The sequence below is a fragment of the Stegostoma tigrinum genome, chromosome 19 (genome assembly GCF_030684315.1).
Source record: "Stegostoma tigrinum isolate sSteTig4 chromosome 19, sSteTig4.hap1, whole genome shotgun sequence".
In the NCBI taxonomy this organism is placed as follows: domain Eukaryota; kingdom Metazoa; phylum Chordata; class Chondrichthyes; order Orectolobiformes; family Stegostomatidae; genus Stegostoma; species Stegostoma tigrinum.
The window spans coordinates 61,139,060-61,208,095 of record NC_081372.1 but is presented as its reverse complement, the minus strand read 5'-3'; the positions used below and the strand labels follow the sequence as shown (position 1 = coordinate 61,208,095).

General features: G+C 43.4%; 1 protein-coding gene across 1 annotated transcript; it reads right to left on the bottom strand.

The window, feature by feature from the left end:
* Positions 1 to 12,296: 12,296 nt before the first annotated feature.
* Positions 12,297 to 63,624, bottom strand: LOC125461608 (zinc finger protein 40-like). Its single transcript, XM_059652657.1, has 6 exons — positions 59,614 to 63,624; positions 34,249 to 34,376; positions 33,762 to 33,931; positions 26,687 to 26,785; positions 14,648 to 14,740; positions 12,297 to 12,484 (listed from the first exon to the last, which is right to left on the bottom strand). The coding sequence occupies exons 1-6, from the start codon at positions 63,622 to 63,624 to the stop codon at positions 12,312 to 12,314; spliced, it is 4,674 nt and encodes a 1,557-aa protein (XP_059508640.1). The 3' UTR covers positions 12,297 to 12,311.
* Positions 63,625 to 69,036: the final 5,412 nt, after the last annotated feature.

Below are 69,036 nucleotides of genomic sequence, written 5' to 3'. Positions count from 1 at the left end.
AAAACTATGCCCCTCATAACAGCCCTAGGAAAAAGTCTCTGCTATCCACTCTATCTATACCTCTATACACTAGGTCATGGGACTTACTCTGAATGTTTTTGTTCCCCAGCTCAGGGCAGAACCTTGAGTTGGAAGGTGGGTCCTAACCTGGTACTTATCTATAAAATGTTAGACACTCTAATAACTGCTTTACTCAAGAATTAATCAGTGCAACATAACTGAGCACCTCAACCTATCACTCAACCTCATCCCTAAACACCTGACTAGTCCCACATCCTGATCTATTACAGTCTCATATTTCAGCTACAACCCAATCAGACCCCAAATTAAAATTAACCTTATGTTCTCACCCCACCTATCCAGCTCACCCTCTCACCCATCTAACCACCTCACCCTTCACCTCTCACCAAAACCACCCACCTAATCAACTGATAGCAGGAACTGCAAATGCTGGAGAATCTGAGATAACAAGGTGTAGAGCGGGATGAACACAGCAAGCCAAGCAGCATCAGAGGAGCAGGAAAGCTGATGTTTCGGGCCTAGACCCTGCACATCTTTGGACCCTTCTTCAGAAAACCCTTCTTCTGAAGAAGGGCCTAGGCCTTCAACATCAGCCTTCCTGCTCCTCTGATGCTGCTTGGCCTGGTGTGTTCATCCAGCTCTACACCTTCTTATCTTACCTAATCAACTGATCCCTTTGCCTAGCTCACCCCCATAACCATCTCATCCTTAACCCACTCACCTACCTCACCCTTTAACACCCCTCACCAACCTACAATCTCAGTCTTCACCCACTTATCCACCTCATCAAACTCAGCCAACTACCCAGCTCAGTCCCTCACTAAATGCACCCCCGCACCTACCTATCCTGCTCACTCTCTCACCCACCTACGCAACTCACCGCTTCTTCCAACATATCTCTCACACATATGACCACCTCTCCCAGCTCACACCCTAACCAGTCAGACAACTAAGCTCTCACCTACCTCTCTGCCCAGCTCATTCCTCCATCCAACTGACCACGCTCTGCTCTGTCCCAGTTCACTGCTCACCCTGCTCATGTCCCTGATCCAGCTAACCATCTCAACTCTTCTTCCACACTTACTGAGAATCGACCTTTATGAGTAAACAAAACATTTCAAGGGTCTTCTGTATCTTTTTATTCTTTTCTAAATGTATTATTTGCTGAGGTAGTGGAATGTTGTGTATGTGTCTTGTGGATTTGGTCTTATGGTTCTCAGTGATCAGATGGCGGTCTGTAAGGACCATGCCAAGAGTGTTGGTCTTGCTGTGTTGGGAGTTGCGCTTGGGCCAAGCGTGCTGGTAGCATTGTTGTTTCATCACTTGTTGGTGGATACTGTTGTATTGCTTGTTAATGTTGTTCCTTTGTTAGTTAATGGTGTGTTACTGGTTGATGTTGTATTGCTGGTTAGTGACATATTGCTGATTAGCAGTGTTTTATAACTGGTTTGTGGTGTTTTGTCACTGGATAGTGATCCTGTATTGCTAATTAGTGATGTTGTTTTGCTGGTTAATGCTGTTGTATAACTGGTTAGTGGTGCTATGTAGCTAAATAGTGATGTGTTGCTGGTCAGTGCTGATGTATTTCTGGTAGTAGTTTCGTATAGCTGGTTAGTGTTACATAGTTTGTTAGTGTTGTATTGCGAGTTAGTGATGTTGTATTGCTGCTTAGGACTATTGTATCATTAGGTCATGATGTTACTGGTGTTTTGTCTTCCTGCTTTTCTAATGCAGATGCAGATTGAACAGAGACACTAGTCCTCCTCTTTGATTAACTGGTTTCAGACTCATCAATGGTATGACCTTGGCTGAGTCCCAGCTTCAGCAGCAATTCGCAATGGATTCCAGAGGTTCACAATTGGATTTTTTACACGCATAATCTGTCCTTTATCCAATTCCAGCAGGGATTTAATGGGTTTATTGAACTTTGATTTCTTGAGTTACAGAAGAATTTGCATTAACAGATGAATGGGAGTTTACGTCGTCACTGCTTGAGCCTCCATTATAAGATAGGGAAAAAAATTAAAAGGAGCATCTTCTCCTGCCCAGCACTAATTTCCCAACTTCAGTCCTTCATTAATGTTACATGTGATGATTCACAATTCTTCATGTTCGGTCTCACCTTGACGCCCATATCTCTGGGCTTGCCTAGAGGGGGCTAGAATTTTGACTCCCAACTGGTGGATCATCCTATTGCCTGTGTCCAAGATTCCTTTGAAACTACAGTGATTGGAACCAAGGTCAGGTGGATCTCTCTAAGTATGAGATTCCTGATTGGAGTTGTCAACCTGGGACAATCAGGGAATTCTGGCTGACAGATATGAACAGAGGATTGAGAGAGTCTAGGAACTGCCTTTGAGCTGGCTGGTCAGAGCCCAAGTACTCATCACATGTAAGTAGAGGATGACTTGGTGACAGGATACCGGCATCTGTGCAGTTATTTCATTTTGGAAATAGTACTGAAAGACAGATTAATTTTAAGGGGTAGCTGGGGTATGAAATCCAGAAGTTCACAGTTGACAAGTCTCCAAAGAGCAAGTTTAAAATATATAAACAATTACCTTCTTCAAATTACCTACTGTAAATGCAGTTAGCAACTTGTGCATTTTGGTGCTGGGACTTAAATTAGATTATGTGTTATTTTAATGTATTGAAAATAAATAAGCATGAGATTCCGAAGATGTCCTCAGTTTTGTGACTGGTTGATCACAGCCCATGTAAAGTGACAGTGCACATAGATATAAAGGGTGACTTGGTGTAGGTATTTCAGAACAAATTTGTTCTCAGATCTTAGATAATGGGAACTGCAGATGCTGGAGAATCCAAGATAGCAAAGTGTGTAGCTGGATGAACACAGCAGGCCAAGCAGCATCTCAGGAGCACAAAAGCTGACGTTTCGGGCCTAGACCCTTCACCAGAGAGTTCTCTGATGAAGGGTCTAGGCCCGAAACATCAGCTTTTGTACTCCTGTGATGTTGCTTGGCCTGCTGTGTTCATCCAGCTACACACTTTGTTATCTTGTTCTCAGATCTTCCCCAGTTCTGATTCCTCTGTCAACATTAATATTTTGTAATATGCCATTCGGTTGCCCTCGTCATGTTAATTCAGCTTCCCATTAATACTTCTAATATCTACTCATGGCATCATCATGTTTTCACATGCTTTATTCAGCTTGTTCATTCTTAGTTAGTCTGCCTTGCCTCCAATCCTGATTGATTCTCTTAAGCCTCACCATCTGGCAAACTGGATGGATTCTTCAGATTGATATCCTGCACTCCTCCTCAGTTCCTGTTTCCCATTCTTTCCTAATAATTCCTTTATTTGTTTATTCCTTTCTTCTCATTCCTTTCCTTTTTCTTTATTACCTTCATTTCTGTTTCAAAATTGAGTTCCTTTATTTGCAACTGACTTCCAACTAACTAAACCTATGCTTTAACTAGGTTAGTCTTTTCCTCCTCAAGTTTCAAATGTTGAGCCAACGCCTCAACACATTCTGATTTGATAGCCCCTCTCTGACATCCTCATCCTTGCTGGGTGTCTGCAATATCTTGCACTGAACATCAACACGGGAGTGACATTCATTCTGCAGATCCCTGCAGTCACCATGATGCTGATTCACCCACATTCCCTCTTGGTTCCTGGGAGTGTCCATGTGCAAATGCTGCGCAGGCATTATCACAATCTCCTTTTCTTCTTTTCTCTCACCACCTCCTGTGGCTCCTCCCCAATTTTCCAAGGCATCCTGGTCCTCAAGGGCCACACCCCTCTGCCTGCAAAGACCAAGGCCCTTCTGGAGGGTATTGGAAAGTGGCTCCTATCCAGAATTGTGTCGTTGGAAGCCTGAAGGTTCAGGTATATAGTTCTTTGAAAGTTGCATCACAGAGTGGTTAAGGAAGTGCTTAGCATGCTTCCGCAGCAATGAGCTCAAAAGAGTAACTACCCTCTCGCTGAAGAAATTCCTTCTAATCTCAGTTCGAGAGAGTCATCCATTCACCCTAATCCCTTCACCCTTGGGTCCTACCCTCTCCCCACAGTTGAAAATGGTCCATTAAATTCTTTCACATTGAGCAGGTGGTTCTCCTCTATGTCCTGTCTGGGTCTCCTATGGGCAGTTAGTAGCATCTCTTCAAGGGATATTGCTTGTCCCTGGAATTTATCCATACACCTTGGAAAAATCTGAGGGAATGTGGCGAAAGGTGAAGACATAGAATCCCTACAATGTGGAATTCGGCCCAACAAGTTTACACCGCCCCGCCGAAGAGCATCCCACCCAGACCCATTGTTCCACCCCGATTTCCCATTTCTAACCCACATACTCTAAACATCCCTGCCCACTGTGGGCGATTTAGCATGGCCAACCCACAGACCCTGCTTATCTTTGGACTGTGGGAGGAAACAGGAGCACATAGAGGAAACCCACACAGACAGTCACCCGAGGGTGGTATCGAACCCGAGTCCCTGGCACTGTGAGGCAGCACTGAACCACCATGCCACTGTGGATATCATGGCCATTGAATCATATAGCATGGAAACAGACCGATTGGTCCAACTTGTCTATGCCAACCAAGTTTTGAAAACTTATCTAGTCCCAAATGCCGGCATTTTGCTGATATCCCTCAAAACCTTTCCTACTCATGTACCTGCCCAAAAGCCTTTTAAATGTTGTAACTGTTTCTGCACCCATCACTTCTTCCGGCAGTTCATTTCACATGCAAACACTATGTGTGAACAAGTTGCCCCTCAGGTGCCTTTTAAATCTTTCTCCTATCACCTTAAAAATATGCCCACTAGTTTTGAACTCTACCATCCTAGAGAGATTCACCTTATCAATGCCTCTCATGATTTTATAAACTTCTACAGGGTCACTGTTCAACCTTCTACACTCCATTGAAAGAAGTCCCAGCCTATCTTTATAACTCAAACACTTTAGTCCCAGCAACATCCTGGTAAATATTTTCTGAACCCGTTCCAATTTTATAACATCCTTTCTATAACAGGGCAACTAGGACTCCAAAAGTGTGCTCAACAACATCCTATAAAACCTCAATATGATGTCTCCACTCCTAAACTCAGTGGTCTGAGCATTGAAAGCAAGCATGCTAAGCACTTCCTTAACCACTCTGTGATGCAACTTTCAAAGAACTATATACCTGAACTTTCAGGTCTCTGTTCAACAATGCTGCCAGGGCCCTGCCATTAGCTATATAACTCCTGCCCTTGTTTGTTTTACTAAAATGTTATAGCTCACATTTATCCAAATTAAACTCCTTCAGCCACTCCTTAGCCCATTGGCCCAATTGATCAAGGTCCCTTGATAATTTTGAATAACCTTCTTCACTATTGACTATATGACCTATTTTGGTGTAATCTGCAAACTTATAACCATGCCTTCTAATGAGAGCATGTAAACAGAAAGCCTTCATTGTGGCCAAACACCAGCTGAAAGTTGAGGGAATGGGACCTGTGCCGGTTGCACATTCTCACTTGTCTATCACCGGGTACCTTAATGCCCACTGGGGTAAATCAATGATGCCTTGACCCTGGGTTAATCCGGCAATGCTGATGAATCCCATCACTCTCTGTAAAGCCATGTGACCTGTTAAATGAATATGATGTCTGGTTATACCAGAAGGATGCTAGAGACCAGCAGCTTGCTCAGCTGTTCAGGCATTTGGGAGCTGCCACTAAACTGAACTACACAAGAAGCCTGAAATGACATGGATGTCGCTGAATAGTCATGGTGACCATGCTATGAGGTGTCAAGGTGTGGAGCTGGGTGAGCACAGCAGGCCAGGCAGCCTCAGAAGAGAAGATAAGCTGATGTTTCAGGTCTCCAGATGCTAAGATCCTTCTGTACATCAACGTTGTTGAGGGTCCTGCCATTAAATATATACTTTTCCTTAACATTTTATTGCCCAAAGTACAACACCTCACACTTACATGGATTAATCTCTATCTGCCATTTGTCTGTCCATATCTGCAACTGATCTATATCCTTTGACACTATCCACATCTCCACTGATCTTTATATTGTCTGAAAACTTACTAACCCACCCATTTACCTTTTCATCTAAATCATTTGTATAAATCACAAATGGCAGAGATCCCAGTACAGATGTCTGCGGAACACCACTAGTCACAGACCCCCAGCCAGAAAAACACCCTTCCACCACTACCCTCTGCCACCTATAGGCAAGCCAAATCTGAATCCACACATTAAAGTCACCATGATCCCAAGCATCTTAAGCTTTTGGGTGAGTCTACAATGAGGGACCTTGTTGAAAGGCTTACTAAAATCCACGCAGACAATATCCACTGCTCTTCATCACTCACCTTCATCAACTCCTCAAAAAATTCCATCATGTTAGTAAGACATGACCTGCCTCACACAAAACCATGCTGACTAATTAGGCCATACTTTTCCAAATGCACATAAATCCTATCCCTAAGAATTCTCTCCAATGGCATCTCTACCACCACCAATATAGGACTCACTGGTTTACAGTTTCCTGGATTATCCCTATTTCCCTCTTGAACAGAAGGACAACATTAGCTACTTGCCAGTCCTCCAGGATCTCTCCAGTGGCTAGCGAGGATACAAAGATCTTGGTCAAGGCCCCAGCAATCTCCTCTCTTGCTTCTCTCAAAATAACCTGAGGTAGATTACTTCTGGCTCTGAGGACTTATCCGCCTTCATTTTCTTCAAGAGACCCAACACCACTTCTTTCTTGATCTCAAAATGTCATAGCACATTAGCATGCTCCACATTAATCTCACTAATTTCCATATCCTTTTCCTGGGTGAATACCAATGTAAAGCATTCATTAAGAATCTCGCCTACATCCTCTGATTCCAAGCACAAGTTCGTTCCTTTATTCTTGAGTAGCCCTACCTTCTCCCTAGTTATCCTTTTCTTTTTACTGTAGAATGCCTTGGGATTCTCTTTAACCCTATGTGCCAAGCTCATTTGCTGGCCGTTTCCTACTCTCCTGATTCCCTGCTTGAGTTCTTTCCTGCTTTCTTTATGTTTCTCGGTGGCCCTGTCTGACCTTAGCTTCCCAAACCTTAAATATGCTCCTATTTCCTTTTTGACTAAATTAGTGGCAATGAGTTCCAGATTCCCACCATCCTCTGAATGAAGAAGTTTTTCCTTACATCTCCTCTAAATGTTCTGCCTCTTACTTTAAATCCATGTTCACCCAGCACCCCTTCCCTCGATCATTGATCCTTCCATCAAAGGGAAAGATTTCTTCCTTATCCAGGCCTCTCATAAGTTAATATGGCACACTCATGTATTTTCTCAATCTCCTCTACTCTCAGGTAAACAACTTCAGTCTGTCCAATCTCTCCTCATAACTGAAACTCTCCAGCACATGCAACATCCTCTCCAGTGCTTTCATATCCCTCCTATAATATGGATTCCAGATCCCAATTCTGCCAGTCTTCCTCCTTGCTTTCCTTCCCTATCTTTCCCGAAGACCTATACTCATGAATGTTTAAAACTAATTCCTGCACCTTCTTGATTTTGTCTTTGTTACTACATGTTTAAATTGGCAACTTACCAATCTCTTTGAAAAGTTTGTAATTTGTTTTTAAAGATGTTTTTGTAAAATTAGATCTCATGATTTTTTAACATTGCCTGACCTCACCGAACTCGTTACCTTCCTTAACCCTAGGGTTACTTGTTTCACTCAATCTTTGCTTATACAACCACATCAATACACTTTCTGCTGGCCAAATCCGCTTAAATTCTCCCGCACAGCATTAACAAATCATTGCGTAGTAATGTTGGTCTTTGTCCTGCAGAAGTGCTTCTATCTGCTCGGTCAAATCCATAGTGAATTGGCCACAGAATTCAGAATTGGCTTGCCCATACATGACAGAAGGTAGTGGTGGAAGGTTATTTTTTACGCTGGAAGTATGTGACTAGTGGTGTTCCACAAGGATCAGTGCTGGGACCTCTGCTGTTTGTGAGAAATATAAATGACTTAGATGAAAATGTAAGATAATAAAGTGTGAAGCTGGATGAACACAGCAGGAGAAGCAGCATCTCAGGAGCACAAAAGCTGACGTTTCAGGCCTAGACCCTTCATCAGATAAAGAGCCGAGGCCCGAAACGTCAGCTTTTGTGCTCCTGAGATGCTGCTTGGCCTGCTGTGTTCATCCAGCTTCACACTTTATTATCTTGGATTCTCCAGCATCTGTAGTTCCCATTATCTCTAGATGAAAATGTAGATTGGTGGGTTAGAAAATTTGAAGATGATACAAAGATCAGTGGAGTTGTGGATAGTGTAAAAGGTTATTAAAGGATACAGCAGGATATAGATCAGTTCCAGATATGGATGGAGAAATGGCAGATGGAGTTTAATCCAGAAAAGTGTGAGGGAAAGTATGCAGTTAATGGCAGCACTCTGAACAGCATTGATGTACCGAAAGATCTTGGGGTTCAAGTCCGTAGCTCCCTGAAAGTGGCCATCAAATAGGTAGGGTGGTAAAGAAGGCATGCTTGCCTTCATTGGTTAGGGAATTGAGTACAAGAGTCAGTTTGCCTTGTTGCTTTGGTTAGCTTTGACTGAGGTTTGGGAAGATTTGTAGCTCAGGTTGAGTTTCTGGATGTAAGTTTGCTCGCTGAGCTGGAAGATTCATTTTCAGACGTTTCATCACCATTCTAGGTAACATCATCAGTGAGCCTCCGGTGAAGCGCTGGTGTTATGTCCCGCTTTCTATTTATGTGTTTAGGTTTCCTTGGGTTGGTGATGTCATTTCCTGTGTTGGTGATGTCATTCCCTGTTCTTTTTCTCGGAGGGTGGTAGATGGGCTTCAAATCAATGAGTCTGTTGATGGAGTTCCGGTTGGAATGCCATGCTTCTAGGAATTCTCGTGCGTGTCTCTGTTTGGCTTGTCCTAGGATGGATGTGTTGTCCCAATCAAAGTGGTGTCCTTCCTCATCTGTATGTAAGGATACAAGTGATAGTGGGTCATGTCGTTTTGTGGCTAGTTGATGTTCATGTATCCTGGTGGCTGGCTTTCTGCCTGTTTGTCCAATGTAGTGTTTGGCACAGTTCTCGCGAGGTATTTTGTAGATGACGTTCGTTTTGCTTGTTGTCTGTATGGGGTCTTTTCAGTTCATTAGCTGCTGTTTTAGTGTGTTGGTGGATTTGTGGTAAATAATACCTTTACTGGCATAAAATTCACAAAAGAGGAGGAAAACAACAACAAACTGCCATTCCTAGATGCCACAGTAGAGTGAACAGTCAATTATAAATTTCAAACCAGCGTCTACAGGAAAACAACACATATGGACCAAATACTGAACTACAGGAGCAACCATCCCAATACCCACAAACGAAGCTGCAGTAGAACATTATTCCAACGAGCCACACACACTGCAGCACAGGGGAACTACAAAGAGCAGAAAAAAATCATCTATACAGCAAATTCAAAAAGAACGGGTACCCAATGAACACAGCCCACCGAGTTCTCAGCAACAAACCCAAACAAATAGAGAAAACGTGCCAAGAAACCATAACCACACTCCCCTATATCAAAGACATCTCAGAAATGACTGCCAGACTACTCAGACCTCTTGACATCATGGTAGCCTACAAACCCACCAACACACTAAAACAGCAGCTAATGAACTGAAAAGACCCTATACAGACAACAAGCAAAACAAACGTCATCTACAAAATACCTTGCAAGAACTGAGACAAACACTACATTGGACAAACAGGCAGAAAGCTAGCCACCAGGATACATGAACATCAACTAGCCACAAAACGACATGACCCACTATCACTCGTATCCTTACATACAGATGAGGAAGGGCACCACTTTGATTGGGACAATACATCCATCCTAGGACAAGCCAAACAGAGACATGCACAAGAATTCCTAGAGGCATGGCATTCCAGCTGGAACTCCATCAACAAACACAATGATTTGGAGCCCATCTACCACCCTCTGAGAAAAAGAACAGGAAATGACATCAACACAGGAAATGACATCACCAACCCAAGGAAACCTAACCAGATAAATAGAAAGCCGGACATAACACCAGCGCTTCACCGGAGACTCACTGATAATGTTACCTAGAATCGTGATGAAACGTCCAAAAATGAACCTTCCAGCTCAGCAAGCAAACTTACGTCCAGAACTTTGGTAAGACTTTGGTTATGCTGAGGCTACTGTGTTCAATTCTGGTTGCCACATTACAAGAAGGATGTGGAGGCTTTGGAGAGGGTGCAGAAGAGCTTTACTAGCTTGCTACCTGGATTAGAAGGTATGAACTGTAAGGATAGTCTAGAAAAACTTGGGTTGTTTTCCCTAGAGCATCAGAAGCTGAGGGGAGCCTTGATAGAAGCCTATAAAATTATGAGATATATAGGTGGGGTTAATGGTCAGTATCTTTTTCCCTGAGTTGAAATGCCTAATACAAGGGACATGCCTTTAAGCTGATAGGGGGAAAGATCAAAGGAGATGTGAGGGGCAATGTTTTTACACAGAGAGTGGTGGGAGTGTGGAACGCTCCTTACTTCTCCTCCTTGGGGCGGTGGGACAGGCAGGTACAATAAGGGTGTTTAAGAGACTTTGCCACATGAGTATGCAAAGAATAGAGAGATACGGACCAAGGGCAGGCAGAAGGGATTGGTTTAATTTGGCATCGTGTTCAGCACAATGGGCTGAAGGGCCCATACCTGCTCTGTGCTGTTCCATGTTCTAAAAGTTCCTAAGCACAGGCCTAAACTTGGAGACACATTTAAGGTCTTCCCTCAGAATCTCTCTAACCACACATTCATCCGCTGCCTGCTCTTCACATAATCACTCACATATAATAATGTTGATTTCTCTTGGTTATCTCCACTGTGGCCCCTTTTCCCCTGGAAGTTAGTGATCCAATATGAATCATTCTGCTGCATACTCTATATTATCTTAATATATCCATCAATGCGATAAGAGTTTTATATTTGACAGGGCAGAGAGTGCTTTATTCTCTGCCTTGTTCATGCTGTACTTTTCCATAATTCCACATAAAATTCACCCCAAATAAATTCAGTACCAAATTGGTGACATTCAACACTTTTTCTGTTAGCTGGGAATGGGGTCTTGAGGTAGTGCAATCTTTTGTTCTGTGTTGATGGGAGTTTGTGAGACTCTGCTGACTTCATGATTACATCTGGACATGCTGAGCCTATACTCTATATGAGAACCACTCGAGAAACATCAATTCTTTATTGCATCACTAAGAACAGTGGTCACTCCATCTACACTGGAAAAAAGAAGTTTCACTCAGTAAGAGTCAATGTGAAATGATTACATGCAATAGCTCAATTATACACAGGTTAAGAGGCATTGACTGTCAGCCTGGCAAATATTCCTTTAGTTACAAGTAACTGGTCTCTACACAACCAGTTAACATCAAGCACTAATGTCCACACACATCCTGAGCAATTTGGGCCATTCATTGCTCTCATGTCTATTCAGTCTCAATGATGAGTCTGTCTTCATCACTGCTGCTCTCCTCATTCTCCATTTGGTGCTGGCTGTTTGTCCGTTCCAGGGACTTGCCTTTTTCCTGAATGCATGGGAATGCAGAAGTGGGAAGGTCCTGGGATCCACCATTTCTCTCACATGGACTCCCATCAATAACTTGGAACTTCCTATGTCCCAAGCACACCTCGCTTTCAGTGCTGAGTGCCCCACGGATAGGTGAGGACAGGGCACTAGACTTTCTGTGGAAAGGGGTCAGGAGGCCCTTTTGCTGAGGGAGCTCCTTGGATTCTGAATATTTCCGATCCAAGGCAAGAAATCTGACAGGAGATTCAGTGCTGTCTTGGGCTGTGTTTCCTAGCTTTGCCAGTGTGAGACTGGTGCAACCTACACTCTTCAAAGCAAGGGTCTCTCTAAACTGACAAGCCTCGCCTTCAACAACACCATACCCAGATACAGACATGAATGGCTCCTGCATTTCTCCCATGGAGTTAGTGGAAGCTCTAAGATCACTGAAGACACTAGGAATCGCAGGGTCACTGAAGATAGGGGGAATTGATGACTCACTGGAGACACTGGGAATTGCAGGGTCACTGGAGTTGGTGGGAATTGAGGGGACACTGGGAATTGAGGGTACACTGGAGGCATTGGGGATTGCATGATTAATTGGGATAGTGGGAATTGTGGGGTCTTGAGGGACACTGAGAATTGCATGGTCACTCGAGAAATTGGGAACAGTGGGCCCTGCAAATGGCCACTGAAGGATTATGGAAGAGAGTTCCGCAGGAAGGAGGACAACATTAGGCTGCACTATCTCTAAACTGGTCATCCCCACATTGTTTTGTCCGCCAAATTGCAGGTGGCAGCTGTAAGGAGCAGAGGAGCTCTGAGAATGAGCTGCAGGTAAGTGTAATAACCGAACCATTCCAATGCTGTCTGATGGTCGCACTTCTCCTGAACACAGAAATACTGGCTGTGAATAAAAAATACAACAGAAATGTAAAGAACTGCATCACTATTTCAAGTTGCATAATATTTTGTTAGGGTTTTATAAAGTTTATTTTGCACTGTTTATTTCAGGACTACTTTCCTTTCAAGCTGAGGCTTTGGCGTAGGAGCTTGAGGTTAAAATTAACAATTATCCCACTAGAAGTCAAGCTCACTCTCAAAACTAGCCATGCCCTGGGGGTGAACCCTTCACCTTTGGGAGTTTCTGCAGTTTTCATTTGTTTTTCTTACTTCCATGAAATGTGGCCAACATTTACTGCCCTTCCCTAAGTGCCTTTGAGCAGGAGATGGAAGATGAGCAACAGCTTGAAACTTTTAGCACGTTCCAAGCATTAAGCTGGATTGTTGGGCACATGGTCACAGATATCAATATTTTAAAAGAAAGTAATTTCCATGAAAATAAATACCATACAAGGTGAAAATAGTTTGGTAATGTTTTAAAAGTTGTTTTCAGTCATTTATAATTAGACCTCTGATCAATCTAGTACTTCTGTACTAATTATAAAGTCTGAATATTTTCATTTTCTATAGTTTTGATTGTGGACTGAAATGGGAAAATTGCTGTTTGTCCAAGGATTATGGAAAAGACACACATTTAAGTGCTGTGTACACAGCTGTCTGTTCGAGCAGTGGGAATAGTTCCCACAGACAAACTGGAGCCAGGGATTGGAGAGGAGAGGGTACAAAGATTTATGAGGTGGCTGCCTGTGATGGATAATATTAGTTTTGAGGGGAGACCTAATTGTGGTTTGTAAAATTATGAGGGACCTAGATAAAGTGATCAAGAAATTACCATCCCCTTGGCTGTTGCACTAACCGGTAGGGAGGTCATCAGGACCAGAAATAGGATCTTCGTCTTCCTGGTCATTCATTGTTTGGGAGAAAGGAGGACTACAAGATTAAACACCTTCAGTCTTAGATCCATCGAGTAAATCTTGTTCATTTAGAGATAGCATAATCAAATTGCCCCACGTCCTCCTTTCTCCCAAACAATGAGTGAGCAGGAAGATGAAGATCTTGTTCATTTAGAGATAGCATAATCAAATTGCCCCACCTCATCCTTTCTCCCAAACAATGAGTGAGCAGGAAGATGAAGATCCCATTCCCAGTCCTGATGAGCTACCTACCGGTCAGTGCAACAGCCTCATAAATGCAGATATTAATTTGCATCTAGAGCACATGGACACTACAGACATTGAGAGGCAGGCTGTTTAATACTTCTTTCATCACATTTGTTACTTCCCACAACACATTTCTAATTTTACCTCTGTTTCCATCTCATTCCTGTTCCTTTTAACTATGTTTTGGTTACCCTAACCAGGCTAATTTGTTTAAAGCCCACACATAAATAACTTTGAATGGCCAATCCTGATAAAAAGAATATTTGGCACAATTCGTGTTGGAATTTGTTCTGCTGCTGCATGACAGACTCAGTGGGGAGGAAGGAACATTAATCTCGGTGGATTCAGAATCAGGAACGGATGTAGGGAACTCACTGAAAGAACTTACTGCACATTCACAGGCAAATCCACCTTGGAGGAGTCCGTCAGGATTACTGTTTGTTCACAATACGAGGGATGAGGATCCTCACTGGCAGAGACATTGAGGTCAAGGCTTCCCTGTGCTCATATGAGGCAAGAGAAATGAATGGAGATTGAGGGATGCGGGCTTAAGGACTCCTTTTTGTGCACTGATGGGACTTTTTTTAAACAGCCTGTCCAACATCAAAGGGATGGGTAGGGCCTGGGGATCTGGGAGAGGTGATGATGGGGAGGGAGTAAATTATGAGCTATGGGGAGTTGAGTGCTAGGTGGGTTGAACTGACCAGCTCTGTCAAAGAGCTGGCACAGGTATGATAACAGCTGAGAGGCCTCCTTTCCAGTAAGTGACTAGCACACTGGGGACAACACTCCGGTCCATGTTTACAATAGAGTCATTGGCATTATTTATGCCTGAGAAGACAGCACTGATGAACAGTTCCTCTGTCACGGGAGCACTCCATCAGCACTGTAATGGAACATCAGACGTGAAAATGTCAGTTGTCCCTTCTGACTGAGAGCTTGATGGTTAAGCATGGAATGAGAGCTCTGCATTGTTAATATTCGCCAAATCCTACGTATAGACTCACCTCTGACTGATGTGAAGCTGGGTTCTGAAGTGCTTGTGCCCTTTTTAGGATGTGGTCTTTGATTGGCTCGGTGGACCTTTGCTGTATTTCCATCTGCAGTGACAAACCAGAGGCAGCAGTCGGACACATTGAGCTCCCAGATGATTGGCTGACAGAAACCGTCTCAGTTACTAAGTGCGAAGGTTGTGTAGCTTTCAAATTTGTGACACGAGAAGCAGATGAGTTTTGATCATCAGACAAGGTCTCACTGTTTGCTTGTTCAGGGACTGTAGCCACCGGCAAGACACAAACACTGGAGTAGTGAGAGTTGCTGAGCTCATTCACATCACTTTTTGCTGTAGGCAGCTTCTCAGGTTCAGACATTGCTGTGATTTTAGAAAGTGACCACACAGGAATCTGAGAGAAGAGTGACACAGCTGAATTCTCAGAGTTAGCCAGTGTCCAGGCAACTACAGGTGATTTGGAAAGACTTGGGCTTTGTGATAGGACCAGTGGTGGAGAGATCATTGGACTTCTGCAGTCAGCTGGGCAAACTAGAGACTCCCCTGGTTGATAAAGGACAAGATGTCCATTTGAGAAAGGGCTGGATTTTTCTATGAGGAACTGGGAGTGTAGGTTGACAGATTTAGGTGTACTAGATGCCAGAGAGCATACGTGTGTCCTTTTTAAGAGATACGGTTTTCCATTTAAACACTTTCTTTCACCTGAAGAGAAAAACGAAGATCACAGGCAGCAATTAGCAATCACACAGGAATTTGGAGCTGGACTAAGAATAAACTAGCAAGTTTATCAGCCAGTACTGGCCAGGAGACAAAACCAAATCTAAAGCTGACACAGTCTGTCCCAGTCTCTTACAGAATGATCCCCGTTTGTCACAGTCTGACCCTGTCCCTCAAAGTCTAACCACATCCCTCACTGTTTGACCCGAGTCAGTCCCTCATAGTTTCACCCAATCCCTTACAGTCTGACCCAATCCTCCACAGTTTGATCTAGCCTGCTATAGTCTGACCCAGCCCCTCATAGTCTGACATAGTCACTCAGTCTAACACAGCCTCTCACAGTCTGTGCCAGTCAAAGAGCCATTTACATCTACATTGAGATTCTTAATATACTTTGCGTCAGTATTCACAGAAGAAAGGGACATGACAGATGTTGAGGTGAGGGACAGATGTTTGATTACTCTAGGTCAAGGTGGCATAAGGAGGGGGAAGTGTTGAGTATTCTAAAAGGTATTAGGGTGGACAAGTCCCAGGTCTGGATGGGATCTATCCCAGGTTATTAAGGGAAGTGAGAGAGGAAATAGCTGGGGCCTTAACAAATATCTTTGCAGCATCCTTCAGCATGGGTGAGGTCCCAGAGGACTGGAGAATTGCTAATGTTGTCCCCTTGTTTAAGAATGGTAGCAAGGATAATCCAGGTACTTATAGACTGGTGAGCCTGACGTCAATGGTAGGGAAGCTGCTGGAGAAGATACTGAGGGATAGGATCTATTTACATTTGGAAGAAAATGGGCTTATTAGTGATAGGCAGCATGGCTTTGTGCAGGGAAGGTCATGTCTTACAAACTTGATAGAATTCTTTGAGGAAGTGGCAAAGTTGATAGATGAGGGAAGGGCTGTAGATGTCATATACATGGGCTTCAGGAAAGCGTTTGATAAGGTTCCCCCTGGCAGGCTGATGGAGAAAGTGAAGTCGCATGGGATCCAGGGTGTACTAGCTAGATGGATAGATAACTGGCTGGGCACCAGGACATACAGAGTTGTAGTGAAAGGGAGTTTCTCAAAATGGATTTGTGTTGGGACCACTGTTGTTTGTGATGTACATAATGATCTGGAGGAAGGTATAGATGGTCTGATTGGCAAGTTTTCAGGTGACACTAAGATTGGTGGAGTAGCAGATAGTAGAAGGTGACTGTTGGAGAATGCAGCAGAGTATAGATGGATTGGAGAGTTGGACGGAGAGATGGCAGACAGAGTTCAATCCATACAAATGTGAGGTGATGCATTTTGGAAGATCCAATTCAAGAGTGAACTATACGGTAAATGGAAAAGCCCTAAGGAAAATTGATGCACAGAGAGATCTGGGTGTTCAGGTCCATTGTACCCTGAAGGTGGCACCGCAGGTCGATAGAGTGGTCAAGAAGGCATATGGCAGGCTTTCATTCATTGGACGTTATATTGAGTACAAGAGTTGGAATGTCATGTTACAGTTGTATAGGACTTTGGTTCAACCACATTTGGAATACTGTGTGCAGTTCTGGTCGCCACATTACCAAAAGAATGTGGATGCTTTGGAGAGGGTGCAGAGGAGGTTCACCAAGGTGTTGCCTGGTATGGAGGGCACTAGCTATGAAGAGAGGTTGAGTAGATTAGGATTATTTACATTAGAAAGATAGAGGCTGAGGGGGGACCTGACTGAGGCCTACAAAATCATGAGAGAAGGATCTTGACCTGAAACATCAAACTTTCCTGCTCCTCTGATACTGCTTGGCCTGCAGTGTTCATCCAGCTTCACACCATGTTACCTAGCTCTTCTAATCCCACTGTCCAGCACCTGTCCTATTGTCTTGTACATGCCTTAGCACCACAAGCGCACGCCTAAATATTTCATAAACGTTATGAGGGTTTCTGCCTCTACCACCCTTACAGGCAGCGAGTTCCAGATTTCCACTATCTGGGTAAAAAAAGGTTTTCCTTATGTCTCGTCTAAACCTCTGCCTGTTACCTTAAATCTGTATGCCCCTGGCCAATGATCCTCCTATCAAGGGGAAAACTTTCTCCTTGTCTATCTTATCCATACGCCTCATAATTTTATATATCTCAATCATGTTCCCGCTCAACCTCCTCCACTCCAAGAAAATTGAAACTCTCCAGACCAGGCAATATCTTTGTAAACCTCCTCTGCAACTCTCCAGTGCAATCACATCCCTCCTATAATGAAGATTCTATATCTGCACGCAGTACCCTAGCTGAGGCCTAACCAACATTTTACAGTTCCAGAAGAACCTCCCTTCTCTTCAGCTCGATGCCTCGACCAATATAGACAAGTATCCCATATGCTTTCTTAACAACCTGTTCTGATACCTTAAGGCCCAGCATACATGCACACCATGGTCCCTCTACTCCTTGATAACAAAGTGTGGAGCTGGATGAACACAGCAGGCCAAGCAGCATCTTAGGAGCACAAAAGCTGATGTTTCAGGCCGAGACCCTTCATCAGAAATGGGGGAGGGGAAGATGGTTCTGAAATAAATAGGGAGAGAGGGGGAGGCAGATCCCGAAACATCAGCCTTCCTGCTCCTAAGATGCTGCTTGGCCTGCTGTGTTCATCCAGCTCCACACCTTGTTATCTCAGATTCTGCAGCATTTGCAGTTCCTATTATCCCTCTAATCCTTGGTGCATTCCAAGGTTCCCATCATTCGCCATATATTCCCTTCTTTGTTCTCACAAATGCATTATGCCACATCCAGCCGGATTGAATTCTACCTGCCATTGATCAGATCATCTGACCAGCTCATCTACATCCTTCTGTAATCTGAGGCCATCCCCTCAATATTTACATTCCCACCAATTTTTATACCATCTGCAAACTTACTGATCAACTCGTCTAGATTCTATGAAGTCTCAACCATTTCTCTCAACAGTACATAAAGAGTAAAGGCCTCAACAATGATCCCTGTGGGACCCCGCTGGACACAAACTTCCAATCAGAAAAATACACCTCAACAATTAACTGCTGTTTCCTGCTACTCAGCCAATTTAATTTTTGGATCCCATAGGATCTTACCGTTGCTGTCAGTCTCCTGAATGGGACCTTATCAAACCCCTTGTTGAAGTCTAATTGGACCACATCAAATGTATTGCTCTCATCTGCACACCAGTTATCCACTTTTTTCTCTCATTCCAGCGTTGTACACTTCTTAATGTCCAGGGGTTGCAGTCTCTCTCAGTCTGTTACAGTTCCTCACAGTTGGATACAGAGCTTGAGGGAACAGAAAGGTGTTTGAGGGACAGGGGTCAGGTACAGGGTTCAAGGATTTGTTTAGTCCTTGTGGAGTCAAACACTGAATTTGAGCACATGGTTTCAGAGCTTGAGGTGGCAGATGCAGAGTTAATACTGTCAGATCCGGAGTTGGTAAGGTCAGAAACAGAATTCAGAGGGTGGATATGGAGAATTTGGAATCAGATCCAGAGTTTGAGGAGTAGGATACAGGGGTCAAAGGGGAGAGGTCAGATGCAGAGTTTGAGGGAATGGCTACAGGGTTTGAGGAGTCAATTCAGAGATTAGTTGGGGGTGCATGGAGGGGTCTTATGCAGAGTTCATGGAGCCAGATACAATGGGACAGGAGCAGATGCAGAGTTTCAGCAATCAAGTACAGAGTCAAAACATTTGATTCGGGTTTGGAGGAGATAGGTGCAGGATTTGAAGGGCTGGATACAGCATTCAAAAGGACAAGTATGCAGTTCAAGGGGTTGGACACAGATTTTGAGGAGACAGACATAGTGTCAGGGCTTACGGATCTTGAGCAGCAGATTCAGGGAAATCACAGTGAAGATGCAGAAAGTGAGGGGCAGATATACAAATTGGGAAATTGGGTAAGTACAAAGGTATTGAGAGAAAAGATGGCAATTATATATATTTTCCTAACCTATCTAAATGTGTTGTAACACACTTAAGGAGCAGTTAGGACTCGAACTTGAATCAAGCTGGCTCAGAGGTAGGGATACTATTGCTATGCTACAGGAATCCCTCCAAGACAAGGATTGGAGATAGAGGTTTCACCAGAAACGAAGGAATGTGTGAGTAATTAAACTTGTTAAAACAGAACTAAAGAATATTTTAAGAGTAGGTAAGGAAGTTTGTGCAGTGGTTGAGGTGTTTCAACTGACGTTAAGAAGATCTGAGCAAAGGGGAGAAGCATTTAAACAGATCAAAGGTCCAGGAAGTTTGAGAACAGGTTGAACTGTCAAGATTCTCAGTAATCTCTTTGTTTAGGTGCCATCCTACTACTGGGTGCAACTGGGGAATGGTGTCAAAGAACAAATCTAGAAGAGCATTTCTGAGGGATGCAAAGAAAATTGCATTGTTGTAATGAAATACTTTGACTACCACAATATAGACCTGACTTATAACAATGCTGATGACTGTGACGAGGAAGACTTTCTGAAGAACGTGCTAGGTCAGTAAGTTTCTGTTCTGACAAGGAAGGAAGCATTGCTGGATCTGGAGAATGAGGTGAGCTAAGTGTGTCAATTGTCATTTGGTAGCATTTCAGAAATAATTCTCATAGTATCATTTGGCTTACATTCACTATGGAAGGAACAAACTGTGATTCAGAGTAACAATAATTAATTGCTGAGGGTTCAAGTGTGATGGAATGAGATTGGATTTAATGCAGGTAACGTGGGATCAAAAATTGGTACACAAAACTAATGGAACCTTTGAAAATCAGAGCGTTCAGTGCAGTCAAGGCACATTCCCATGAAGGCAATAGGAGGACATATCAATCTAGAGCTCTGTTCATAGCAGAGAAGATATAGAGGAAGGTGAAGCAAATAAAAGGGTGTGTTTGACAGGCATTAAGATTAAGAACACATGTAAGAGCCAGGGTGAATATAGACAGTTCAGAGGGGCAGTGAAAATGGAAATCAGAAAGACAGAGACAATGAAAGAGATTGGCAGCTAACATGAAGGAATTCAAAAGTCTTCCTCTCGACATGTTAATAGTGAGAGGGTGTAAAGGAGGAGTACAAGAAATATGGACCAAAAAGAGGGCTTGCACACTGAAGCAACGGAAATACCAATGGTACTAAATGAGTACTTTGCATCTGTCTTAACCAAGGAAGAAGATACTGCAGAACCAAAATCAAATCAGGGGCAGTCTGCTAAATTGAGCAAGTATGTTTAAATTGATTAGAAAATGTGAGGGAACGATAGTAGAGCTTGTGGAAATAAAATATACAAAAATAAATAGCAAATAATTTGTAACACAGCAATGGGAGATATTTAAAATGGCATTGAATAGAGTGTAGGGGCAAATGAGAGGTATATAGAATAAATTAGCTAAATACTAAGAGGATAAAACCTCTGTTCTAGATAGATTGTATTCATGTATTTTGACAGAATCTAGTAAAGACATAACAGAGGTATAGCTACACATATTTAATAACTTTTAAAGAAAAGGTGTAGTCCCTGAGGCCTGGTGAATAATTTAAGAAGGGGGTAAGAACAAGAACAGGGAATTTAATTTTTTACTCATGAGATGAGGGTGTCATCAGCATTTATTGTCCATCCCTAATTGTCCACAAGGGAGTTAAGAGTCAACATATTGCTGTGGGTCTGGATTCACATGCGGACCAGACCAGAAAGGATGGCAGTTTTCTTCCCTAAGGGGCATTAGTGAACCAGCTGGTATATTCCCAACAAAAAAAACAACAGTTTCATGGTCAGCATTTGACTCTTAATTCCAGGTTTTTCCTATTGCTGTGGGGGGTTTTGAACACTTCTACGCAGAACATTAGAGATAACAAGGTGTAGAGCTGGATGAACACAGTAGGCCAAACTGCATCAGAGGAGCAGGAAGGTTGACGTTTCCGGCCTAGGCCTTCAGAAATTTCTGAAGAAGGGTCTAGACCCGAAACGTCAGCCTTCCTGCTCCTCTGATGCTGCTTGGCCTGCTGTGTTCATTCAGCTCTACACCTTGTTATCTCAGATTCTCCAGCATCTGCAGTTCCTGCTATCTCTACACAGAACATTACCTGGGTTGCTGGAGTAACAATCCAACAGCAATACCTCTAGGCCATTGCCTGCCCAGATAATAGCTTGGTGGTAGGAAAAATAAGGGCATCCATATTTAGGTAGAGATTTGAAGAACAGTTTGAAATTTAAAAAATCATACATAATGATGAGTAGTCAGCATCGATTTCAAAAGGGAAAATCCCGCCTAGCCAATCTTACTGCTTTTTTTGAGGATCTAAACAATGGTAAAGTAGATGTCAACAACTTACTAAGAAATGCAGTCAGGAATTCAGATATAACCCAGAATAGTGACAATGTGGAACTTGCTGTCACAGGGAATAAGGGCAGTCAATACTTTACATACATTTAAGGAGAAATCCAATGAGTCTAGGAGAGAGAAGGGAAGGAACCATGATGGTAGATTTAGATGTAGAAAGATGCAAGTGGAACATAAACACTGAGATGAATTGGTTGGGCTCAATGGCCTAGTTCTCTGCTATAAATCACATGTATGTTCAGAGGAGCTTTCATCAGTGCTCAAAATCATGTTGGGTCTGGATCTGAGCAGAGTAGATAGAGAGGAGCAGTCCTCATTGATGGCAGAGTGAAGGCCTGGAGGACAGAAGTTTAAAGTGTGTGGCTACAGATCTGATGGAGACATGAGGAAAAACCTTTTATGCAAAAATGGTTGGGATGTGGAATGCTCTGCCTAAGAGTATAGTACAGGCAGGTCCAACCACAGTTTTCAAAAAGTTATTAGGTAATTATATGAAGAGAAAATATTTGCAGAGCAATGGGGAAATAGCAGGGAAATTCAGAATAACTGAGGTTTTGTTGTAGGGAGCTAGTATGAAACCAACAGACTATTTGACCAGTCTATGATTCTATGAAGGTTTAGACAGAAATTAATTATTTAAATGATCACAAGGAGGATTAAACAAAGATTACTGATATTTAGGCAGACATTAGGAGGACTGAGTGATTATTAAACTGATTTTGACATAGATTAGAGTGCTTTGTTTAAAGAAGTTGCAGGGGAGGATATGGATTTGAGCAGATGTTAAGGATGTTTATATAGAGACTAAGGAGGTTTTGACAAATGTTAAAGTGATTAGGGCAGAGAATAAGGATGTTTAGAGAAAAATATAGAGTTTATACAACAGTTAACCTAGATTAGACCAAGGTAAAATTGATTTGGACAGTTATTCCAATAATGAAACCATTTTGGGATTGTCTTCACAGGTTGGTAACTGGTAAACAGGATGTCATAGACTGAAAATTGGCATTGCAAGCAGAAGGGGGCAGTTAGAAGGTTTGTTTACACAACAGGATTATTAGAACAGGAAATGTTTACAATGGGGGTAACATAGACGGATTAGAATAGGGCTCATTATCCAATTTGGCAAGGATTCCAGAGAATATAAGTGGATTTGGGAAAGAGCAGGGACCAGGAGGAGAGAAACTCAAGGACACTCAGTGCTCCATGTTTTATGAGCATATTCTATCTTAATTTTGCCAGGAAGGTCTGGTCTTGGCCTGTCACACATTCTCCACTTCCTTTTGTTGCATACCTAACAGTGTTTTCAGACAGCATGAACACCCGCAACAGGGTCCCACATGCACTCTCCCCACCAATATCCCTCATCCTGCCCAGAATGGCAGTACAGCCTCTCACCATCCACTGGAATTTCCCAGTGAAGATAAACCAGTGATTCTGACATTTCATTTCACTCGCTCCAATTTTCTTTCACATCAGTTTTGGAAACATCATGGTGCATAGAACATAGAACATTACAGCACAGTACAGGCCCTTCAGCCCTCGATGTTGTGTCGACCCAGCATACCGATCTCAAGCCCATCTAACCTACACTATTCCATGTACGTCCATATGCTTGTCCAATGACAACTTAAATGTACCTAAAGTTGGCGAATCTACTACCGTCGCAGGCAAAGCGTTCCATTCCCTTACTACTCTCTGAGTAAAGAAACTACCTCTGACATCTGTCCTATATCTTTCACCCCTCAATTTAAAGCTATGCCCCCTCGTGCTCGCTGTCACAATCCTAGGAAAAAGGCTCTTCCTATCCACCCTATCTAACCCTCTGATTATTTTATATGTTTCAATTAAGTCACCTCTCAACCTTCTTCTCTATAATGAAAACAGCCTCAAGTCCCTCAGCCTTTCCTCGTAAGACCTTCCCTCCATACCAGGCAACATCCTCGTAAATCGCCTCTGCACCCTTTCCAAAGCTTCCACATCTTTCTTATAATGCGGTGACCAGAACTGTACCCAATACTCCAAGTGCAGTCGCACCAGAGTTTTGTACAGCTTCAGCATAACCTCTTGGTTCCGGAACTCGATCCCTCTATTAATAAAAGCTAAAACACTGTATGCCTTCTTAACAGCCCTGTCAACGTGGGTGGTAACTTTCAAGGATCTGTGTACATGGACACCGAGATCTCTCTGCTCATCTACACTACTAAGAATCTTACCATTAGCCCTGTACTTTGCCTTCCGGTTACTCCTACCAAAGTGCATCACCTCGCACTTGTCTGCATTAAACTCCATTTGCTGCCTCTCAGCCCAGCTCTGCGACTTATCTATGTCTCTCTGCAACCTACAGCATCCTTCGTCACTATCCACAACTCTGCAAATTTACTAACCCATCCTTCTACGCCCTCATCCAGGTCATTTATAAAAATAACAAACAGCAGTGGACCCAACACCGACCCTTGCGGTACACCACTAGTAACTGGTCTCCAGGATGAACATTTCCCATCAACTACCATCCTCTGTCTTCTTTCAGCAAGCCAATTTCCGAACCAAACTGCAATATCTCCCACAATTCCATTCCTCCGTATTTTGTACAATAGCCTATTGTGGGGAACCTTATCGAACGCCTTGCTGAAATCCATATACACCACATCAACCAGTTTACTCTCATCTACCTGTTTGGTCACCTTCTCAAAGAACTCAAAAAGGTTTGTGAGGCACGACCTTGCCTTCACAAAACCGTGCTGACTATCCCTAATCAAATTATTCTTTTCTAGATGATTATAAATCCTATCCCTTATAACCTTTTCCAACACTTTACCAACAACTGAGGTAACGCTCACTGGTCTATAATTACCAGGGTTGTCTCTACTCCCCTTCTTGAACAGGGGAACCACATTTGCTATCCTCCAGTCATCTGGCACTATTCCTGCAGACAATGACGAGTTAAAGATCAATGCCAAAGGCTCGGCAATCTCCTCCCTGGCTTCCCAGAAGATCTGAGGATAAATCCCATCCAGCCCAGGGGACTTATCTATCTTCACCCTCTGTAGGATTTCTAATACCTATTCCTTGTGAACCTCAATCCCACATAGTCTAGTAGCCTGTATCTCAGTATTCTCAACAACATTGTCATTTTCTAGAGTGAATACTGTTGAAAAATATTCATTTAGTGCTTCCCCTATCTCCTCTGACTCCACACACAACTTAACACTACTATCCTTGATTGGGCCTAATCTTACTTTCGTCATTCTTTTATTCCTTAAATACCTATAGAAAGCCTTAGGGTTTACCCTGATCCTATCCGCCAACAACTTCTCATGTCTCCTTCTGGCTCTTCTGAGCTTCTCTTTAGGTCTTTCCTGGCTACCTCATAGCCCTCAAGTGCCCGAACTGAGCCTTCACATCTCATCCTAACATAAGCCTTCTTCTTCCTCTTGACCAGAGATTCCACCTCCTTCGTAAACCACAGCTCCTGCACTCTACAGCTTCCTCCCTGCCTGACAGGTACATACTTATCTAGGACACACAGGAGCTTTTCCTTGAATAAGCTCCACATTTCTACTGTGCCCATCCCCTGCAGTTTCCTTCCCCATCCTATGCTCCCTAAATCTTGCCTAATCTCCTCCTAATTGCCTTTCCCCCAGCTATAACTCTTGCCCAGTGGTATACACCCATCCCTTTCCATCACTGAAGTAAACATAACAGAATTGTGATCGCTGTCAACAAAGTGCTCACCTACTTCCAAATCTAACACCTGGCCAGGCTCATTACCCAGTACCAAATCTAATGTGGCTTCGCCCCTTGTTGGCCTATCTACATACTGTGTCAGGAAGCCCTCCTGCACATACTGGACAAAAACTGACCCATCTATAGTACTCGAACTATAGTGTTCCCAGTCAATATTTGGAAAGTTCAAGACCCCATGACAACTATCCTGTCTCTCTCACTCCTAGCGAGAATCATCTTTGCTATCCTTTCCTCTACATCTCTGGAACTATTCAGAGGTCTATAGAAAACTCCCAACAGGGTGACCTCTCCTTTCCTGTTTCTAACCTCAGCCCATACTACCTCAGTTGATGAGTCCCCAAACATCCTTTCTGCAACTGTAATACTGTCCTTGACCAACAATGCCACACCTCCGCCCCTTTTACCATCTTCTCTGTTCTTCCTGAAACATCTAAATCCCAGAACCTGCAACAACCATTCCTGTCCCTGCTCTATCCACGTCTCCGAAATAGCCACAACATCGAAGTCCCAGGTACTAACCCATGCTGCAAGTTCACCCACCTTATTCCGGACGCTCCTGGCATTGAAGTAGACACACTTCAAACCAACTTCTTGCTTGCCAGTGCCATCTTGCTTCCCTGAAACTTTATTTCGGACCACCCTACTCGCCACCTTTTCTATAGTCGAACTACAATTTTGGTGCCCATCCCCCTGCTGAATTAGTTTAAACCCACCAGAATAGCCTTTGCAAATATCCCCCCCAGGATATTGGTACCCCTCTGGTTCAGGTGAAGACCATCTTGCTTGTAGAGGTCCCACCTACCCCAATTATCCAAGAATCCAAAACCCTCCCTCCTGCACCATCCCTGTAGCCACGTGTTCAACTCCTCTCTCTCCCTATTCCTCGCCTCACTAGCATGTGGCACAGGCAACAAACCAGAGACAACAACTCTGTTCGTCCTAGCTCTCAGCTTCCATCCTAGTTCCCTGAATTTCTGCCTTAAATCCCCATCTCTCTTCCTACCTATGTCGTTGGTGCCAATGTGGACCATGACTTGGGGCTGCTCCCCCGCCCCCTTAAGGATCCCAAAAACACGATCAGAGACATCACAAGATTGAGGCTGGTGCTCAGGGCAAGGGTGAAGGATGGAGCTACACTGAAGACAGAGATGTGCCCTGTACCAAACTCATATAAATCGAAACTTTCTGGTGCCTGGGTCTTTCAACATTAAAAAGCAAAAACCAACCCTTGCATCAATAATTACTTTGATCACTTCCTTGAAATTAGAAATCTCACCTTCTTCTTCCTGTTCCTGATCCTCTGATTTTGTGCAGGTCTGCGGTTTTGCTTGTGTCTTACTGTGGATCTTGGATTTGATATGCTTTGTCAGATTCCCTATCAAAATCATATAGATTTTATTAGGTTGACATTTTAACTGGATGTAAAAATGCCTGACACATTCAATACCGACGCAATGAGGTGGACTCCAAAAACGCACTCTCCCTTCATCTTACTCATGTTCAGCAAAACCTGTGAGAGCCACATGATCAGGACAGAAGAGATGAAATGACATTAGAATAGGGATAGGACTGAGCAAGGAATTTCAGTCTTTGAATATATTTATAGTAGGTGTTGGTAGTTGTTTTATTTTCAATGACAGAAAGGGTTGGAGGATAGTGTGGGTCAAAAATATTGAGGTATTTAATTGGCCATAATTGTTTTAAAGGGTGGTGCAGGATTGACAGGTTGAATGGCCTACTCCTATTCCAATGTCAGTGTATTGAAGGTGGTTCAGAGAAAGTTTTCTGGATCTTTACATTTTTTTTGGAGGGGAGGACAAGGTGTTGCCCAATGAGGATAAGCAAGGCTAATATCAGCTGGAGTTGGGAAAAGAGGCAACTGGATTAAATGTTCTGAGGGTTTTGACCAAGTGGATATGGAGAGAATGTTCCCTCTTATGGAAGAACAGGGGTCACTTTTAAAAATCAGGAGTCATCCAATCAAATCAGAGATTAGATGAACCTTTTCTCTCCGAAGGTTGTGAGCTTTTGGAATTTTCTCCTTGAAAAGTGATGGAACCAGTGTCCTTTAAATTTTTTTAAGGCAGTTGTAGATAGATTCTTGATAAACAAAGGAGATAGAAGATTATCAGGGTTGTCAGGGCAGTGGATTTGAGGTTGCATCAGAATTGATCATATTCAATCGTACAGCACAGTCAAGGGGCTGAATGGCCTACTTCAGTTACACCATATGTGATGTTCCTCAGGGATAGCTCTAATGTAAAGGTGCTATAAATAGTTCCTATTATTGCATTTAGTGCTCACAAGGATTCAGGGACTCCACTCTAAACAATTTCCCTGTGTGATCCATGGGCTGGATTTGAAGCTTCAGTTGTTGAGAACAAATTGAGAGTTGGGGAGGAAACAAAAAGACTTTCTGATCTGTCCTTAGTCCGAGACTGGAAATACTCTGACAGAATACCTCGGAACCCCTTAGAACTCACAACGCACAGACGACATGGTACTTGCCTGTGAAGTTTAAATTTTTGATGGGAATTAACCTGGCATCTTGAAACTTTCAAAAAGACCCCAGATCTGTGTTGTAATTGGAGATATCAGAAGTTTTGGCTGATTTGTCTGGATAGTTACCCAGTATAGGTTTAAGGATCAAAGCCTGGTATAACTCAAGGATAAAAATAAAAGACTATAAGATCTTAAAATGTAGCAGCAACAGTAAGACATTCAGCCCATTCAGTCTACTAAGCCATTCAGTGAGAATATAATTCATTAGATAATCCTCAACTCCACTTCCTGCCTTCTCCTTTAACCCTCAATTCCCTTAGTGATTAAATATCGGCCTATCTTAGCCTTGAACATACTTGACAACCAGCCTGGACAGCCTCTGCAGTAAAAAATTCCACAGATTCTCTGCCCTCCAAGAGAAGAAATTCTTTCTGATCATGGCTTTAAATGAGTAATCACTTAATTGGAGACTATGCCCTCTGGTCCTACACTATCCCACAACAGAAAATAACATACTGTTAAGAACCTTGTATATTTCAATAAAGGCATCTCTCATTCTTCTAAATTCCAGTGAGTATGGGTCCAATTGGTTCAGCTGAGTGAACATTCTCTGAACTGCTTCTCATTCCAGTATGTCTTTTCTTAGATAAGAGGCCTAGTTATATTCCAAATGCGACCTGACTATTGCATTGTATCGTTTTAGTAAAACACCCCTAAAACTGCTCCACCATCACTAATACTGACCTCCTCAGTCCACTTGTCAAGGAGCTTTTCACCTTTTAAACCCTGACCTTTTAACCTTGTTACTGCTGTAAAAAGGGTGTGTAGTTTGACCTCCTGCACTGATTCTGTGCTGAGCCACAGGCTTGCAGATCAAGGAGGATGCAGATAAAAGCACATGAGGTCGAGGGTAACTTGGCAAGTTGGATTCAAAATTGGCTCAGTGGCAGAAGACAGAAGGTGGTGGTAGCACACCGCTTATGTGACAGGGGGCCAGTGCCCAGTGGTGTTCCACAGAGATTGCACTGGATTTCTTAATAGTCAAAATATATATATAAATGATGCAGATGAGAATGTTGGGGGATGACACTAAGATTGTCCAGGGTGGGGTTGACAGTGAGGAGGAAGGTCATGGGTAAGAACATAGAACATAGAACAGTACAGCACAGAACAGGCCCTTCAGCCCACAATGTTGTGCCGACCATTGATCCTCATGTATGCACCCTCAAATTTCTGTGACCATATACATGTCCAGCAGTCTCTTAAATGACCCCAATGACCTTGCTTCCACAACTGCTGCTGGCAACGCATTCCATGCTCTCACAACTCTCTGCGTAAAGAACCTGCCTCTGACATCCCCTCTATACTTTCCACCAACCAGCTTAAAACTATGACCCCTCGTGCTCGCCATTTCTGCCCTGGGAAATAGTCTCTGGCTATCAACTCTATCTATGCCTCTCATTATCTTGTATACCTCAATTAGATCCCCTCTCCTCCTCCTTTTCTCCAATGACAAGAGACCGAGCTCAGTCAACCTCTCTTCATAAGATAAGCCCTCCAGTCCAGGCAGCATCCTGGTAAACCTCCTCTGAACCCTCTCCAAAGCATCCACATCTTTCCTATAATACGGCGCCCAGAACTGGACGCAGTATTCCAAGTGCGGTCTAACCAAAGTTTTATCGAGCTGCAACAAGATCTCACGACTCTTAAACTCAATCCCCCTGTTAATGAAAGCCAAAACACCATATGCTTTCTTTACAACCCTGTCCACTTGGGTGGCCATTTTAAGGGATCTATGTATCTGCACACCAAGATCCCTCTGTTCCTCCACGCTGCCAAGAATCCTATCCTTAATCCTGTACTCAGCTTTCAAATTCGACCTTCCAAAATGCATCACCTCGCATTTATCCAGGTTGAACTCATCTGCCACCTCTCAGCCCATCTCTGCATCCTGTCAATGTCCCGCTGCAGCCTACAACAGCCCTCTACACTGTCAACGACACCTCCGACCTTTGTGTCGTCTGCAAACTTGCTGACCCATCCTTCAATTCCCTCGTCCAAGTCATTAATAAAAATTACAAACAGTAGAGGCCCAAGGACAGAGCCCTGTGGAACTCCACTCACCACTGACTTCCAGGCAGAATATTTTCCTTCTACTACCACTCGCTGTCTTCTGTTGGCCAGCCAATTCTGTATCCAAGCAGTTAAGTTCCCCTGTATCCCATTCCTCCTGACCTTCTGAATGAGCCTACCATGGGGAACCTTATCAAATGCCTTACTGAAGTCCATATACACCACATCCACAGCTTGACCCTCATCAACCTTTCTAGTCACATCCTCAAAAAACTCGATAAGGTTTGTAAGGCATGACCTACCCCTCACAAAGCCGTGTTGGCTGTATTTGATCAAGCCATGCTCTTCCAGATGGTCATAAATCTTATCCCTCAGAATCCTTTCTAACACCTTGCAGACGACAGACGTGAGACTTACCGGTCTATAATTGCCGGGGATTTCCCTATTTCCTTTCTTGAAGAGAGGAATTACATTTGCCTCTCTCCAGTCCTCAGGTACGACTCCAGTGGAGAGCGAGGATGCAAAGATCTTCGCAAGTGGCGAAGCAATTGCATTTCTCGCTTCCCAAAGCAGCCGAGGACAAATCTGATCCGGGCCTGGCGACTTGTCAATCTTAATGTTTGACAAAATTTTCAGAACATCAGCTTCGTCTATCTCTATCCATTCCAGCATGCACACCTGCTCTTCAAAGGTTTCATTCACTACAAAGTTCGTTTCTTTCGTAAAGACAGAAGCAAAAAACTCATTTAGGGCTTCCCCTACCTCCTCAGGCTCCACACACAAGTTCCCTATGCTATCCCTGATCGGCCCTACTCTTTCTTTGACCATTCTCTTATTCCTCACCTAAGTGTAAAATGCCTTTGTGTTTTCCCGGATTCCTTCTGCCAAGCCTTTCTCGTGCCCCCTCCTGGCTCTCCTCAGACCATTTTTGAGCTCCTTCCTTGCCTGCATGTAATCCTCTCTAGCTTCCTCCACCTTATGTAAGCTACCTTCTTCCTTTTCACTAGAAGCTCCACCGCTCTCGTCATCCAAGGTTCCTTAATCTTACCCTTTCTTGCCTGTCTCAGAGGGACATATTTACTCATCACTCCCAACAACTGTTCCTTAAACCGTCTCCACATGTCTATAGTTCCCTTACCATGGAACAACTGCTCCCAGTCCATGCTTCCTAACTCATGTCTAATCGCATCATAGTTTCCTCTTCCCCAATTAAATATCCTCCCATTCTGCCTAATCCTCTCCTTCTCCATAGCTATGTAGAATGTGAGGCAGTTATGGTCACTATCACCAAAATGCTCTCCCACCACAAGATCTGATACCTGCCCCGGCTCGTTTCCGAGCACCAAGTCTAGAATGGCCTCTCCCCTCGTCGGCCTGTCAACGTACTGCGTTAGGAAACCCTCCTGAACACACCTTACAAAAACAGCTCCATTCAAATCTTCTGCTCGAAGGAGGTTCCAATCAATATTAGGAAAGTTAAAGTCACCCATTACAACAACCCTACTGCGTGCACACTTTTCCAAAATCTGTCGACCTATGCTTTCTTCAATCTCCCTGCTGCTATTGGGGGGCCCGTAGTAAACCCCTAACGAGGTGACTACTCCCTTGCTGTTCCTAATTTCCACCCATACTGACTCAGTAGGCAGATCTTCCTCGACAAAGGAAGCTTCTGTAGCTGTGATACCCTCTCTGATTAGTAGTGCTACACCCCCTCCTCTTTTTCCCCCCTCCCTATTCTTTTTAAATGTTCTAAACCCTGGAACATCCAGCAACCATTCCTGCCCATGAGAAACCCATGTCTCTGTTATGGCCACAACATCATAGCACCAGGTACTGATCCATGCTCTAAGTTCATCACTTTTATTCCTGATACTCCTTGCATTAAAGCAAACACACTTTAACCGATCCCTTGGAGGATATAAACAGATTGGTCCATTGGGGAGATCAGTGACAAATGGAATTTGACCCTGATAAACGTGAGGTGATACACTTTGGAAGAAGCAACAAGAGAAGAGAGTGCTCAATGAACTCCAGTACATTAGGAAGCTCAGACAAACAGAGGGATCTTGGGCTGTTTGGCCACAAATCCCTGCACGTAGTTAAAAAGTCACTGTGTACACTTGCCTTTATCATTCAAGGTATTCAAGAGCTGGGAGGTTATTTTGGAGCTGGATAGGACTTTATTTAGGCAATAGCTGGTGTGTAGTTCTGGTCACAGCACTATAGGTAGGATGTGGTTGCACTGGAGGGAAAAGCAGAGGAGATTCACCAGGCTGTTGCCCAGGATGGAGCACTTCAGTGATGAAGAGAAGATAATAAGCTCAGATCATTTTTTTTGATGCAGAGAGCTTTGAGGGGAGAACCTGATTGCGGCGTATCAGACAGGGTGAAAGCAGCTGTTCCCTTCGGCTGAAGTTCAACAACAAGGGGGCAGAACTGTAAGGTGAAATGCAGGTTTTGTAGAGGGGATTTGAGGAAATTATTTTTCACCCAGAGGGTGGTACGGGTGTGGAAAGCACTGCCTGAGAAGTATTTGAGGTGGGAAACCTCACAACCCTTGAAAAGTAATTGGGTAAGTGCTTGAAGTATTATAACTTTCGAGGGGAATTAAGGTTTATGGGGAAAGGGCAGAAAAGTTGATCATGAGGAATGCTGGATCAGCCATGATCCTATTAAATGGTGGAGTGGGCTTGAGGGACCGAACGAACTACTCTAGTTCTAATTTGTTATGGTCATGGTTCTGTAAGGCTCTGAGCCTAGTGCTAGAAGGTAGGACTAGTGTAGATTTGTGTAGCTTTGGCAGTACAGTTTTGATAAGCTGAAGGGTCTCTCTGCTTTGTATTATTCTATGAATCGAAGAAAAGTATCAATCTAACTATGATTTTCTCTCCTGAGAACATCTAGAATTTCTGCCATGGAGCTCGTGTTCCCAAAATATTGTCCCACCACGCCCAGGCCTGTCTGCTCCTTCCACCTCATTGATTCACTTACCTGACCATCCTCCCCAACTTCACTCATCTGCCCTCTTCTCACTCTACCCAACTACCCCCTACCCTTCCTCTCACACCACTCACCGGGTACTGCCAGATCCCTCCCCACTTTGCTTTAGTCACCCGGGCCTGCCAGCTAGGCTCAAATGAGATTGGCCCCTTGTCTTTGCATCTGACTCCATTAATGGGCATTATTGGTGACTGCATTCAGTCCCAGCAGTGGTCGCCAATCCTGGTGGCACTGTTGAGACCAATGAGCTGCCAGTCACTTGACCTGCTCCCTGCAGCCTCTAAAAGGCTGAGATGTGAATTAGCAAAGCAGAGGTGGTCTCAACCCTGTCTCTGTCCTCAATCCTGCATCAACAATGAGTTGGAGACATGGCCGGGGAGAAGGAGAGTCTATTCCTTGGAGCAATGGAACTGTGCCCCTCCAGAGACAGGGAGCCGCTCACTCTTTCACTCTCTCCCTTTGTCTCTCCCTTTGACTTTCAACAGACTGATGGTCAAAAACACCTTCTCCCAAATTGAGACACCGGGAGATTTTGTACTGCTTTCTGCCTCTTGGTATTTATCAGAAGTCACCTGACACCAGGTTACAGTCCATCGTGTTTATTTGAAATTACAAGATTTCAGGAAATCATTTCAGCTGACGAAGGAGCAGTGCTTTGAAAGTTTGTGATTTCAAATGAATTTGTTGGACTACAACCTGGTATCGTGTGATTTCTGACCTTGTCCGCCTCAGTCCAATATCAGTAACCTCCACATCATCCCAGCATTTATGCACACCTTTTGTTTTGAAGGATCGATCACAGAGTTTGCAATGATAAGCCTGCTCATTAGCACGAGTCTGCAGATGGATCTTCAGGCTGCTGGGTTTCTTAAAGAAGATTCCACATTCCTTGCATTTGTGTCTTTCTGGGCCACAACCTCTCTTATATAAATCATCCACTTGACGCCTATAAAAGGAATTGATCTTTTCAGCATTAATGAGAAACAATCCCAGCAAATGAGCATCACCATCCACTCACAGTTTAATGCAAGCTGTGATGATGGTTACATGACTGTACTGCACTCCACCTTGTGAACCCGCTGGGCTATATTGCAGGAGGTGCCACAATTCGAGTTATTTTGTACAGTCTAAATCCAGAAAGTGCAGCAAACACCAGGCACCAAGCCACAGTCTGAAACAATACAGCACCCCCTCAACATATCAGGATCATTTCCCGCACCCACGGAGAAATAGAAACAGTCAGAAATACAGCAGTCCACTCACCCTGTGTTAGAGCAGCTTGAATATCTGTGCTTGGTCACCATCCTCCTCCTTCCCTGGGTAGTCATCAGCAACTTGGGGGCCAACCTCCACCTGGAGCGGGAGTGCAGTGTAATCGGCAGCTTCTTTAGCTGGTAACAAGTGGAAGGGATATTAATCTGAAGGCTGAGAGTGCACAACAAGAGTGTTTGATACAACTGAAGTGTGAGGAAAGGTAGAACTCCTGGTATAAAAGGGACAGTAGTTATGTGAATATGAAACTGGCTGAGTAACAGGAAATAGAGAATAATGGCCACAGGCCATTTTTCAGTCTGGAGGAAGGTTTGTAGTGAAGATCTGTGGGGTCAGTATTGGGTCTCTTGCTTTTCCTGATACATATTACTGATCTAGATCTTGGGAGAAAAGGCACAACCTCAAAACCTGCAGAGTGTATGAAACTTCAGAAACATACAAGCATAAAAAGTAGAAAAAGGAGTAGGCCACTTGGCCCTTTAAGCCTGCTCCACCATTCATAACGATCATGGCCGTTCCTGCTTCCCACCATATCCTTTGATCCCTTTAACCCTAAGTGCTATATCCAATTCCTTTTTGAAATCATACAATGTTTTGGGTCTTGACTGACATCTGTAGTAACAAATTCCAAAGGCTCACCACTCTCTGGGTGAAGAAATTTCTCCTCGGCTCAGTATTAAATCATTTAGCTTGTATCCATACCTATTAACCCTGGTTCTGGACTCCCCTGCCATCAGGAAATCTTGCTGCATCTACCCTGACCAGTCCTGTTAGAATTTTATGGGTTCTGATGAAATCCCTCCTCATCCCTCCAAATTCCAGTGAAGAAAATCCTAACTAATTCAGTCTTTCCTCAATCAGTCCTGCTATCCCAGGAATCAGTTTGGTAAACCTTCACTGTACTCCCTCTGTAGGAAGATCAAAACTGCACATAGTACTCCAGGTGTTGTAACTTCTTCAGAAAATGAGTCCTGACCCGAAGCGTCAACTTTCCTGATCCTCTGACGCTGCCTGGCCTGCTGAGTTTGTCTGGCTCCTCACTGTGTAATCACAGCATTCTAGGTGTGGTCTTATCAATGTCCCATATAATTCAGTTGTCCCAACTCCTGTACTTAAATCCCTCAGTATGGAGGCCAGCATTCCATTTGCCTTCTCCACTTCCTATAGCTGCATGCTTATTTTCAGTGACTGATGTACAAGGACATCCAGATTCCATTGCAGAATCCCCTGTCTCCATTTATAGCCATTCAGTTAATCATCTGCCTTCCTGTTTTGTCCCCAAAATGGGTAACTTCATATTTATTCACTGTCTACCATTTGGAAAAAGTCTTATTTATTCCAACTCTTTGTTTATCTATTCTCTATACATTGCAGTGCACGAACCCCAATCCAATGCACTTTAATTTTACAAACAAATCTGGAACTTTGTCCAAAGAATTCTAATAGATTTGTCAAGCATGTTTTCCCTTTCGTAAATCTATGCTGAATCTGTCTGATCCTGTCACTGATTTCCAAATGGTCAGCTATTAATTCTTTTATAACAGAGTCTAGCGTTTTCCCTCCTACCGATGTCAGGCTGACTGGTATTTAATTTATAATTTTCTCTTTTCCTTTCGTTTCTTGAATAAAGAGGTTACATTAGCTGCCCTTCAACTGTTCCAGAGTCTATACCATTTTGGAGCATGACTACTAATGCATCTAATATTTCTAGGATCACTTCTTTAAGTTTCTGGGACATAAATGATCAGGCCCTGGGATTTATCTGCCTAGAATCCAATCAATTTGCCCAACACCATTTCCTTACTAATACTGATTTTCTTCTGTTCTATCCTTTCACTAAACCCTGTGTTGCCCAATGTTTCTGGCCTGTTATTTATGCTTTCTTTTGCGAAGATGGAACCAAAGTACAGGGGGTCCCAATTACAAATGTTTGACTTACAAACACTCGTACTTACAAATTCATTCCCACACAGGGGTGTAATTTTAAATATCTAACACATGAACACTTCCCGTACTTACAAACATCTGTATTATATTGTTCAGCACTGTGATCTGACTTGTGTATAAATCAACTTGTGGATATTTGCCAAGACTTGCGAATGGACTTAGAATCTGTTCAGGACAGCCAGCGTGTAGTTAGTTTGTCAGTCACTTTTTTGTTCTCCATTAGTAATCCCTCTTTTTCTGTTTTGAAGGGACCTACAATTGTCCTCATTAATCTTTTTGTCTCTGCATGCCTTTAGAAACTTTTACAGTCAGTTTTTATGATTCCCAAGCTTACTCTTGTACTCTGTTTACCCTTCCTTTATCAATCCCTTTATCTTCCTTTACTGAATTCTAAAATGCTCTCACTCTCAAGCTTGTTGCTTTTTCTAGCCAATTTGTTTGGATCTTTCCTGGATCTAATATTATCTCTAACTATGTAAGCCATGGTTTGGATATTTGCTTTACATCAGCCCAGACAGGAATGAATGACAGCAATATAATAAATGCACATTTTAAATTACCATTACCATTCATCATCATTCCTTTAAGTATTGTAAACTGCAAGGACAGTGTTCTATTTTTTATTCATTCATAGGATGTGGGTATTGCTTGTTGTAATGATTGTAACAAGGTCTGTTAGCTGGACAATATAGAAAATGAGTTCCCTCATTGGGGTTGTTAATCTGGATGAAATACCTTTCTGGATGGAAATTTGTGTTAATTGTAGACAACAAACCCCAACTTGGTCTACTTAAAGAGGACAAGGCAGTATTTCCCATAGATCTGGGCTGCATTCAGTGATGAGCTCTGACACTAAGTGCTTATAATTACAAGTTAGAGCCCCATCTGGACGGCCAAGTAGTGACTGCGAATGCATTGACCTGCGTCCCATGAGCAGACAGCCACAAATGAAAGCATGTGTAATGTCATTACATTTCTGGGCAATGCCAGTCACAGCTGACAATATCAGACTTTGGGCACAGAGAGGTCCAGTCCCTTCTAAACTGAAACAATGAGTATTAATGGGGGAAAGTAAAGGGCAGTCACAAATGAAATTAAAATCTTTTTGGTGCCGGAGAGACCAACTCACGGTAGTGGACAACATGGGGAGTGTATGGGGAGTGAGAGTGATTACCCTGAGCAAACATCGCAGTGAAATACTGGCTGAACTCCACCAAAGTCATCCAGTGGTTTAGAAAATGAAGATGTTGCCAAGGAGTTAAGTCTGGTGACCAGGCTTGGATGCAGACATAGCTGCATTGGTGGGGCAGTGCCAAGGTGTCAACACAGACAAAATATTACCACCAACAGCTCCCTCACATCCATGTTTCCCTGGGAATAGTCAGGTAACCTTTAGACTCAGTTTCACGTTGACTATGCAGGTCCTTACATAGGCTCAATGTTCTTAGTCATTGCAGATCCTCACTCAGAGTGGTTGGGCATGCAAAGGGCCCATTCATCAAACATGGGGGCAATGATAGAAAAACTGCGTATATCTTTTGCAATACACAGTCCTGGAAGTGTTAGTCACAGAGAACGGTCCATCGTTTATCAGCAGGGAGTTCGGTTATTTTTAAAATCAAATGGGATTCCACAAAAAAAGGACATCTCTATATCACCCATCATCCAATGACCTGGTAGAAAGAGCAGCAAAAGCAACTTTGAAGGCTGGCTTGAAGACACAGCCTACAGTCTCACTAGATACTAAGCTGTCATGGTTCTCATTTGAATTTAGGACCACCACACGTACAAGTGCAGGGATAGCACCAGCACAGTTGCTAATGGCTGGAAGACTCCACGACAGGTTAGGTCTGATCCTCCAGAACCTGACAGGGAAGGGTGAAACAGACTCAGGAACTCCAATGCTAGACACAAGATTCTGCCAAACAAGAGAGACAGTTTCACACAGGGGATGAAGTGCGGTGCAAGAATCATGGAATTGGCTCCACATGGATAAGAGGCATGAGTGATGCGAGATAGGACCAGCTTCATGTAAAGTTCAAGTGGATGTGCCAGTCCTAAATAGGCATGTGGGCCAAAAGCAAGCTGTGAATTCTCAAACAGCAAAATGTACCCTGTCTCTCGGAGCCTTCAGAAAGGCTATGGAATCTATGGGTTCACCCTCTTTGTCAAATTTTGTCAAATCCCCTGAATCATAGATGGGCATGATGGAATTATCTGCATTTACTCTTTTGACTCTAGAAAAAGAGAGGTAAAGTCTACCGAGGCACTCTTGGCGCAAGAGATGAGCTCTCAAGTATTACACACTGCTCGCATCACACAGTCGGAGAAAGCTGACCCAGTGCTAAAACATCCCAGGAGGTCCTCCAAGAGAAAGGACTGGACTACGTCAATGGACTCAGAAGGGGAGGGCTGAAGTGATTTGTGAAGAGGTCAGCCAGGTGGACCTCACAGAATATGAGTTCCCTGATTGAGATAGTTAATCTGATCCAGTCAGGAAACCCTGGCCAATACATAAAAAGTTTGAGATACTGACACTTTGGTACCTGACACTGTATGTGGCAGTATCATTGTCCATGACTAATTATTTGTAAATAAAGAGTAACTTAGCAATGGGACACTGGCTTCTGTGGAGTTATATCACTGGCTTGAGCCACCCTGTTATCCCTAAGTGCCCAGAGAGCAGTTAAGATTCAACCAAACTGCTGTGGGTCTGGAATCACATGGAGGCCAGACCAGGTTAAAAAGGGACTTTCCTTCCCTGAAAGACATTAGCAATCCAGGTTTTTATTTCCTGACAATGAACACTAGGTTCATAGTAATCATTAGACTGCAAACTCCACACAGACAGTCACCCGAAGCTGGAGTCCAGCCCAGATCTCTGGCATTGTGAGGCAGCAATGCTAACAACTGAACCACTGTGCCTTCCCTTACTAGTAATCAGTACAATTCTAAAAGTAATGCAGGACTGGAAGATGCTAGGTATATATGTGCACACATCAGTAAAGACAGCAGGACAAGTGGTAGGAGCAGTTGAATAAGCACACATCATCCTTGGCTTCAATAATGTTGTTCAATCAAGGAGATGACGTTGAGTTTGTTTGAGACACTTGCCTAGAGGCTAATCTGTAGCTTTATAAGCACTGGTTAAGCCCCAGCTGGATTACTATGCTTAACTCTGGGCAATGCACTTCAGCAAGGAATCTGATGACTTGGGCAGGTGAGGAAAGGATTTTACCAGATGGCACTGGGATGGAGGGGGAAGGGTCACAGCTATGTGGAGAGATTGCAATTGATGAGGTTAGAATCGGAGATTTGATGGAATAAGGAAGATGAAACGGTTTTCAGCGGTGGGATGGTGGGGAAGCAGAGAGACATATTACAAACTAAAATACAGAGGGGGAGGTGTGGGAAAAATGTTAGTCACACATTGATTTACTGTGGTCTGGAATGTGCAGCCTGATTCAAACTAGAAATGTAAATACTATGTAAAGAAATTAATCCAGGAGTGAAAGATAAAGTGAACACAACCAGAACTCGAGCAGGCAGACAAGTTACGTTGTATGGCCCAAACATTCAAAATAAATTTTCAGCCACAGAGTATCCTGGGACCAACAATGGGGAAACTTAAATTGGATTGAAACTTTTGTTTTTGTTATACTGGATTGAGATCAACATAATTAATTAATTGCTAACAATTTATTGCTTCATGAATATATATGCAACCGTGATTATGTGATTGAGACATTGTTGTGTTTGATAGGGCAAAACCTAAAGCCTCTACAAAGATTTTTAATTTAGGCAAAGCAGACATCAAGACAATGAGACACTTTCCTAAGAAAACAAGCACCAAATCAAGACTAGAGAGCTACCAGCATCAATTTAAATTAAATAAGAGTAATGAAAAAAAACATGGCAGGGAAAAGAGATAAGTTCACAGTACCAGACAAGAGGTCAAGGGGCTCATTTGAACAAAGTTTTCAGTCGATGAAGAGGAAGAGATAAGGTGGCTTTAGGAGAAAGTATTTCCTGAGTTATGGAGCTGATAAAGACAGGAGATAGTTGAAAACTTGCAGCCAGATATTTTAGAGTGAAATTCAGAACCACACATACACATCAGGAAGTGACAGCCTCTTTACACCTGATGTTCGAATCCTCCATTGTCCATAAGGTTATTGAAAGTGGATCAGTTGTTGCATTTAAAAAGGGAAAACCTGATATGGTTGTACGCATACACAGCATGAAGAGAGAAACCTAAACAAGCATGATTGGACAAATGGATCCTATCTGTATGGCATCATTCTGTGATGCGATAACATACTACATCAGAATCTTTGAGGACAAAATCAGTTATCAATTTCAGGAAGTTACTGACCACAGAGGCATGTAATCTAATTCACTTTGTGAAATCAGTGAGTTGAAAGACAGTCCAAAGACTACGGCTATGATTATTCCAATGACTTCAAAATAAGTTGTAGCCAGCCTAAATATGACAATAATATAACAGATGCACTGGAATACAAGTCCCACACAAACTGACTCACACTCGGGTACTGGACCCACACACAGTGATTTTCATTGGGATACAGGTCCCACACAAACAAACTCTAATTTGTGTATAGTTCCCACACACACTGAGGTACGGGTCCACATAAAACGATTTTTACACTGATATGGATCCTACACGCACTGACTCTTACTGTGGTACCAGCCCCACACACATAGTGAATCTCAATGGGATCAAGTCCCATAGAAACTGCCTCTGACTGTGGTATAGGTTCCATGTGCACGTGCACACACGCACATGCACACACCCAACCCTACACACTCTGACACACACACACATTGACACATACGCACACAGAGATATGATTCCACATAATCTGACACTTACTAGGCAATGTGTTCCAAGCACTGACCTGACTGGCATATATATATTTCACTCACTGCCCATACTCCCTGACACACACACAAGGGTATGAGTTGCACATGCAACGACTGTTACTGGGTGACGGGGCCCACACAAAATGACTCTCACTGAGGTACATGTCCCACACACACTGACTCCCACTGAGTATGGATTCAACACACACTGATTCTGACTGGCGGTACGGGTTGCACTAACAGAAACTCTTACTCAAGTGTATGTGTCACACATACATTCTCACTTGGGTATAGGTTCCCCCACACGGACACTCACTAGCCTTCAAGTCCCAAACATTCATTGACTCTTATTGAGTTATGGGTCTGTTGTAGACTGATTTTCACTGGGTCATGTCTGGCAAGCATTGGCATGCACTGGGGTATGGTTCCCAATATCAATGACTCTCAAATGGCCACGAGATATACACACTGTCACTAGGTACAAGCTCCGCATCAGTGGCACTCACTAGGGCGCACACACACACACACACACACACACACACACACACACACACACACACACACACACACACACACACACACACACACACACACACCAAATGGCTATCACTGGGTTGCAGATCCCATAGAAACTCACTCCCACTGAGGTATGGGTGCATTCTCACTGGTTCTCACTTGGGTATGTGTCTGACATATTGAGACTCTTGGAGACATGGTCCCAAACACACTTACTATCACAGAGGTATGGGTAACACAGACTCTGACTCTCACTGGGGCCATGTCCTACGTACACTGACACTCACTGGGGTATCAGGCACATGAACTGGCTCTCACTGAGGTGAGGTTCCCACACACACTGACTCTCAATGAGCTATGAGATACACACACTGGCTGACATAGGGGTCCTGGTCTCCCACGCACACTGACTCTTGCTGGACTAAACATTCCACAGACACTGGCTTTCACTAGGACATAGGACACACCCAGTGGCTCTTACTACGCTATGGGTTCCAAATACACTGTGTTCCAATAGGGACGAGTCCCACTGGCTCTCACTGGGGCATGATCCTACACATGCTGACTCTCACGAGGGTAAGGGCACCAGGCACACTGACTCCCAATGGGATGTAGGTTACACAATCTTGACTCCCAATGAGTATAGATCCCACTCTCATTGGGTATATATCGCACACAACCACTGACTCTCACTGGGGTACAGGTGCGCCAGAGACATAGACGTTCACTTGGGTTCGGGTCCCTCCCATGCCTTGAACCTCACTCTGCACAGGACCCACAGACATTGAATCTCACTAGGTACGGGTCCCACTGACTCTCAGTACAGTGCAGGTCACTTATGCATGTATTTATACTGGGGTATTGCTCCCTCAAACACTGAATCTCATTGGGATATGTGGCACATAAACACTGACATTTACTGGGATACAGAATATAAGAACATGAGAAAGAGGAGCAGGACTAGGCCATCTGGCCTCTCGAGCCTGCTCTGCCATTCACTAAGATCATGGCCGATGTTTTCTTTGACTCAGCTCTGCTTAACCGCCCAATCACCTAAACCCTTAATTCCTTTACTGCTCAAACATCTATCTTTGCCTTAAAAACATTCAATGATGTAGCCTCAACTGCTTCACTGGGCAGGGAATTCCACAGATTCACAACCCTTGGGGTGAAGAAGTTTCTCCTCAACTCAGTCCTAAATCTGCTCCCCCTTATTTTGAGGCTATGCCCCCTAGTTCCAATTTCACCAACTGTGGAAACAACCTCCCTGCTTCTATTTTATCTATTCCCTTCATAATTTTACATGTTTCAATAAGATCACTCCTCGTTCTTCTAGATTCCAATGAATATAGTCTCAGTCTGCACAATCTGTCCTCATAAGCCAAACCTCTGAACTCTGGAATCAACTTAATGAACCTCCTCTGCACCCTCTCCAGTGTCAGTACATCCTTTTCAATTAAGGAACCTAAACTGTACTCGAGGTGTGGCCCCACCGGCCCCCTGTACAACTGCAGCATCGCCTCCCTGTGTTTAAACTGCATCCCTCTAGTAAAGAAGGACAATATTCCATTTGCTTTCCTAATTACCTGCTGCAGCTGCAGACCAAATTTTTGTCATTAATGCACAAGGGCACCCAGATCCCTCTGCACAGCAGCGTGCTGCAATTTTTCACCATTTAAATAAAAGTCCATTTTGCTGTTATTCTTACCAAAATGGATGACCTCACATTTGACAGCATTGTACTCCATCTGCCAGACCCTTGCCCACTCACTTTAACCTATCCAAATCCCTCTGCAAACTTTCAGATATCCTGCACACTCCGCTGTACCACTCATTTTACTGTCATCCTTGAACTTTGACACTCTTAACTTGGCCCCCAACTCTAAATTATCTTTGTAAAATCTAAACAGTTGTGGTTCTAACACTGATGCTTGAGGCACAACACTAGCCATGGAATGCCAACCAGAAAAACACCCATCCATCCCAACTCTTTGTTTTCTGTTAGTTAACTAATCTTTTATCCATGCTAATACATTACCGTAATGCCAGGTACCTTTATTTTATACAGCAGCCTTTCGTGCAGCGTCTTGCTGAAGGCCTCCTGGAAATCCAGTTACATCACATCCAGCAGTTCCACATTGTCCATCACAGCTCCTGACTCTCATTGGGATAGGGATCCCACACAAACTGTCACTGGGCCACAGGTTCTGCACCAACCCATTTAATTTACATATGGATCCGACTTACTCTCGCTGGAGTACAAGTACTCCCACTGGTGTATGGCTCCCACAAACATTGACTTCTCATTGGATTACAAGACAAACAAACAGTGACTTTTATTAGGAAAAATGTTCCTGACTGTTACTTGGATATGGGAATCCACACAAAATGGGGTACAGCTCCCACACACATTGATTCTCACTGACCATGAGTTCCTCCCGTGGATTCACGTCAGGGACCCGGTTCCACGAGCAGTAGTTGTCACTGGCACAATGCCACACCCACAGATACTCACTTGGGTATGTACATATGATGAGGAGGCGATGGCGGCCCAGTGATATCATCGCTTGACTGTTAATCCAGAGACCAGGGTATTGTTCTGGGAGACCTGAATTTGAATCCCACCAGGGCAGTTGATGGAATTTGAATTCAATAAAAGTCAGGAATTAAGACTCTAATGATGACCATGAAACCATTGTTAATGATTGGAAAAACACTGGGGTATTGGTTCCACAATGCACTGACTCATACTGGGGTACTTGTCTGACAGGCTCTGACTGTTGATAAGATGGAGTGCCACACACACTGACTGGGGAATGAATTTGACACACATTGATACTCACTGAGATGAGGTCCCCTGCACACACTGATTCACTGATTCCGCAAAAACTGACTCACAGTGGTAAATGGGTCCCATAAACACTACCTTTCACTGGTATCTGGGTCCCACACTGGAGAATGTGAAACATAAGCACAGGCTTTTACTGGGATACAGGTTCCACAAATACTGACTCTCACTGGAATAGGGGCCCCATACAAAATGACTGACACTTGGATACAGCTCCCTCCCACACAGGGTCTCAGGTCCCACACAAACACTGACTCTGACTTGGGTACAGATTCCACACATGATGACTTTCACTGGGTTATCGGTTCTATACAAAAGGACTATCGTTGGGGTACGGGTACACTCTCACTGACTCTGTCAGGGGCTCTGTCCTATAAACACTGACACTCACTGGGATGTTGGTCCTATACAAACCAGCTCTCGCTGTGGTACAGGTGCACTCTTACTGACTTTATTGGGGTATTTGTTCGATACACACTGACTCTTACTTAGATGTGGCCTCAAACACAATCTCACACTGGTACGGATCACACAAATGCTGACTCTCACTGGGATATGCGTCACACTCTGGCTGTCACTGATCTCACTGGGGCAGGTAGAGCTAGATAAGTATCAGTGGGGATATCTGGGGAGTACGATGAGGTGAAAAAAGCCATCTTAATTCCAAATGAGCTACTACCAGAAGCCTACAGACAACATTTCAGTAATCTTAGCAGGGAACCTGATCAAACATAAACAGAATTTGAAAGGATCAAACAAAGTAACTTTGATAAGTGGATAAGGGCATTGAAAACATATGACACTCTTGGAGAAACAATTTTTTGGAGGAGTTCAAAAATGCACTTCCTGAAATAGACAATAGACAATAGGTGCAGGAGTAGGCCATTCAGCCCTTCGAGCCTGCACCACCATTCATTGTGATCATGGCTGATCATCCACAATCAGTATCCTGTTTTGCCTTATCCCCATAACCCAAATAGTAAGAACTCATGTGGGAAAAACAGAACGTCAAGGCTGTAAGATTAACAACAGAAATGGCAGATGTTTATGAATTGGATCATAATTTAAAGGCTGTTAACCGACATCAATTTCAATCAGTGAGGGATAGAAACTGGGGAAAAGAGAAATCCTCAGGTAGTAAGGGAACAGCAGATCTCATTGAAGATAATAAAGATAATCCAACACAGGGTTAAAAAGGAAATCCATGAGGGGGAAAGAGAAGTAAACAATCTCAGGTGCTTTCACGGTAATAAAGTAGGCCACATGAAGTTGCAATGTTGGTGGTTTAGAAAAAGCAATGGCAAGACTGATGTGGGAAAACAGGATAGGCCAGTGAGTTTTGTTCTAGTGGTAAAGGAATGCATAGTGGAAGCTAGAAAGCTGCACCAGAATGTACAAACTGGTCAGAGAGTGTCTGAGAAGGAAGAGCCAGATTTCTTCAAAGAATTTGCTTGTGTTGGTAAGGTTTACTTATGTATGCCAGGAGGAGCAGATAAAGAAATTAAAATGTTAAATGATACGTGAGCAAGTCACTAATTGATGAGGAGATATGTAATTCAAAAGGATTATTGCCGGAAAAGATGGTAATACGTAGAATTCATGGTGGGAAGAGCACTGTTACATTATATAAAGTGAGTTAGAAAGTCCAGTGAAAAGTTGTGAAGTGTTGGTAGGAGTAATATTCTTGGTTCCAGAAATATGATTTATTCTCAGTTACGTTACAGCTAGATCACAGGTGGGAGTGATGCCTACTGTGGTTGAAAAGCCAATGAAAAGTCAGACAACTGTGGTGTTACAGGAAGTATATCCTGGACTTTATCCTGACTGTGTTGTAACAAGGTCACAAAGCCACAGGTGGAAACAGGAGGAGAAAGCAATGAGTGAAGATAAGGAAGTTGAAGTTCAATTACCAGAGACTATGTTTGGTCAAATGGTTGGGAAAAAAACCAAGAACAGGTAGAGGACAAAGTAGTTATTTTTAGTTCAGAAAAGCTGGCTGAATTAGATCAGAAAGATGAAAAACTGAAGCAGTTGTATCAAACAGCATGCACAGAAGAAGAATCGGAATGCATCCCAGAATGTTACTATTTTAAAAATGAAGCCTTGATGAAGAAATGGTGACTATCAGAAGCAGATGAAAAATCAGCAGAAGTTCATCAAGTTGTACACCACTGTGTTACAGAAAGGAGGTGCTGCAGGTAGCACATGAATTACCAGTAGGAGGCTATTTGGGAGTAAGGAAAACTCAACCCAAAATACAAAAACATAGTTAGTGGCCTGGACCGCAAAGGGATGTAATTGAATTTTGTTGGACGTGTCATGCTTGTCAGGTAAGGGGAAAACCCAAGGCTGTGATAGAACCAGCATGCTTAATACCCATTTCTGCATTTGAAGAAATTTTTACAAGAGTCTTAATTGTTTGTGTAGAACCCTACCTAAAACAAAAAGTATGAATCAGTATTTGATGACCATAATGGATGTGTCTACTAGATTTCCACAGGCCATTCCATTACTCAGTATCATGGCTAAAATGATAGTAGAAGAGTTAGTCATTTTTTTTTACTTGGTATGGAATACCACAGAGATACAAGAGTCAAATTTTACATTGAAATTATTCAACTTCCCTATCTTCATTCTTTGCTTTCTCTTCCTGTTTCCACCTGTGGCTTTGTGACCTTGTTACTACACAGTCAGGATAAAGTCCAGATATACTTCCTGTAACACCACAGTTGTCTGATTTTTCACTGGCTTTTCAACCACAGTTGACATCACTCCCACCTGTGATCCAGTTATATCACTATCGAGGATAAGTTATGGAAAGCTTGGGAATAAAACTATTCAAATCTACCATGTACCATGCAGAATCTCAGGGAGCATTAGAAAAGTGGCATCAAACATGCGGAGGGCTTATCATCAAGACAATCCTGAAGATTGAGACACAGGAATTCCATTTGTCCTTTCTGCAATTAGAGATGCACCTAATGAATCAACTAAATTCTGTCCGTTGAATTAGTTTTTGGGCATGAAGTGAGAGGGACACTGAAATTAATTAAGGAGAAATCGGTGAGTCAGAGTTGAGAGACCACATATTTGAATTAGCTTTATTGTCGCACATACTCAAATGAATATGGTGAAAAGTTTATAATCACTGCATTACAGTGTCATCCTAGGTACAAAAGTACTGAGGAACAGATACTTAAGATCAAATTCTTAGGAAACAAAAGAAGTTAGAAAAGTATAGAAATATATAGTCCAGTATTGGGACTATAAGTGTTAAATTTTAAGGAAGGATTAGATAGAGCAGTAGAGTTAGCTCTTCAGCATTTTAAAGTAGCACAGTATGTGATGAAACAGGAAGCAGACAAGAAATCAAAAATTCACAATTTTGGCTGTGGAGATAAAGTGTGAACATTACTCCCAGTAGTAGGTAAAGCTTTAAAAGCAAGTTTAGTGGGCCTCATCAAATCAAAAAGAAATTGATTATGTAATAAGAATGCTGGAGAGAAAGACATCTCACAGAGAGTGTCATGTGAATGTGCTCATAAGGTATTTTGATAGGGAAGGAAAATAGAAGGAGAATGTGTTACTGGTTACGACACAGCGTGAAGAATCAAGTTCAGAGGATTCTGAATTGGACATCCCTTGAATTAAATCGAACAACGAGGAAGTTCTCAAAAATTGGGATAAATCATTGAGTTACCTTCAAGAGGAAAATCAAAATGACCTAAAAGATTTATTACAATTACATGGGGAGACATGTAGGGATAAGTTGGGAAGTATGACTCTGATATTCAAAAAAAGGAATATTCATTAACAAAAATATTGCGGAGGAGACCTTGAGTTTCTGTTGGTGTTGCAACATTTCAACAATTATATTGTCAATAATGGGTCTGAGACAATTGTATACGCTGTTCATAGGCCCTTAAAGTTTTCAGAAAAGTTTAAGGATAAAAATTCCAGGCTATTTAGATGGAGCTTGTTAGTGCAGCCATTCAGTTTGAAATTATGCACGCGGCAAGACAAGAAAAGGTAATTGCTCATGCATTGTCTTGGCTGTGATGAAGGATGACAAAAGTGTTCAGTGGAGAAATGGATTTAAATGGATTGCAGTATTGAACGTTTGTGTACTTAGAGTCAATGTAATGTTTTAATTGCGTAATACTGAAGGTTTTTGGAAATAAAGCCATCATTGTATATTGATGGCTCTTAAGGGGTTAGGTTTGCTATGGCTTTACAGAGGTGTATTTTGTCCTTTGTTTTATGAAGAGAGGTTGAAACAGATGTGCTGAGCTGTCTCTGACAAGTCAATAAAGTAGAGAGCACGTGAAGTCTTGTGATAATGGCAACTGCAGATGCTGGAGAATCCAAGATAACAAAGTGTGGAGCTGGATGAACACAGCAGGCCAAGCAGCATCTTAGGAGCACAAAAGATGACGTTTCCAGCCTAGACCCTTCATCAGAGAGGGTCTAGGCCCGAAACGTCAGCTTTTGTGCTCCTGAGATGCTGCTTGGCCTGCTGTGTTCATCCAGCTCCACACTTTGTTATCTTATTATGTGAAGTCTTGAGGTTTGTTTTTAGTTGGAACAATAGAAGCAGCACAAAGGGATAGGGTAAAATGCCCACAGAATGAGAATTTGAGTTTACCATTCAGTAGCTGTTGGGAAATAGAAGCTGTTATACATGTCTTCCTGCTGCAGCAAAATACTTGAGTTTTTTCTCTCCCTCAGAGTTTTCTCTTGATGTTCTTTCCTCCTGGACTGGAAATCACAAGGGAAACAGTATGTTCAACTGAATTTGCCTTTGCCTCAGATATGATTACGGGATGTTATTGTATTGGAACCGTTGCTGTTCAGTTGTTAAATAATCTATTATTCTGCCAAGTTTTCCAACAGAGTTAAATTATTCCAATCCGTTTTTACTTTTGTTTGTGTTTTAAGTATAGCATAAGGAGAATAAAGTGTGATTTGCTTCAAGCCTGGTAGTCTGACCAATCGAATTACATCCAGAATACACACCTTATGCTTGTCTTTAAAAATAAAATAAAAGTGGTCTAGGCTATCTTCTTAATATATTCTGAGGGGGTTTATTCTGGTCAAAAATAATCACTCACACACAAATTTCAACTAAGGCAGGTCCCACAAATTCTGACTCTCTGACTGGAGTATGTCAGACACAAGTACTGACTTTCGCTAGGATACAAGTGACACAATCCTAGCCGTTCTTTCTAAATTTTCCTTCTATATGCACCTTCTTACACTAACTTTTAAACAACAATTGTAGAAAAAAATTGCAAGGTTCATGTATAAGGTTCATCTTTCAGTCAATGCCCCCTCTTTGCTAATATTCTGGATTGCTAGTTAGTGGTTTTAAAAGTTTGTATCATAGCCATTCCTAGAATTTTGTACGGTACTTTTTGTTAGTATTAAATAGCTATTTCTGTTTTACAAAAAATAAACAGTGTCACTTCATGTTTGTCAATGCAGTTAATTCAGTTTCCATGACACAAGTTCCACAATCACTGCTTCTCACTGGGGGAGGGTACCCACATGAACTGACTCTCGCTGGATATGATTTACATACAAACTGACCCTCACATGGGTACAGGTTGCAGAGACAGTAACTCTCACTGGGGTATGGGTCACATACACTGGCTCTCACTGGGGTATGGGTGACTCTGATACATCCTCCTACCGGATAGGGGTGCCTCAAACATTGACTCTCACTGGGGTATAGTTGACACAAATACTGACTCTCACTGGTGTTTCACTGGAATAGACGTTCCGTGCAAACTGTGACTGGGATATGGGCCACACGCACACTGACTCGCACTGACATACAGGTGTCTCACATACACAGACATTCAGTGGTGTACGGCTCCCTCCCGCACAGATTCTGACTGGGATACAGGCCGTATACACATTAGACAATAGACAATAGACAATAGGTGCAGGAATATGCCATTTGGCCCTTCGAGCCAGCACCACCATTCATTATGATCATGGCTGATCATCCACAATCAGTATCCTGTTCCTGCCTTATCCCCATAGCCCTTGATTCCACTATCTTTAAGAGCTTTATCTATCTCTTTCTTGAAAGTATCCAGAGACTTGGCCTCCACTGCCTTGTGGGGCAGAGCACTCCATATATCCACCACTCTCTGGGTGAAAAAGTTTCTCATCAACTCTGTTCTAAATGGCCTACCACTTATTTTTAAACTGTGTCCTCTGGTTCTGGACTCAACCATCAACGGAAACATGCTTCCTGCCTCCACAGTGTCCAATCCTTTAATAATCTTATACGTCTCAATCAGATCCCCTCTCATCCTTCTAAACTCAAGTGTATACAAGCCCAGTCGCTCCAATCTTTCAACATATGATAGTCCCGCCATTCCGGGAATTGACCTCATGAACCTACGCTGCACTCCCTCAATAGCCAGAATGTCCTTCCTCAAATGTGGAGAACAAAACTGCACACAATACTCCAGGTGCGGTCTCACCAGGGCCCTGTACTGCTGCAGAAGGACCTCTTTGCTCCTATACTCAGATCGTCTTGTTATGAAGGCCAGCATGCTATTAGCTTTCTTCACTGCCTGCTGGACCTGCATGCTTGCTTTCATTGACTGATGTACAAGAACACCCAGATCTCGTTGTATTTCCCCTTTACCTAACTTGACTCCATTTAGATAGTAATACGCCTTCCTGTTCTTGCCACCAAAGTGTATAACCACACATTTATCCACATTAAACTGCATCTGCCATGCATCCGTCCACTCACCTAGCCTTTCCAAGTCACCCTGTATTCTTATAACATCCTCCTCACATTTCACACTGCCACCCAACTTTGTGTCATCAGCAAACTTGCTAATATTACTTTTAAGGCCTGCATCTAAATCATTAATGTATATTTTAAATAGCTGCGGTCCCAGCATCGAACCTTGTGGGACCCCACTGGTCACTGCCAGCAATTCCAAAAGGGATCTGTTTATCACCACTCTTTGCTTCCTGTCAGCCAGCCAATTTTCAGTCCAAGCCAGTATTTTGCCCCCAATACCATGTGCCCTAATTTTGTTCACCAATCTCCAATGTGGGACTTTATCAAAGGCTTTCTGAAAGTCCAGGTATATTACATCCACTGGCTCTTCCTTGTCCATCTTCATAGTTACATAGAAATCATAGAAATCATAGAACATTACAGCACAGTACAGGCCCTTCGGCCCTCGATGTTGTGCCGACCTGTCATACCAATCTCAAGCCCATCTAACCTACACTATTCCATGTACATCCTTATGCTTGTCCAATGACGACTTAACTGTACCTAAAGTTGGCGATTCTACTGCTGTTGCAGGCAAAGCGTCCCATTCCCTTACTACTCTCTGAGTAAAGAAACAACCTCTGACATCTGTCCTATATCTTTCACCCCTCAATTTAAAGCTATGCCCCCTCGTGCTCGCCATCACCATCCTAGGAAAAAGGTTCTCCCTATCCATCCTATCTAACCCTCTGATTATTTTATATGTCTCAATTAAGTCACCTCTCAACCTTCTTCTCTCTAATGAAAACAGCCTCAAGTCCCTCAGCCTTTCCTCGTAAGACTTTCCCTCCATACCAGGCAACATCCTAGTAAATCTCCTCTGCACCCTTTCCAAAGCTTCCACATCCTTCTTATAATACGGTGACCAGAACTGTACACAATACTCCAAGTGCGGCCGCACCAGAGTTTTGTACAGCTTCACCATAACCTCTTGGTTCCCGAACTCGATCCCTCTATCAATAAAAGCTAAAACACTGTATGCCTTCTTAACAGCCCTGTCAACCTGGGTGGCAACTTTCAAGGATCTGTGTACATGGACACTGAGATCTCTCTGCTCATCTACACTACTAAGAATCTTACCATTAGCCCTGTACTTTGCCTTCTGGTTACTCCTACCAAACTGCATCATCTCACATCCTCAAAAAATTCCAGAAGATTAGTCAAGCACGATTTCCCCTTCATAAATCCATGCTGACTCTGACCTATCCTGTTACTGCTCTCCAAATGAGTCGTAATTTCATCTTTTACAATTGACTTCAGCATCTTTCCCACCACTGACGTCAGGCTAACCGGTCTATAATTCCCTGTTTTCTCTCTCCCGCCTTTCTTGAAAAGTGGGACAACATTAGCCACCCTCCAGTCCACAGGAACTGATCCTGAATCGATAGAACCTTGGAAAATAATTACCAATGCATCCACGATTTCTAGAGCCACCTCCTTAAGTACCCTGGGATGCAAACCATCATGTCCCGGGGACTTATCAGCCTTCAGACCTAACAGTCTATCCAACACCATTTCCTTCCTAATATAAATACCCTTCAGTTCGTCCATTATCCTCGGTCCTTCACCCACTATTGCATCTGGAAGATTGCTTGTGTCTTCCCTAGTGAAGACAGATCCAAAGTACCTATTCAACTCTTCTGCCATTTCCTTGTTCCCCAGAATAAATTCACCCGTTTCTGTCTTCAAGGGCCCAATTTTAGTCTTAACCATTTTTTTTCTTTTCACGTACCGAAAAAAGCTTTTACTATCCTCCTTTATATTTTTGGACAGTTTGCCTCGTACCTCACTTTTTCTCCACTTATTGCCTTAAAGTTATCCTCTGTTGCTCCTTAAAACTTTCCCAGTCCTCCGGCTTCCCACTCATCTTTGCTATGTTACACTTCTTTTTTATCTTTCTACAGTCGTTAACTTCCCTCATCAGCCACGGCCACCCCTGCCTCCCCTTAGGATCTTTCTTCCTCTTTGGTATGAACTGATCCGGCACCTTCTGCATTATATCCAGAAATACCTGCCATTGTTGCTCCACTGCCATCCCTGATAGGGTATTGAACCATTGAACTTTGGCCAGCTCCTCCCTCATAGCTCCATAGTTCCCTTTGTTCAACTGCAATACTGACACTTCCGATTCTCCCTTCTCCCTCTCAAACTGCAGACTGAAACTTATCATATTATGGTCACTACCTCCTAATGGCTCCTTTACTTTGAGGTCCCTGATCAAATCTGGTTCGTTGCACAACACCAGATCCAGAATTGCCTCCTCCCTGGTATGCTCCAGTACAAGCTGTTCTAAGAATCCATCTCAGAGGCACTCCACAAACTCCCTCTCTTAGGGTCCAGTACCATCCTGATTCTCCCAGTCTACCCGCATGTTGAAATCTCCCATAATAACTGTAGTGATACCTTTGCGAGAGGCCAATTTCAACTCTTGATTCAACTTGTACCCTACATCCTGACCACTGTTTGGGGGCCTGTAGATAACTCCCATTAGGGTCTTTCTACCCTTAGAATTTCTCAGCTTTATCCATACTGACTCTACATCTCCTGATTCTATGTACCCCCTTGCAAGGGACTGAATATCATTCCTCACCAACAGGGCCACCCCACCCCCTCTGCCCACCAGTCTGTCCTTTCAATAACACGTATAGCCTTGAATATTCATTTCCCAGGCCCTGTCCATTTGAAGCCACGTCTCAGTTATCCCCACAACATCATACCTGCCAATTTCCATCTGAGCCTCAAGCTCATCCACCTTTTTTCTTATGCTTCATGTATTCATATATAATATTTTTAATTTGTTACTCCCCTCACCCTTCCTATCAATCCCTATTTCACCTGACCATTCTGTATGAACCCTTCTTGAGTTTTCTGCTCGGTTGATTTTGTTGTCTTTCTTAACTTCTCTTAGTTTCACTTTCCCTTTAACTTCCTTCTTACATTTCCAGTTTGTCCCCTCCCCCTCACTACTTAGTTTAAACACACCTGCATTGCCTGCCAGAATACTGGTCTCCCTCCCTCTTGTACAATTTATCCTTACCGCAAAACATACCCCAGTGATCCAAGAATTTAAATCCTTGCTTTCTGCACCAGTTCCTCAGCCACACATTCAAGTCCATTATCTCCCTGTTCCTACCCTCTCCAGCCCGAGGAACTGGAAGCAAACCAGAGATAACCACCCTTGAAGTCCTGCTTTTCAGCCTTCTTCCGAGTTCTATGAAGTCCTGCTACAGAATGTCCCTCCTCTTCTTCCCGACATCATTAGTGCCGACATGCACCACCACCTCTGGCTCTTCACCTTCACCCTTGAGGATTCTCTGCACTCTGTCGGTGACGTCCTGGATCCTAGCACCAGGAAGGCAACACACCATCCTCAAATCCTGCCTGTTGCAGCAGAAACTCCTTTCAGTCCCTCTTACTATGGGGTCCCCTATTACCACGGCTCTTCATGATGTCTGCCTCCACGCCAATTTTTGATTGGCAGACCTGTCCGCCTCTCAGACTGGCATGTTGACTGTCACTGGATCATGGGTCCCACAGATTATGACTGTCACTGGTTTATAGTCTGCGTACACACTCAATGGGATGCAGGTCCCATCAACTAATTGTCACTGAGATCTGTCTTACACACTGCTTCTCAGTAGGATTGAGGTCATACACACACTGACTCTAACATGGATGCAGGCTCCTCCCTCACAACTCTCACCAGGGTATGGATCCTATTCACACTGACTCTACTGGGGTATGAGCAAACTGAGTATTGCAGTGGAATGAATTCATAAGGTTTATATAACAGTAGAATTGTATTGCTGTTTCCCATGATTGTTGGATTGCGAGTTGATTACAATTGTAAGCAACGGCACCGGTGACATTGTGTCAGATATGAATACAATATCATAGATCCATATAATTAGTGAGATCCATGGCACTGAAAAAGGCCCTATGGCCCATTACTTTTGCACTGGTCAAAATCTCATTTTACAACACATGACATTGCAATTGCACATCTAAATACTTCTTAAATGTCATGAGGGTTTCTGCCCCTAACGTTGTTACAAGCAATGAGTTCCAGATTCCCACCACCCACCACATTGAAAAGCTTCTTCCTCATAAAGTCAGGCAGCATAGAAATGTACGCTTCAGCCCAAGCAGTCCAGGCCGAACATCATCCCAAAAGAAACTAATTCCATCTGACTGCTCCTGGCCCACATCTCTGCAAACCTTTCCTATCCATGTGCTTATCTAAATGTCTTTTAAATATTGCAGCTGTGCCTGAATCCACCACTTGCTCAGAAAGTCCATTCCACATGCAACGCACCTTTATGTAAAAAATTGCCCACATGTCTTTTTTAAATCTCTCTCTTCTCACCTTAAAAATATGCCTCCTTGCTTTGAAGTCCGCCATCCTATCTCTTCAAAACCTCTGCCTCTTCCCTAAATGAATGCCTCTGCTCATTGATCCCTCCATTAAGAAGAAATATTTCTTCATGTGTACTCTCGCTATGGCCCTCATAATTTTATACATCTCACCATGTCCCCTCTCAGTCCCCAAAGCTCTAAAGAAAACAACCACTGTCTGGCCCGAAACATCAGCTTTCCTGCTCCTCTGATGCTGCCTGACCTGCTGTGTTCCTCCAGCTCCACACTTTGCTATCTCAGACTGTCCAATCTCTTTTCATAACAGAAACTTTCCAGCCCCAGGCAACATCCTGGTAGAAATAAATAACAGCAGAAGGAAATGAGGATGCTGCAAATCAGAAACAAAAACAGAAAATGCTGGTAAAGCTCGGCAGGTCTAGCAGCATCTGTGGAGAGAAATCAGAATTAACGTTTTGTGTCTAGTGACCTTTCCTCAGAACTCAGGGTATGAATACAACGTAGGATTTGAATTGTGTCCAATATGACTACAGCACTGGATATGAATACAGTGTCGGGTAAGAACAGTGGCTGATATTACAACAGAGTCACAAATGAATACTGGCAGATTGGGAACAGTAATGGTTTAGTGATAACGTTTTATCACATGTCTTGCTTGAAAGCTATGCTCTAGAGTCGGACAGTGTGTGATATTTGGTGCAGGCCAAAGTCGATAATTACCAGCAATCAGGTTCACACCAGCTCTGGGCAAACACTTTCTGTACATGACTCAGTAAAAATTTTGAAATGTAACGGTGATCAAACATACCCAAAACAGATCATTCAAAAGTTCCCTGACCCTGTGCAAGTGAAATAGGGACTGATTGGATTGATAATGGAATTGCAGTTAATGTCATGTGTTCATTTTCCAAAGCTACAAGGTTAAACATCTCACAGGAATTTGTTCGAGAATTTCAGACTGTATTTGAAAAGTGAGGACAAAGGGTTTGTTGACAGTCAGGAAAATGGTCATGTCATTTGGTGTTGTTTATACTCAAGAGGGGTTGGGTAAGATATATGTGGATTTCTAACTAACGTGATCACTATCTGTACAAACTTACCACATCCGCTTCTATTCCACTGCTCTATTTATAAAACACAACCTGCTGTTGGCCTTTTTATAACTTTAATGCCCCATATGCGGGCTGCCATGTTGTTTGTATCAGATCCTATTCTGCCTACTAATCTTCATTGAGATTATTCTGTTCTTCCCTGCTATTCCTCCCACTCTATCTTATGTCAAAATTCTCAGTTTTAATAGTCATCTTCCATCTCTTAATGCATCTCAGTAATCTGTTTTTGACTTCTGGAACTTTCCTGTTCTGCTACTAGCTGCTGAAAAATTATTTGCTTTTTTTTGTACTCAGCAAATTTCAAATTTTGCTCCCACTACCTGAATCAAAATTGCTTACACCTATTAAGAACTAAAATGGATGCAGCGCTAACATAGAGCAGAGAACAGTACAGCACAGGAAACAGACCCTTTGGCCCACAGTGTTGTGCTGAACATGACACCAAATTAAGCTAATCTCTTCTACCTGCTCTTGGTCCATATCCCTCCATTGCATACTCACGTGCTTATCTAGAAGTCCCTTAAATGTCCCTATAATATCTGTCTCCACAGCGGCTGCACCCACCACCGCGCCCCACCACCAAGTCTGTGTTCCAGACTCCTACAAACTCTCTGTGTTTAAAAACTTGCCCGTCACGTCTCCTTTGAACTTTTCCCCTCTCAGCTTAAATGCATGCCCCCCAGCATTAGGCATTTTTACTGTAGGATAAAGATTCTGACCATCAACCATATTTATGCATCTCATAATGTTATAGACTTCTGTCAAGCCTCCCCTTAGCCTCCAATTCTCCACAGAAAACAACCCAAATTTTTCTAGGAGATAGTAAGAATTCAAATGCTCGAGTCAAAGACAACACAGTGTGGAGCTGGAGGAATGCAACAGGCCAGGCAGCATCAGAGGAGCAGGAAAGTTGATGTTTTGGGTTGGGACCCTTTTTCAGAAATGGGGAAAGGAGAAGGGAGCTCTGCAATAAATAGAGAGAGGAGGGGTGAGGTTGGGAAGTTAGGTGGGATGGTGATAGCTGAGTGCAAGTAGGCAGTGGTGGAGATTGGTCAGTGAGGTGGGAGGAGCAATAGGTGGGGAAAAAGACGGACAGGTTGTGTCAGGTCAGGGAGGAGGGGATGAGAGGGAGGGTTGGTCATGAGATGAGGCTGGGGTTGGGGAGATTTTGAAATTGGTAAAGTCCACATTTAGGCCATTGGGCTGTAGGCTCCCAAGAAAGAATATGAGGTGCTGCTCCTCCAGTTTGCGGGTGGCGTCATTGTGACGCTGGAGGAAGCCCAGGATGGACATGTCACCCAGGGAGTGGGAGAAGGAGTTGAAACGGTTCACGACTGGGAGGTGTTGTCGTTTGTCACGTACAGAGCGCAGGTGCTCTACAAAGCGGTTTCCGAACCTCCACTTCGTCCCACCAATGTGGAGGAGACCACATCGGGAGCAGTGGATGCAGTAGACCACATTGACAGATGTGCAGGTGTAGACTCCCCTCATAATTTCTAATCCAGGTAGCATCCTGGTAAGCCTCTCCATAGCCTCCACATTCTTCCTCATGTGTGACGACCAGAATTGATCTACACCTCTCTGGAATTTTTGACGCTCTTCTACGCTATCCACAAATCTTTGCATTGTCTGTAAACTTATTAACCCACCCACCTACATTTTCATCCAAGTCATTTATAATTTCATCTAAGTCATTTATGCAATCTAATCAGCTCCTGTTTTTGGATAAATGTAAGGTATTGCATTTCAGTAAAACAAGGGCAGGACTTATACAATTAATGGTAGCGCCCTGCATAGTCTGAAAGAACAGAGACCTAGGGGTTCAGGTACATAATTCTTTAAAATTTGCTTTACATGTAGACAGGGTGGTTAAGAAGGCATTTAGCATGCTTGCCTTCATTGTCCAGACCTTTGAGTATAGGAGTTGGGATGTCATTTTGAGATTGTATAAGACGCTGGTGAGGCCTTTTCTAGAGTAGTATTTGCAGCTCTGGTCACCCTGTTGCAGGAAGGATATTATTAAACTGGAGGGGGTCCAGAAAAGATTTCCCAGAATGCTGCTGGGAATGGAGGGTTTGAGTTGTAAAAATAGGCTGGATTGGCTAGGACTTTTTTCACTGGACCATAGGAGTTTGAGTGGAGACCTTATAGAAATTTATAAAATCATGAGGGGCACAGAAAGGGTGAATACCTAATGGCCTTCTCCCTAGTGTGAGGGAATTCAAAACTCGGGGACATCTTTTTAATGTGAGAGGAGAACAATTTACAAAGCTCATGAGGAGCAGCTTTTTTCCACAGAGAGCGGTTTGTGTGTGGAATGAACTGCCAGACGAAGTAATGGATACAGGTACTGTTAGAATGTTTAAAAGACATTTGGATAAATACATAAATAGGAAACGTTTAGAGTGATACAGGCCAAATACAGGCAGGTGGGGCTAGTTTGGTTTCGGAGCATGGTTGGTGTGGACCATAGGGTCTGTTCCCATGCTCAATGCCTCTATGACACCGTCCAGTTAGGAGCATAAAAAATGAAGCATTATTCACTTAAAAATATCCTTGACAGAGAGGGCTCACTTGGTCCTAGACCCCAGCAATGTCTATAGAATAACCCTTGATTCAGGAAATTGAAGCAGGGACAGGAGCCGTATTGTGGCCTTTCTGGATTTGGAAGAGAAAATCTTGCACCTATGTTTTAGCTCAGAAGTGCTCAAGTCTTGTTTATGTTTCCAGAGAGGATTGAAGCCAGAATGGAAGAGAAGGATAGAATCTCTGAGAGAAGTTTGTAAAATCTATGGTGCAAGTAAATGGAAGGAGGGGATCAATACAACATGAACCTTTAAAGAAGCATTTCAAAGAGTACTTACTGACAGAGCACGGGTGTCTCGGCCTTTCTGCTGGAGTCTGTTCACAATGACAGTGTCCTTCAGTGCCAGGCTTGACCCGTCAGAGGTATTTTCACAGGTGCCCCAGGTCGCATAGACTGAAGTGGACCTGTCCTTCTGCTGGGTGTGTAAGGGCACAGTCTTCCTCAGGTAACACCAGGTTAGCTTAGGTTGAGTGTCCATCTTCTGGAAGGAGGAATAGTCAGAGTTGATCTCAGTCGATGGGATAACAATGCTTCGCTCCCTCATTGACCTGCATTGGACACAGTTTTGGGGTCTTTTGCCACCTGAAGTACACATGTGTTGCTGACATTTAGATCCAGCTAACATTGACCATTCCAATTCTCCATTCAGTTTAACGTTGCTGACACCTTGTTGACATTGTCCCAGCAATGAATGAGCAATGCTACAAACAGGAGCCCAACGGCCTTGGTGGAGACTGTTAGCTGCTGTCCAGGGTACACCCTGGAGCCTGCCACCTGGTTGGCTGCCAATAGGCCACTGGAATCTCTTGTTCATTAAATGAATAAGATTGGTGACAACAGCTGTAGTGCGAATAGCTGATGGGAGTTGACCACCTTCAGAAATAGTGAAGGTGTATTGAAATATTTCACAGCCTTCTGTTTTCCACTCTTTAGTGCCTGTTTGGTAAGAAGTGAATGACGGCTGCACTGTTGGATGTGATGTCTGCTGGTCATGATGGGATGCCTTAGGCTCACTCCACCGGGAAGCCTGAGAATCATCTTTACTTGTCTCCTCGTGCACTATAATTTGTTCAGTCAGTGCAGAGGGTAATCCGATCAGCTCCGTCTTGGCCCATTGGAGTTGATATTTTGGAAGAAAATGATGCTTTTGTAAGGACGAATCTTTTATCTGAGGAGGTACTGGTGTAACACATTGGATCGCGTGAGATTCCACATGGATAACCTTGTTAGGATTGTTTGCCTGAACCGCAACAGCATCTGATAATGATGGAAAATCCTTCAGCCGACCAACACTCCCACTGTCTTCCCTTATTTCTGCCTTGGCCTCTGAATGTGAAGGCAAGAATTGAAGAAGGTATGTGGATGAAGTTGCTACTGACCCAGGACAAGAATGTGGCTGATTGGACAATGCCTGCTCGAGGTCAGTGAAGTTGATGGAAACAGTTGGTGACAGTTGCTTTGGGGAGTTGGTACATTGAAGGTGCCCGTGCCCCCTATTTGAGGTCAGGATGCCAACAAATGGAAATGGCTGACTAGGAACAATCATGCCTGGTAAATCGGAGTCAAACTGTATATCCTCAGTTGGATTTCCAATATCAACTAACTTCAGTCTTTGTTTCTTTTTGGGAGGTTTTGCTGGTGGAAGTTTTGAGACACCATTGTTAGCATCATTATATTCTTCAGGCTGACTTTCTTGCTGGCTGTTCACTTTGATTGGCTCTTGTACAGCTTTATTTTCTGGAAATTGAATACTAAGTTGCCTCACCAGCTTCGCATGTGAGAAATGCCTCTGTATTGATCTCTGTTGATCTTTCTCTTTTTGCAGGCTTGGTACAGATGATGGTTGGAAGAGATGGAGACCCTTTGTTCTGTGGCCAGTGGCTCCCTGCAGTGCACTGGCTAAAGTTGTGTGGCCTGGCCTGTCACCTATATTCGACAACTTGACTGAACTGGAGGTTGTGATAACAGGCAGTTCCTGGACCAATGGACTCTTGGTTTTGACTGAATTATGACAAGGATCTAGATTTGTCTGACTGAGTGAAGGATTGTCACAATTGCTCTGTAAAAACCGTGTCTGAAACATCTGACTATTGAACGTTGTAACCTTCACTGGGCCAAAAATCAATGGATCTGAAAGGTGCTTTCTAACAGGGATTTTATGAATTGAGGAAGTGGCCAGTGAGCTGGTGTGTTGATTCTCAGAGAAGACAGTGATCGCTCTGTCCTGTGCCATGGTATGGTTGGCACTGTTTATTGTGGAAACCTGTGTGACTCGGTTGTCAAATTGCAGGGTAGGCATGGCACTGCTAGTTCTCTTTACTGCCTGGTATTTCTTTCTAAACGTCTCTTCCCCGTATATGGACCACTTCTCATGGGAGAATTTTGTCAGCTTTTTCTGGCTGTTTCTCTTTTCTAAGGACTTGTGCTTGCTTTTTGACACTGAATGAAATTCAGTAACATTGGAGATCTTTTCACTGGGAGTGGAGGACCCATCCACAATGGGAGCACATGCCAGAGAGTCCTCAAGAGCAGTTTGCCTGACCAGGATTCGATGGTGTGATGGATGGAAGTCTAGTGATCTAGACAGTGAGTTCTCAGTGTGTAATGCAGCGGAGGGCGTCTTCTGTAAGCAATGCTTCTCTGGGCCAGAGCTTAAAACTTTGGCTATTTCTCTGGATAATATACTATACTCGCCTGGTGGCAACGAATTACTTCTTATAACTGGTAAACAATCAACAGTCGGGGCAAGATGAGAAGGTAATGAGAGGAATGTTTGCTGTAATTTGCCTGGGGATGGTGGGATGGCCTTTGGTAAATTGGACGAAAGATTTGATCTCTTATTGGCTTGACTAGATTTCATGTCAAAGTGAAAGGAATCCTTAAATGTATAAGGCATTGGCAAATCAATGCTCCCCTGTTTAGAAATAACCATTTTTCTTGGCCGCACATTTTCTAAATGTTTGTCATCAACGACAGCCTTGTTATCAGAGATCAGTTTTGAGATTCGTTCTCCCAGCTCCAGTTTCCCAAGCTGGTTCCTATCCATTCGTTGCACAGCTTTTTCCCCTATTGTTAGTCCATCAGTACTCTGCTCAGCACTAATCAAGCTCTGACTGGGCTGAGAGGCTCTCCCTGGCTCAGTATCAGTGCTCTGCCCTTGACAACTCTGTACAGAACCTGAGGAACATGACTGCTGGTCAGAACTGTCCGAATGGGAAAAGTATCCAGAATCTGTACTTTCATTTGTCTGCACACTAGAACTTGAAGATTTGTGGATCCACTGTTTAGCAAAATATGTTGCCTGTTGTCTCTGTAAAGAAATCTGCCTGTTTCCAGTTGGAGTTTCCTGTTGTTGGACATCCTGTTTCTGTCCATCAGTTACCTCGTTCTCCCCCTTCTCGGTAGTGGAAGTCCTGCTCCAAAACATGTCTTGGGGCACTACATTTGGGTAGCCCTGGTGCCCTAAATGGTCCATGTTGTTGGATTTGGGCACTAGCTGCACATGTTGACAGGATCCACTTCCTTTCTGCCCATCCTCCTGTTGAATATTTATATCCGAATGTCTGGCATCCACACATTTCAGTGATGAGCTGGCACCTGACTCACTACCTGTTAGAAGGCGACAATTATTCACGTGTGTTTGTGTCCTTTTGTGTTTATACAGATTACTCTGAGTTTTAAAGGAAAACCCACAAGTTGTGCATGGGAATGGCCGTTCTCCGGTGTGAGAACGGATGTGTTTCTCCAGGACGCTGGGTTTTAAGCAGTCTCTCCCACAATGACTACACACATACTTACTCTGCTTTCTCAGCTTGACCTGATTCATATTCACCAGAAGTTGGTACTGTCTTTGTCCAGTCTCATGGGCTGCGGTTTCAATCCCTGGTCCACTCTTATGGGAGAAACGGTGAGGTGGTTCTCGATCATTGTGGATGACAGATTGACTGGTTGTCTCGGATTGTGGTGCTGGAATTTCCAACGTACTGCAGGTAAGAGCAATATAGGAACTCTTACCAATTCTTTGTGCACTTTTTGGAGACTTCTGTTGAGCTGACTGCTGGAAGATTTGGTGAGGAAATAAAGGGGAAGGATTTGGCTGCAGGGAGATCAGTTGAGAAGGTTGAGGGCCATCAGATAGTTTTGTAGGGTCGGAATAAGGTGCTGTGTCGATCAATCCTGGCTGGTGGACAGGGCCCTGGATCTGTAGGAGACTCTGAAATGGAATGTCTGATGGTCCAGCATCCATCGGATCAAGCAGATCTGTTTTGTTCTCACAAGCTGTAGCCATCATCTCTGCACTCTGGTGTAATGTTCACCTAGCCTCTAGATGATACTGAATGAACTGTAAAATACAAATATGTTGGATTAAGTTACAGGTTGCTGTAACGTCAGAACATGCGACATTGATATGAGCCCATTGCCTGTGTCAGTAATCAGGAAGGTATGTAATCAGTGCATCTGCTGGATTCAGCACTGGTGAATACCTAGCCCATCGATGCTATCACACCACTGCAGTGAACAGTAGATCACAAAAGATCTTGCAGGGAGTATTTAAACTGGACTTTGTTTCTCTCTAACCTCAACCTCACATTTATGTGAGAGAAAAGGGTGGCATGGTGACATGGTGTTAACATTGCTGCCTCACAGCGCCCGGGACCCAGGTTTGATTCCAGCCTCGGGCGACTGTGTGGAGTTTACGCATTCTCCCCGTGTCTGCGTGGGATTCCTCCGGGTGCTCCAGTGCTTTTTACCATGGTCCAAAGTTGTGCATGCCAGCTGGATTAGTCATGCTAAATGCAAGGTTACTGGGTCAGGGTGGGTGAAGACCTGTTGGGCCAAATGGCCTCCTTCTGCACTATAGCAATTCTAGAGAAAGCTATTTTCTTGATACTTGATACACAGGCACAAGGCAGTCTACTTCCTTTGATATGATTGACTGTGTTGCAGTTCCCCCTCCCCCGGAGTTCTCCATATTAACAATGCATTCCTGCAAACATTAAGACAACTTCCTCCTGATAAATATTGAAGCAATTGTCTTTAATCTCATTGAGGGGTAATGAGATGGCAGGCGAAGTTCATTTCACAAAAGTGTGAGGTGATGCACATTAGTAGGAAGAGGGTGAAAAGAACAAACCAAATACTTCTCTGAAGGGGCTGCAGGAGCAAAGGGACCTGGGTGATTATGTACAGAAATCATTGGCAGTGGCAGGTTCGATGGAGACAGCAATAGATAGTATCCTAGGCTTTATTAAAAACAGGCATAGAGTAGAACAGCAGGAGAGTATGCTAAACTTTTGTAAGACCCAACTGAATCTTACCTTATTGGTATCATTTTCAAAAAGTTTCATGGAGGGTTTCTGTCTTCGAGGCCTTGGGAGATTTTTCATGCAATCATTCCAAACTCGCATTATTTACTATCTACCCCATTCCTAAAGTGCTTCTTTTGTCTGACGCTAGCCTGATTTTCCTCCATACTGTCGCTATAATTACTCCCAGTTATCCTAGCCCCCTTGGCACCAGTGCCATCTTCAAAAAGCTGTAGTGCACCTGTTCAAGTGCTGTTGGTCTGGAGGTGCCCCTGTGGCTGAGAGGGGGAAATTGGCACCCTGCTTTGTGGTGAGGTACCAGTGAGTCTGGTTGACAGGTTGGTGGGGAGAAGGGATATCCTCTTCCCTCAGGTTGGGCAGAGGCGACATGGCACCTGGGGGCTTGTCTGAAATTGACACCCAGGCCTGTGTGGTCGGCATGGCCGAAAGAAATGCCCTTCAATGTGGGAAGAAAGTGAATGAATTTATCTGCTTCATCAGGTTACATGTCGCACTCTTCTCTCTGATACCATGGGAAGTGATGGCCTAGTAGCATTGTCGCTGAACTGTTAATCCAGAGGTACAGACTGAGTTTGAATCCTGCCAAGGCAAATGGTGGAATTTGATGGAACAAAAACAATAAAACAAAAACTGAATTAAGAGTCAAACGTTGATCACAAATCTATTTTCGGAAAAACCAATATGGTTCAATAATGTCCTTTAGGGAAGGAAACTGCCCTCCTTACCTGGTCTGGCCAACATGTGACTCCAGACCCACAGCAATGTGGTTGACTCTTAATTGCCCTCTGGGATAGGCAATAAATGCTGACTGGCCAGCGACACCCTCACTCCATGAATGAAGGAAGAAATAAAACATCACGCTCACTCCATCTCTGAAAATGTGGCCACCTCCTGCCAATACTTGTGTTCCACCACTCTCATTAACTCCCGTAACATTTTTCCCATCGGGCTGCAGGGTTCCCGAGCAGAATATGAGTTGCTGTTCCTGCAACTTTCGGGTGGCATCATTGTCCCACCTCAAGCTGCACCTCCATTTCCTACCTACTAACCTCATCCGCCCCCTTGACCTGTCCGTCCTGCCTGGACTGACTTTTCCCCTCCCTACCTCCTCACCCATTTTCTTCTCTCCACCTATCTTCTCCTCTATCCATTGTCAGTCCGCCTCCCCCTCTCTCCCTATTTATTTCAGAACCCTCTCCCCATCCCCTTTTCTGATGAAGGGTCCAGGCCCAAAACGTCAGCTTTTGTGCTCCTAAGATGCTGCTTGGCCTGCTGTGTTCATCCAGCTTCACACTTTGTTAACGTGTACTGGATGTGTGCTGGGATCAAAACAGCACAACTTACCTGCTTTTGCATTCATTGCTTCTCCACATGAAACCTAAGTTCCTAAGTGTTTTATTGACCACTTTCTCAGGATGTCCTGCCACCTTCAAAGATTAAAGATGTCTGGAGAATGCTGTGGGTCCTCTATCCCTTCACATCCTTTACAATTGTGCTGCTCATTCCATATTGCCTCTGCCCATTACTTGGAACAATCAACTTACACTTCGCTGAATACTTGTCAGTCCGTTCTGTGAGCCTATCTATGTCCTGTTGTAATCAATATATTTCATCCTCATTGTTTGCCCTTCCACTAAGTTTGGTGGCCATTGGCAATTTTGAAAATTTCCAATATCCAAATATTTTACAGATTTATCAAAAAATAAACTGTGATCCTCATTATGAGCCTTGCGGATCCTTCTTTTTTTTGCTGTTTAAGCTGTACATTATGTTTTCCAGTAACTTTCATTTTGGACTGAATTAGGAAAAAAACTGTTTTGATACCAAAGATTGTAGAAGAAATTGCTGCACTTTTAAAAAGCAAGTAACTGAAACTCATTTTAGATTGTGTAAATACTGTGCAAGCAGTAAGGGGAATCTGTTTGTGCACGGGCCACACCATGGGTTGTGCACAAAGTGTGATTCAGCCAGCACATGACTGCCAATTGGTTTTTGGAGTTGTGACCAGTTGTGGCCATTTGCCTGACAACAATGATCTGTTTGGCTCCTGGGTAACAAGAACAGCTTGTAGATATGAATGACACTGTCAGAAGCTTTTGGGAGCCACAGCTCATCTCCTTCCAGTAAAATACCCGAAGCCTGTTTCTTTGCCCTCACCAGCTGGTGATTAAGCTGAATGTTAACCAGTAACTAAGAGACTTTGCAGTTAGTGTAACAATAATCTGCAAAAAGAATCTTGATGAAAGAGATTGAGAAACAAAAAACCCTACCAAGCAGAAGGATCATCTCAGTGAACCTGTCAACTAGGGCTACTGAACCACTTCAGTTTTTTTTTCCCCTATATCCGTAACAATAATGTTTTCTTTTATATGTACAAGAAGCATTTTTTCAGAAGAGGGCAAGAGTTTTAAGTTGAAGAGCTATATGTCACCATTTCATGGTTGTTTACCTGTAGTTCAAATCTATTTGCTGTAAATAGTAATTCCTTTTGAAAGACAGTGTAGTGATTGTGACAAGGTTAGCCAAGAGGATCTCATAGAATATGAGTTAATCTGGTCCAATTAGGGAGCCCTGGCTGACAGATATAAACCGGAGTGTCAGAGGTTCTGTTCTGTCTGAGAGTTCGCTCTTAGGAAGCTGCACTAATATCAAGTACTATGCAAGTGTAAATAAAGGGTGACTTGGTGATGACATACCAGCCTCTTTGGAGACATTTCAGTGGACAATGGAGAACATTTTACAGTCTACCCCAGATCTGGATGGCATGCTAAAAACAGGGAAGGCCAATAGAGAACATAAAACGTAGAACAGTACAACAAAGGAATTGGCCCTTCAACCACAATGTTATGCCAAATATGATGCCAAATTAAACTATTGGTTCGGAAGTTGGCTATTGGATTGGAAATTGGCTATTCGATCGGAAATTGGCTTTGGATCGGAAATTGGCTTGCTGAAAGAAGACAGAGGGTGGTAGTTGATGGGAAATGTTCATCCTGGAGACCAGTTACTAGTGGTGTACCGCAAGGGTCGGTGTTGGGTCCACTGCTGTTTGTCATTTTTATAAATGACCTGGATGAGGGCATAGAAGGATGGGTTCGTAAATTTGCAGACGACACTAAGGTCGGTGGAGTTGTGGATAGTGACGAAGGATGCTGTAGGTTGCAGAGAGACACAGATAAGCTGCAGAGCTGGGCTGAGATGTGGCAAATGGAGTTTAATGCAGACAAGTGTGAGGTGATGCACTTTGGTAGGAGTAACCAGAAGGCAAAGTACTGGGCTAATGATAAGATTCTTGGTAGTGTAGATGAGCAGAGAGATCTCGGTGTCCGTGTTCACAGATCCTTGTAAGTTGCCACCCAGGTTGACAGGGCTGTTAAGAAGGCATACAGTGTTTTAGCTTTTATTAATAGAGGGATCGAGTTCCGGAACCAAGAGGTTATGCTGAAGCTGTACAAAACTCTGGTGCGGCCGCACTTGGAGTATTGCGTACAGTTCTGGTCACCGCATTATAAGAAGGATGTGGAAGCTTTGGAAAGGGTGCAGAGGAGATTTACTAGGATGTTGCCTGGTATGGAGCGAAGGTCTTACGAGGAAAGGCTGAGGGACTTGAGGCTGTTTTCGTTAGAGAGAAGAAGGTTGAGAGGTGACTTAATTGAAACATATAAAATAATCAGAGTGTTAGATAGGGTGGATAGGGAGAACCTTTTTCCTAGGATGGTGACGGCGAGCACGAGCGGGCATAGCTTTAAATTGAGGGGTGAAAGATATAGGACAGATGTCAGAGGTAGTTTCTTTATTCAGAGAGTAGTAAGGGAATGGAACGCTTTGCCTGCAACGGTAGTAGATTCGCCAACTTTAGGTACATTTAAGTCATCATTGGACAAGCATATGGACATACATGGAATAGTGTAGGTTAGATGGGCTTCAGATTGGTATGACAGGTCGGCACAACATCGAGGGCCGAAGGGCCTGTACTGTGCTGTAATGTTCTATGTTCTATGCTCTATTCCCTTCTGCCTGTCTTTGGTCCATATCCCTCCATTACTTGCATTTTCATGTGCTCATCTAAAAGTTTGATGGCTGAGTTGCTTGGGTAGTGCCCAGATGCCAACAAGGACAAAATTACTGCCAGCAGCACCCCCACATTTGTGGGACTAGCTGGATAAACATTGGACTCAATTACACATTGACTATGCCAGCCATTTCCACAGGATCAATGTTCTTAGCCATTGTGGATGCCCATTCAAAGTAGTTGGACACGCGTAGAGTTCATTTATCAAACATGGGGGCGACAATAGAAAATTTGTGAGCATCTTTACCATACATGAGATCATAGAAGTATTGGCCACCAATGAATGTGCCATCATTTGCTG

What these genes read in the sequence shown, in the direction of transcription:
- LOC125461608 (XM_059652657.1), bottom strand. Translation starts at nt 63,624, where the DNA reads ATGGCTACAGCTTGTGAGAACAAAACAGATCTGCTTGATCCGATGGAT. An exon ending in GAGACACCCGTGCTCTGTCA is followed by an intron (nt 34,377 to 59,613) that starts GTAAGTACTCTT and finishes ACTTGTTACCAG; the next exon opens with CTAAAGAAGCTGCCGATTAC. An exon ending in TCAGGAACAGGAAGAAGAAG is followed by an intron (nt 14,741 to 26,686) that starts GTGAGATTTCTA and finishes TTGTCACTGCAG; the next exon opens with ATGGAAATACAGCAAAGGTC.